Genomic DNA, 72,089 nt, shown 5'->3' on the forward strand with positions numbered 1-72,089 from the left:
AACTAATTGCACTAACTTACTACTCTTAACTACCACTATAGCCTCTCTTACCATACCTTACTCACTCACTTTCTTTGAAAATCTTTCTCTACCTAAACAAAACCACAACTTACAACAAACTTTACCATCTTCTATCATTTACTGCCATAACCACAGTAACATAACCTGTATATCAAACTATATATGTCCAAAATATCACAGAGCAACCCATGTTACTTACTTCACTACCAAAAAGAATGTTAACAATTTCTACAAGATCCTTAAATCTCTGCGATATCCACAACAACATCCCCTCCTAGATGGTGATATTCATCCAAACCCAGGCCCCAATACTAACTATACCAATAACCTTGACAATTTAACATTACCTATCATTCCTACATTAACTAAACCACCCAACTCCCTCCTGATAGCTCACCTCAACATTAGAAGTATTAATAATAACATTTCCAACCTGCATGCACTCCTTGACGTGCACTCATTTGATATTCTACGTATTACAGAGACTTGGCTAAAACCATCCACTCTAGACCAGGAAATTATTCCCCCAGGCTATAATATCCTTAGATGTGACAGTAAAACCAAAAAAGGTGGGGGTACAGCCATTCTCTATAACTCTAATCTCCAAATTTCACCCATTAATGTACTTCCATCATTAGACACCAAATCCGAAATCCTTCCTACTAAACTCCAAATCAACAACTCCAAATCTATCTATCTAGTCTGCATGTATCTCCCCCCAGGAAACAATACCAATACTCTTGAAAACTTACTTAGTCACCTCTCTACCCAACTACCCCCAGGAGACCATTATACTAGGTGACTTTAACATCGACTGGTCCACCTGCAATTCCCCTAATCCTACAAACCACATAAATCTCTTTGGATTCTCACAATTAATAACCACTCTTACTCAAATCCACAAACCTAGCAGCAAGGAAATGACTCTTGACTGGATCCTTATTAATAGCCACCCTGAAATCTATACTCCAGGAACCCTTCCCGATGACATCAGTGACCATATGCTTACCTACATTATTAGACAAAAAGTCCATATCCCAACTACTCATAATCTCAAAACCTCCCGCTCAAAAAAATTCTTTAATCCTGCCAGCTTCCTGAATGAACTACAAGCATGCGACTGGTCACCACTGATCCATCTTGATGAGGCTGTGACCTACTTTAACACTAACTTTCTTCAAATCCTAGATCACCATGCACCTTATCGCTCTATGAGAATAAGCAGCAAATCTGCCCCATGGCTCACAAAACAAACTAGGCAAAAGATGCTCCTCAGAAAGAAAATCTGGGCTAAATGGAGAGCTACCAAATGTCTGGCAGATCACCTCCACTTTAAACAGCTTAAAAATGCTACCAAGAAGGATATTCTGAGAAACAAAAAAGACTTTTACCTTCACCTCCAACAAACCAGTGAACAAACTCCACAAAAATTCTGGTCAGGGATAAATAAACTTCTTCAACCAGGTCACTCTACTACTCCTGCCCCAACAGGTTTCAACCATGATAACACCAACCAGATATCTGATGCCTTTAATAACTACTTTACAAGAAGCCATTCAAACCCTAGCCAATTCTCTACCTCCTTTCACTTCTTCCCCACTAAATACCTCCAAGACTTCATGTCCTACCTTTCATATACAACCTGTACCAACATCTCTCATCTGCAAGCTACTTCAAAAACTGAAACCTTGCACCCCTTCTGCTGATCGTCTCCCACCAGAATACCTACATATTGCCGCAAAAGCCATAGACTATCCCGTCTCTATCCTTATTAACAGAACTATCACAGAAGGCAAATTCCCTACCATATGGAAAGTATCCCACATTATTCCACTACATAAAGGTGGATCTTCTATTGAGCTTTCAAACTTTCGGCCTATTACCCTACTCTCCCCATTAGCTAAGATAATGGAAAAGTGTATTCACAAACAACTACTTAACCACCTGCTACACAATAACCTACTAGCAAACTGCCAACATGGCTTCAGACCATTCCATAGCACTACAACTTCCCTCTTATCCTTCTCCGACTCTATAAATAAAAATCGTAACAACAACTTTTTTCCCTCTACACTATTTATTGACCTATCAAAATCCTTTGATATTGTTAACCATATATTACTTTTAAACAAATTAAAGGACCATTCTCTGGACCCTCAAGCATTACAATGGTTTAGATCTTATCTGGAAAATAGACAGCAAGCAGTACTTTGGGATAACAATCTGTCTTCATTACTTCCAGTAAATATTGGAGTACCCCAAGGCTCTATCTTAGGTCCCCTTCTTTTTTTCCTTATTTATTAACAATCTACACATGAATATACCTCAAGCCACCTGCACTCAGTATGCAGATGACTCCACCTTAATCTGTACAGCTAAGAATTTAGCCTCTCTCCAGTCCCTCACCCAAACTGTTTTTCATAATGTTGAAAAAAAAACAAAGCTACTGCTTTTTACCCCAACTCATAAATAAATCACCCAATCCATTCTTCTCTATAACCTCTAACAATGGCACCAACATAACCCCAGATACTACAACCCGCCTACTAGGTGTAACAATTGATAATCGTCTCAACTTCGATGCCCATATCAACTCCACCATAAAGTCTGTTAACCAAAAACTTGGTACCCTCTATAGAATAAAAACATTCCTTACTTCTTATGCCAGGAAAACAATTGCCCAGACCCACCTCATTTCTACCCTTTTCTATGCCTCTGCTATATATACTAACCTATCCAAAAACAACCTTGCCAAACTTTCCACCTGTTATAACAGCATAGCTATATTCATTACATGCTCCCCCTTTAAAATTCACCACTGCCTCAACCTCAAACAACTTGAATGGCTAGAACTGCAGAACCATATACTCTGTCAACAGTTACTTATCACTCAAAAGATCCTTTACCACCCCAACACCCCAATCCTTACTAATCTGATTACACCATATAAAAATCTAACTTCCCTACATTCTGCTAATAAACTCTTAGTGTCCTTGATTAAATCTAACAACAAAGCTGGTGACTCACTTTTCTCAAATACAGCAGGTAAGAACTGGAATCAGCTTCCTTCTGAATTATCTATCCTTGATTCTACTCCTTTATTTAAAAAACATCTTAAAGAACATCTTAAAACTCATTGGCTCTGTCCATGCGCTAACCCAGACTAATATTTTCTTCCCCTTCTTGCTTTTTCTACTCTGTACTCCACTACCTTTTCCTCCAAATCCACTTACTACTCTTTTCTTCTTAGTAAGAGCATATAATGGTTCTTCTCCCTTATTTGGGTTCTACTCATAATTACTATTGTATTTAGCATAATCTGTTAGCTTAATTTACTTTTGTATAATTTTTTATGGTTCTTCTTTTGACCAATACAGCCTCTGTATTATGATTTTACTTGTCTTTATATATATATATTGCTAACTTTGTTGGCTGCCTTTGTATTGAGATTTTACTTCTCTTTTTTATATTGTTAACTTTCTCACTGTTCTTGTTTGGAGCTTTTCTCCCCGGGCCTCTACTGAAAATGGGCATGTATCCAGTTAGACTAGCCCGGTCAACAAATGTAAAATATAAATAAATAAATATTTGTAATGCAGAAGTTGACCTAGATGGTACAACAAAATACCATTGTGAATTCATAAGATAATATTTTCCTTTACATGGACTGCCTCTTTATCATCTAAAATCAACCAGATTGACCTGTTTCTCTACCCAGCTTTGCTCTTTATTTGTAGCCTTTTTCATAGCTGCATGTAGAGAAGATCTTTAAATCCAGAAGTGGTTATTTTTATGGGGGTGGAGAAAAACAAAAATACAAGTATATTTCATGAGTTTATATACCAGTGATGTATATGTAAGGGTAGAGTCTTCCAGTATACATCAGTATTAGAACAAAACTAATTATGTCTAAAAATAAAGTCACAAAATATTTGGATGTTTTTGCACCTTTAACAAAATATATTGGTCAATAAATCGGTCTCTATGAAAAAAAATACTGGAAATAAATTAAATACTTCCTCACTTTGGTTATAGTTACAAACTGAAAAAAACGGTAGTAAATTAATGTCTGCTGAAATTATTTTGTAGAAATATTAAATGAGTTGAAAAGAAAAAAATGATGGAGCTTTAAATTACCCATGCAAAACCTGATAGAACATTCCAAGTTCCTTTGTGAAACATAAATTATGCATATGGCTTCCTTAAAGAAGAAATAAACCAGGGAAAAAAAAGATTGTGGAAAAACAACCATGCCCAAAGCTTCATAAGGTGTTTCTGAGGTGCTTGTAACATGGATTAGCCGAAAGAAGAAGAAGAAGATTGTGTTGTTTGATTTTAATTTGCCAGAACATGACTACCATTTCAAGCTTTGTATATTTGTGACATGAACGTATATTGTAGTCATATCTTCACTAAGTTTCTGGGGTAACAATTTCTTTTAACTGCTAGCTCCATTCTATGTTCTTTTTAAATGTATTGTTGACCAGATGCAAAACCTGTTTTATTATTATTATTATTCAGTTAATGAACATTTTTGCTTATTCATTTATTTATGTTTTGCTTTTTGTGTTTTTTTATACAATACTGAATCTCAGCTGTGTTAAAAGATGAATAACAATAAAATTTAATTATGGAGATTACTGAAAGGACCCCAGCAAAGTGTTTTCTCAAAATGACGGTATCATTTTAGCCTTGGTAAAATCGGACCATACCCACTAAGTGGCATTCCTTTCATTTGTGATTGATTAAGATATTAAAACATAAATGGCATTTCTAAGCATAAAGTCATATCTAATACAAGAACAATGTTTTGTGTTTTTCTCACACACACACACACACACACACACACACACACACACACACACACACACACACACACACACACACACATACATTTTGCAGAGGATTGAGCCCCCTACCCCTTTACTTACAAGTGCACCAATTCCACAGTAGCACAATATCAGTGAAAGGAGAAATCACCTGCTAAGGTTAAAACATGGTCTTGCACAACTGCAATCTTCTTGAAGGCAGATTCCATTCTGTAAGCTGCACTTTCAGGGATTGTTTCATGCACTATTCCATTTGTTATTGTTTAAATTGTTAACATCTGAAGATATTTTCACACACACATGCACACACAAATATAAATATATATTTACAGGCATGTATGTGCATCTGCCTAGGTCTGTGTGGTTTATACATATGTTTGTACTGTTTTATTGTTTGTTCTCTTCCTTTAGATTAACTTTCATAGCTCTCTTAACATCTTCACCTACTCAGCTGTACACACATCTCCAGAGCCACAGAACCTGCCTTATGCCAGCTTCATAACCAGTATATTCTGGGAATCATAGCAATGCACGATTTCAGTGTCTTGTTTGAATTTGTAGTCCTGATGATGCGGCAGCCAGTATTATATGTATGTATTTAGGGCTAATCAGTAGAAACCCACTAACTTAATTCTTTCATATGACTGTTTGCCTCATTTCTAACAGCTGTCTTGCATAATGAAAACAAACCCAGAAATAGTAAATATGTATATAAAACTCTTGTTTTTAATTATTTTGTATCCTTATACTTTCCCTATTTTTATTTGTATTCTTTCTCTTGCATCTTTCATTTAACAGGAATACTAATCATAGTCTCCAGAAGCTGTTGAAGAGTGGGGGAGTGGAGGGTGAGATGGACATTTAGTGATCTAAAAAGGCAATTTTTTAAAAACTATTTGCTACCACAACATAGGTTCACTTGGAGGACATTTTAACTTTTGCCAATTCCCTTTTGGTGCTTGAATTAACATTTCCTGATTGGTCTTGCCTATCCCATGGCTGATAATTGTATATTAGCCCTAGTGAGAATAACTGTGGTCATACCATAGATAATTTGAGGGGACCCATGTAAGGGATGCAGCATTTAGGAACTCTGTTTATCCATTAGTGGCATGGGGGCAATCCTGGACTACATTTTCTATAACCCATCCTTAGATCCAAGTTGCATTTAAACATGGACAGGGATGAGCTTTGTTTTACTTGAATGGATACTCTGTTCTGGAACAGTGGTGGCCTCTGTTATATATATATCCATGTCGCCACAACATTCAGTTTAGATACCTGGACTGAGTATTTCTGATGCCATTTGACTTGCTGATGTTCAGTAGGTCCATCTGTATTAGGTCTTGGTATGCCTTGTATGCCAGAAATGTCACTTCTGAGCACTCTGTAGGATACTGAGTATAATGATAAATCTTTAAGGTGGTCAATGCAAGACCTGTTGTTTAGGACTTGTATCCTTTTAGTAAGGTATCTCTTTGGGTATTCCAATTGTTGCATGAGTCTGCACAGATACATGCCAAAGTGGGTATTATACAAAATGATTGACCTAATGTAGGCTTTGTAAAGGGATTCCTATCAGATAACCGAAGACGCATTTTGTCGAATGCATCTTGGTCTAACTTGAAATGTTGAAAAGACAAAATGACAAAGCGGCATATAAGCAAATTCTTTCCCTGGGAAAGAAATCACTTGGCCGCTTCATCACTTTGCCATTTTCAGCACTGTAGTGCAATTTTGGAGTTGGTATATTTAAGTACAGGGGGGTGTGGGGGCAAAGTCTCCCACTTTATATAATGTTTTAATGTCTTTTTTTGGGGGGGGAGACATCGATTTTTTTTCCCTGGGAAAAAAAATCACTGTTCTGGTTGTTCGATGTCTTGTGAATTCGAACTTTAGAGTTCGATATAACAACGTTCGATCATTTGATCATTCGTTGTTATAATATAGAGCCTTATAAAGGAGGGACAACAACATCTGTAGCTCTGGTCACAATCAATTTGTTTATAAGCTGAGCAATATAGAAATACTTTCTTTTGACTCTGAGCATATGTTGGTCAAAAGTTAGGTCACTGTATATACAAGTTCCCAAATGCCAAACAACTGGGTCGGTTCTCAGGGGGCATTGTCAATTTGGCAGTTCCCTGGAGTAGATGACTTCCCAAAGGAAACGATAATGTATTTTTTGGAGTTTAGTTTCAATTCATGATTCTGGTACCAGTTATTGTCAAACCTTCCTGCATGATGATATAATTAATCAGAACTGGTTATTATTTGATTGTGACCAACAATACAAATGTAAGCTGGGTGACAAGCCAGTTTTTATTGTATATAAAAGAGACAAGTCTATTAAGAATTTATTAGAAACAAATCCCTCAGGTGAGAGGGAAGGTTGGATGAGGAAATGTGGCCACTGTACACAATGCACCCATATTATAGAAAATGATGTTATCAATATTCTGGGCTATGGAAGGGTATTTCATAAAACAAAAATTATATTGTACTAGTAAATGTGTGGTATATGTGACTATCTGCCAGCAGTGTCAGCATTTCTACATAGGGAAAACAATTAACAGCCTTAACAAATGAATTTGCCAACTTATATACGATATCAGAAGGAAAAACAATAAGAATGCACTGTGGAAACACATGATGGAGTTCCTCGAGCACCAGTTTAAATTTAGTGCCCTAGAACAAGTTTGCAACAAGGGGAGCGGGGGAGGCCCATTGGATTTACTCCTTGAATACAGGGAGCTTATGTGGTAACTTAGGTGCAATGCCAGTTACCCTCCCCCCTTTACAGGGCTTAATGAAACGGTGTCTATTTCCAGTTATTTAAAATTAAAAGCAGATTTTCACATGTGAGGGTAACACATGACAGTATGAATACAAGTGAATATATAATGCTTGTTTGTATATTATTTACACTGCCTGATGTTTTTAAATAGCTTTAGATCATTCAGTACATCAACAAATTATTTTTTTATTATTTGGTCAGGAAATTGAATTTTGTATGTTTTTAATTAAGATCTTGAAATGTTGAAATGTTTTGGGGGGAAAAATGTATTTGCATGTGACTGCTACTTTAAAACATTGTGGGTAGCTCACTTAATGATGTCACAGGATGTGATGTAGTTTTATTTAAACTGCTTTGGATGGAATTATGTTAATTCTGAAGAAGTCTTTTGGCTTTACAGCTGATGAAAGAGCTAAAAATAAAGTTAATCTGTGGACACCTGTGTGCCGTATTGTTCTTTATGTTCCTGCATGATGGTTGTCATTTGGGGATTCAATAACTACTCCTAGCTTGCAGTCATCTCAAACTTAGTCGGCCAAAGCCCTTTGGTATTTCCCTTTACATTCATACACACACACACACACACACACACACACACACACACACACACACACACACACACACACACACGCACACACCTTAAAAACTGTACCTAATAAGGAAGCATGACTCTGGCAGCAGCAATGTGCACCAAACAATAAAGAGCAATAAGAGAATACTATTGGATATGGTAAGAAAACTGAAACTATTGGGCACAAAATGTGTGATTACCACCAATGGAACAGCTAAACTAGTTAGCTACTTCTGCAGCAGCAATGTGGACTGACACCAGAACAGGGGATTACTTGTATAACGGCTTTACACCAGCATGTGGGACAGCGACAATGGAATTACTGCTAACATACAACAACCCAAATGCCAAACGCAGACCAATTATTTTATGTATTAGTAGTACTTTGGATGACAATAATGCTTTTACAAATAGTTGTTTTCAACAGGAGATGCCCAGTTTAGGATGCTAGTAAACCTGAATATACCCACAGACAGCTCTCAGCCTCATTTTATCCACAATCATCATCATGGAAAGAACCAAAAAATGATGCTAGACAAAGGCCAAAAGCATGGGTTCATTTTAAATACTGACACTATTCACTTAAAATCGTGATAGAATAATAAGATTTAAATTACCAAACATTTCTGAATGATAGAATATGTCCAACTATAATTAATACCTGGGTGTTACTTTACGAGATTAACCCTCTGTTTTGTCACAAAAATCAGAAATGTTACATGATCATAGCACAACTGTGGCATAAAAATCAGGGATAATTAAGAGGGATGCTGCGTCCTATACAATAAATGTACTTATTTTGTATGGAAATGCCTTCTGGATAAGTAAGTACTTGTCCTGGGAGAACTACTCTGGAGAGAGAGCTGTGGTGTGGTTATAAAATGACATGAAAAAAAACCTATGTCATTACCTAACACATACAATGTCTAAATTAATTGTATATTTTTAAGAGCTTTAATATTTCTGCACACGTTTACTTCATATGCATTTTGTTTGTGCCTCACAGCAGCTTGGGTGTATGATAACAACTGTTTGTTGAAGGTACAACCAGCACACACAATATAAAGATATTAAAGTTGCTATTACTTATGTTGTGACCTAATTCATTTGGACGTACATTTTGGTATAAAATGATACAATTATACTCAGAAAAAAGCACTTTGTCTTATACGTAGGTGCCATTTTTTAACAAAAAGATGTGATTAACTGATACTCTGATAAAGTCACAGAATGTTGTGAAAAATCTTGGTATTGCTTTTCCCTTTCCAGTCATGCTGCCACAAGCACTATCATCCTCCTCACCACACACAAACACGGGTGCATATAAGCCTGAAGTTATTTTCCTTTGGGATACCTGCCCCCTTGGAATAGCCTGCCATTCCCACATTGTAATACCACCATTTCCTCTTTGGCTTCATGCTTAGAATACCTCACTGCATATGAAGTCAGGACCAGTCTCTCTCCCTATGGGTTTGTTGATGTAGCTTCCCCTTGTTGACAAATGTTTCAATACCACATTTTATTAAAAGCAGTAGTTCTCCTGTGGACCTCAATCTGATGCCTTTCTCCATTTTGGCCACCTGTCCTGCAGCTATATCTAGACTAAAAGACCAATTAAAGCCCCTAGCAGAGCATTCCCTGTGGTTCTCCTGGCAACTGTAAGAAACCCTCCTGTGGACCTCAATCTGATACCCCCCTCCATTTTGGCCACCTGTCCTGCAGACATATCTAGACTAAAAGACCAATTAAAGCCCCTAGTGGAGCGTTCTCTGTAGTTTTCCTGGCCAATGTAAGAAACCCTTCTGTGGACCTCAATCTGATGCACTCCTCCACTTTGGCTGCCTGTCCTGCAGATATATCTAGACTAAAAGACCAATTAAAGCCCCTAGCAGAAGGTTCCCTGCGGTTCTCCTGGCCATTGTAAGAAACCCTCCTGTGGACCTCAATCTGATACCCTCCTCCATTTTGGCCACCTGTCCTGCAGCTATATCTAGACAAAAAGACCAATTAAAACCCCTAGCAGAGCATTCCCTGTGGTTCTCCTGGCCACTAAAGAAACCCTCCTGTGAACCTCAATCTGATACCCTCCTCCATTTTTGGCTGCGTGTCCTGCAGATAAATCTAGACTAAAAGACCAATTAAAGCCCCTAGCAGAGCATTTCCTGCTGTTCTCCTGGCCACTGTTAGAAACCCTCCTATGGACCTCAGTCTGATACCCTCCTCCATTTTGGCCACCTGTCCTGCAGATATATCTAGACTAAAAGACCAATTAAAGCCCCTAGCGGAGCGTTCACTGCGGTTGTCCTGGCCATTGTAAGAAACCTTCCTGTGGACCTCAATCTGATACCCTCCTCCATTTTGGCCACCTGTCCTGCAGAAATATCTAGACTAAAAGACCAATTTAATATGTGTCCTAGCGAGTGACTATTACTTAACTTATTGTTATTTTGTCAAGTATTAATTCGTCATTGTACAGTGCCAGCATGTATTAAGTGCAGCATTTTGTATTACCTAATCTCAGTAGCCGATACGGAAAGAAGATGCCAGCAGCTCTAACCTTTATTTTTTCCCCATTTTCCTCAATCCTCAATCTGCATTTCAGTGTCTTTTTCCTTCCTATAGCCTACCCTTCATTGGGACTTTTTGTTTTACTAAGTTTATCTCCCTTTACCACTGTCACTGTTACTGCCCTGTTCTTCTGCTGTTTGCAATTTCCCCTGTCCATCTCTATAGCTACTCTGTTCAGTTTAACCTACTGTACTGCACGGGTAATTCATTTTAAAGTTACTTACCTGTACAGCCTAAACCTAGCATTTTCTGCTTTCAGTTGCTCCTGCCAAGCCCTATTTTTTTTCTTTTTCTACATCTACTCCTGCTTTTCTGTACCCCACCAGCTTCCTCCTTAACTAGTTCAACTTTCTCTATTATTGATTATTTTTCTGTGTGCTAGGTCTTCCCTGAGTGTTAGCCCCGCTCTGTTTGCCTTCGCTTTGCTCGGGTTCTCTCTGCTCCCCTACCCTACCCCCAGTCCCACCCACCCCATTACAATTTCCGTTATACGATCCACTCCCTCCCCTTCCTCTTCAAATGTCCACTAGCAAAACTCTTCCTCTCTATTCTGTTTACAACACTTCCATTCTCATCCTTTCCCCATTATTCAAACTCAAGTCTTATCTACATAACTTCCTCCCAAGCTACCTCCATACTGACACCTCTATTGCTTATCCTACTCACATAATGCTACATCTTATTATGACCACTACACTCCTCTACACTCTTGCTACCCTGACTTCTTACCATGTCCTCCTTCCTTATCCACTACTCCACTCTCCAAACTCCCATAGTTTTGCAACTCACTCAACACCCTCATTCTATAATATCACTTCTACTCTATTTAACCCCCCCCAACTGAAGTCCTCACAAACTAGAGTGCAAACACTCCCTCCTACCTACAAATCGAAACCCAAACTATACAAACGTCTTCTAAGTATACCTATACGCCCCCTACACACTTATGACATACTTATATCCGGAGATATCCACCCCAACCCTGGCCCCTCCTCCTCCCCCCTTATCTTCTGCCACCCCTCTATCTCCAATTACTCCTCATCCTTCCCAGCCTATCATAACTAACTCTACTAGATCCAAACATCTAACAATTTACTATATGAATATTCAAAGCCTTACCAACAAAATCACAGACTTTCATGCCTGGATTGCCCACATAAACCCACATATCCTTACCTTGTCTGAAACTTGGCTTAAGCCATATATCACCAGCAATGAAATTCTCCCACCTGGGTATAATATCTATCGCTCAGATAGATTCCCTAAGAAAGGTTGCCATGCTCCATTCCAACAACCTCATCCTCTCACCCCAACTTTCACTCTGCTGAACTCATCATCCTTAACTACCACCTCAGCCTCCACAAGAAAATAGCTCTTGCCTCCATCTATATGCCTCCCAGGAACAACTTATCCACACTTGAAAATATACCAGCCTGGTTCTCCCTTAATATACTGTATAAAACCCTCATACTAGGAGACGTCAACTTAGACTGGGCCAAACTTAAAACTAACTCTCCACAAACCAGTATCAATCTACATGGTTTCCATCAACTAATAACTTCCCCCACCCGGCTCCATAAAAATTCATCCTCTAGCTCCATAATAGACTGGATAGTGACTAACTCCCCTCACCTCTACTACAACCCCACTACTCTGCCAGACCAACTTAGTGATCACTTCCCCACCTCTGTGCTCAGATACCCCAACCAACCTCCCAAACCTCACATTTATCGAGACTGCCTTAAACTTACTAACTTTAATCTAAGTCAATTTAACTCTATACTATCTTCCACTGACTGGTCATTCCTTAAACTAATCCCACTTAATGACGCAGTAAACAGATTTAATAGCATCTTCTTAAACACTCTAAATTCCCTTGCTCCTACCAGACAAATTAGAATAAAATCCAATTTTTCTCCCTGACTTTCTAAAGAAACTAAGTCTGTTATACTCAAAAGAGATAAAGCCTGGAAAACCTGGATCAAAATCAAAGAACTACCCTTTCTCCACAGCTATAGACATCTCAGAAATCTTACTAAGAAGCAAACCAATGCAGATAAAAAGTCCTTCTACAACTTTGCCCAACTAAACAGCAAATCCAATCCTCAAAAGTTCTGGTCCACTATTAACAAAATTCTTTCTCCAGGCTTTCCCTCAAACCCTTGCCCCTACCACAACACATCCCCTCTAGAAACAGCTACTCTACTTAACAAACACTTCATAGATACCATCCAGACACTCATACCATCAAACAGTAACAATACTCCTCTATCTATTCCTCCCAACCTAACTAATATTCCTCCTTTCTCCTTACACCGTTTCTACCTCCTACATCTGATCTCTTCTTTATAAGCTCAAACCCTGCTCTCCATCCACAGATAATCTACCTCATACCTTCCTCAAACTAGCTGCAGTCACCATAGCTTATCCAGTGTCCATACTAATCAATCAATCTATACAGGAATCCACTGTCCCAACCCTTTGGAAATTCTTATTCACCATCCCACTACATAAAGGTGGCAACTCTACTGACCCATCTAACTTTTGCCCCTTAGCTATCTTATCACCCCTCTCCAAGATTCTCAAAAAATGCATCCACTCACAACTTCTAAATCACCTTCTCACACACAATTTTCTCACTCCTGCTCAGCATGGTTTTCATCCCACCCATAGCACAACAACTGTCCTCTTATCCTTCACCCATACCATTGTAGAGGCCTTACAAAATAATAAACTCATCTCCTGTCTCTTCCTTGACCTTTCCAGTGCCTTTGATACTGTCTCCCATCCCCTTCTGCTATCAAAACTTGCTAATCTCAATATATCCTCCTCCTCCCTTTCCTGGTTCTCCAGCTACTTATTCTGCAGACAGCAATCTGTTAAATGGCTCTCTTCCTCTTCTCCTTAAATACCTGTCCCAACAGGAGTACCCCAAGCCTTCATCCTGGGTCCCCCCCTGTTCACTGTCTTTACCAATGACCTCCACACATCCTGTCAACAATCCTCCCTCATCCAATATGCCGACCATTCTACTCTCATCTCCATCTCTGACAACATCTCTGAACTCCACACTCATACTCAGCAGGTCTTCCTATCTACCGAACAATGGCTAACTAGTAACCTTCTCATCCTTAACCCTAAAAAGACCAAACTCTTACTATTTCTTCCCTGCTCTCTCGCTCTCCACAAATCTACCTTACTATCAGTCACTTCCTCAGATAAAACTATTATCAAACCTGAAGCTCACAGTAAACTCTTAGGTGTAATCATCGACGATGAACTCAAATTCGATATGCATATACTTCAAAGTATAAAAAAGACACACCAGAAACTGGGTTTACTTTACATTAACAATAAATTCCTAACACCAAACACAAGACTCTCCCTTGCCCAAGCCTTTCACCTACCCTCCCTCACTTATGCAGCCCCGGTGTTTACCAACATTCAAACTGTAACCTTAAATAAATTCCAGCAAACGTACCATAAGCTAGCTAGGTTTGTCACTAACGCCCCATATAATGCACATCACTGCCTATCCTTAAATTCTCTCCATTGGCTTGAGTTCCCCCATGTACTGCTATTATCTCAACTTCATATGCTACACACCATTCTCTACAAACCTTCATATTGCCCTGCTCTCACTTCCCTCATCTCTAGCTATTCTCCTTCTCATACTCTCTGCTCCTCTAATCAACTACTACTACATACTTACCAACCCAAAAAAACAATAGGTAAGCTCCTCTATAAATATTCCATTACCCAAGCTTAAAACAATCTTTCCAGAGACATACGTTCCATCATTCATCCATCCCACTTTAAAGAAAAACTCAAAATTCACCTACTTAACACTAAAATCTGTCCCTGCCAAGCCCCAACCTAAACTTTCACCACCCCTCCTTAATCTACCCCACATACAACTTGTATGCCTCTACCACAGAGACTTTCTATTCTCTGATCCCTTTTTCCTGATGATTAAACTTTTCTTGTAAATATGTAAACACATTGTTACTTCTATAAATTATTTAACTTCACACTGTATGTTTTTTGCAACACCTTGTTATATGTTCTACTTGTATTTTTTATTAATTAGATGTAAAGATCATTTTCTGTAAACTGTGTGTTTAATGGAGCTTTTCTCCTCGGGTCTCCATTGAAAATGGACCACAAACCCAGCTGTACCAATCCAGTTAACAAATGTCAATAAATAAATAAATTTTATGCCACGTTTATTCATTTTTATCACTCTTCCAGTATTACTTTTTTTTTGTTCCTTTCTTTTATCGTGTTTAAAACTCAGTTGTTACCAAAGCACTGGGTCATAACCAGTTAGGGCATACCACCAGTTAGCAAAGAAGACTGTAAATACAACATTTGCCAAGACATTCCAAGGAGACGCTTACTATAAGTCAGTCTTTGCTTCTATTCATCCCACCTCTGAATATATTATTTATCCTTTCTCTGTCAGCTTAAATTGACTTCCATAACACTAAGAGGAAAACCTAAATATGATAAGAAAACATAATGTCCTTACTGTAGCATGACTCTGGTAGCACTCGGAAACTCTTGGGCACAAATGTGTGATTACCAACGGAACAGCTAAGCTAGTTAGTTACTTCCACATGCACTTGTGTTTAAATCCATGTTAGCATGTGCGACGCATGCATGAGAATCCGTGTTTTGGGTCCTCCTTAAAGTAAAACTCCATTTTTCTAGTATGTTGCTTCATTAGAGACGTCTTGCAGCTGTAAAAGTGTGTGTGGGGTGCTCCCTTCCCCTCGCTCTATGATTCTGGTACCCATGATACTAATCTAGGAGTATTACACATAATACCTTATCACACATCTGTATAAATATACTCTTAGTATGTTACATAAAGAATAGCTACAAATTAGTATACTGCTATGTTTTGTTCATTTTTACATATTCTTTATTGGACCTTGACTACTTTGATATATTTATATCATGTCTTGTATATTATATGCTTTATAATTTGACTTCTTATTAAGTGCATTATTTCATATGATTTTCTTAAATGTTATATTGTGTTTTGTGTTATGTACTTTGATGCATACTGTGTATATGCTTTACTGTAATTTAATTTCCTTGCATATATCATGTGTTATGTGTTATTTGCATTGTGCTTTGACTGCATATTAATTTTTTTACTGCAATATTTAGTATGTCCTTTGACTGCATATTAAATATATTATTTACTGTTTGATCTCTATGTATATGTCATATAATGTTTTATTTAATATTTACTTTGTGTTTTGATAGGGCTTTCTTCGAATGTAACTTCATATCTGAAAAGGGTCCTAAGATCAGCCCACCCACCCTGTTAACGAACATAATAAATAAAGTGAGGTTTGACAGACTGTTAATGATGGCATCTTCTGATGCAATGTCAGGCTTTGAGTGGAGTAAATAAAGCTAAAACTGCATTTTCCTCGACATACCCACTCCCTTAGCTGTCAATATGAATCTTCTGGTTTAAAAGTTCTCCTTCCTTCTCTTCTGGTCCATAGGTTCATAGGAGGTTACTAGGTTAATGGTCCTAGTTCCTTTAAAAGTCTATCTGTGTAAAAAAAAAACATGTATCTTAATTGTTATTATAAGCAGAGTGATTCTGTGATCAGTAGCGACTGCCCCTGTCCATGAGTGACAATGGCTGCCACCCCCGGAGTGAATTTATGGTCACCCATCCAATTTTCAAGGCTGTAATAGAGTCATTGAGGAACTCTGCTTCACATGAAGAGGAAGCTTATTTCAGAGGAGTGGCAATTTCTGGGAGATATCTGTCTTTCCAACATGTTTTCTTAATATCACAGGCTAGGTTGGGATCCCTGGAGTGATTGACTGTTGTCCCATTTAATTTGCGGATGTGCAACATTTCCATTAGGGCAGGGTCAGAGACCACTCTGCAGGCCAGGCACAGGTCACCTATCAAAAGCCTGTATGATACAGCGTACAGTGACAGGGCTTTAAGTACTTTCATGTATGACATGTTTTGGAGGACCTGGATTCTCTTGATTAGAAATCTCTGTGGTCTCTCTAGTTACTGCAGGTGTCACATCAGGGGCGGCTCGTGGCATCAGACTGCCGGACTGCAGCCCCCTCAGAAAATGCAAGAATAAATGAAAATAAAATAATAAAAGTACCTTTTTATTTTTTAGTTTAAAACCAACAAATTTGTAGCCAGGTCTCTCCGAGTCCGCGACTCGGAAGTATGCACATGCGCACTGTAACCGCCTCTGGTTGCAGCAGTTTTAAATAGATTTTTTTTTTGTTTGTTTTTATTGCAGCCCGGGGGGAGTAATTAAGGCATCATTGTGATGCCCAGAAGTCTATGTGGTTCCAAACCGCATAGAATTGGAAGGGGCTCGGACTGCGACGTCCGCAGGCACGTCATGATGTGCTTGCTGGGCTAAATGCTGCTGATTGGTTGTTGCTCTCTTCCCGGGCTTTATGTGCTGGGAAAAGAGCGAGAACCAATCAGTCAGTGTCAGTTGTGGATTGTTTATGTTTCGTGAGAATCGTGACTGTCAAACAAACGGGATTAGGAGTTGTTGAGGACCGATTATTTTTTACTTTGCCGCTGCAATTGCATTTTAATTTTTTTATTTGGGCACCGTGGTATTTTGTCAGCTGCTGAAGAAGGAAGAACAACAGAAGTCAAGAAGAAGAACTGAAGAAAGAAGAAGAAAGAAAATAAGTTAGAAGAAGAACAGAGTGAAGGTAAAGTAAGTATACTCTTTGGCTCCCTGATGGGTATATGGCTGAGTCTGACAAAAGATTAATAACAACCAGCAGGATTTGACTTGCTACAATATCTTGTGTATGCAGATTTGTGATAAAAATGCAGAATTGTTCTGACAGATTATCAGTGTTAGATACAGAAAAGGTAGTACATGTCAGACATTTTTGAATGTGTTTGTTTTTGTTTTGAGGATTCTTTGTGAGTGGTTTTGTGCCATAAATCTATTATCTTGGTGTACTGAAAATCCATCTGCATATGTTGTTATACCAGTATCACTGTTTTGTATGATATCATGGTAAGACTATAGGTGTGAGTCAGGTTCCCCTTTAAGTGGTTGAATTACCAGGATGTCAACTCTTGTATCAGTGAGACGAAAACACCAATGATTTACAACAGCGAACTCCCGGAACAGTGAATTTTGACCTTAGGGAAACTAACCACTTGCCCACCACTGATGAACTTTGCCCTTGCCTCCACTGTAGTGCAATCTCGGAGTTGGTATATTTAGATGGGGGTGGGGGTGCAGCTGGGGGTGGGGGTGAGGCAAAGTGGTTAGTTTCCCGGAGGTAATATTCGCCATTCCGGGAGTTTGCGGAGTTTACGTAAATCGTCACTGTTTCCTTCTCATTGTTATAGGACACAATATTCTTTTAAGTTGAACATTTAAAGTAAAACCATGAGTCAGTATATTTAATTATGGGAGTGCAGAGGTGCAAGAAGTGTTGTGATCCTGAAAAAATTACTTTTTGTGTATTTTCTTTTATAAGTCACATTTTATACAATGAAAAATATTTATGAAATGTAAGTTATGCTAAAGTCATTGTACTGCACTGAACATACGATTAATTTTAATTCACCATCCATGTACAAACAAAACTTCTTAATACTGTAGCTGGAAACAAATGTACAGCAAAGTTACATTAGTAACATGGATACAGATATTACTGTCAGTTATTTTTTATTCATTGTATATCTTATAGACTGTTCTTGCATTTGAATCTGTTTTATATACGCTTTATTTAGAGTTAGGTATTTTGTTGTTTCTGTTAGGCCCAGCTTGATTATTATGACTGAGGTGTACTCCACACAGCCTTAACTGCTTGTTTGTACATGCGTACTAGACTCTGGTAAGAACACTTAAAATGAGAATTAAATATGATGTGTCTTGTGGCTGTTTGCTATTACTGGGTTGGTAGAAAACAATAAAGTTTCATGGAGCACTGTTTAATATGTAATTATATTCCCTTCTTGTAGCAGAACAGGCCATTAGGGCATTGCTGTCTTGTAGATTTATTCATTTCAGACATAGAGCGGGTACAGACCAAATGGAAGAAAACTCATGGCTTTGCTTGTTAGTGTTAGCTCCTGGTCAGCAGTGGTTAGCTGTCCACCTTCAGAATGTGTTAGAAGGTTGTACTACTCTTCAATGTGAAGGCAGTTGCTTATGCAGAGCAAGCCTCACCATGATTGAGTTTGGATGCTAATGTAACAAGTAATTGTATGATCATTGCACAATGTTTAATGCTGTTCAGTGATGATGGCATTTGGCTGATGACAGAATGAACTGCTAAGTAAGATGTCCTACTATATAAGGGGTTGCCTTATTTCTGATGTTGTTCTAAAGAGTGCTATAAAATGTTCAATCTGGAACAGTACAATTGCTTTAGTTGCCATACAATTGAAGGACATTTGAAGAGATGTTATACTAAGGTCCTGTCTGCCTGACTTTTGTTGTGTCTTTCGGCTTTTCCTGATAAGGGGTCACCACAGCAGAACTCCGGTCTGCTAATGATTGGCAGTAGATTTTTACATGCCGAGTTGCCAGCCCTGATGCACAACCTTCAACGAAGGTACGCCCATTCACGCACGTCTCCACACAGAAGATGCTTTAGCTGAGAATCGAACAGGACAACGTCTTGCTGTGAGGCGACAACGCTACCGCAGCACCACCACCGCAGTATCTGCCTGACTTAGTTGTCACTAACAAATGTTAAAGAACACATGGTTCTAATGGAAAAAAGTAGAAGTGACTTAAAAAATAAATAACCAAAAAATATTTTCTATGCACAAATCAGATTGTCAGTATTTCCATCAGAATTGCATTTAACATGTATAAACCCAATAAAGACAATTTATAATATACTTATTTAAATACCTCTCATTGCTTTTCATAACCACATTTTCTTAAGTCTTTTTTATTACACAATTCTGTTATACAATATTTCTTAATATCATCCATTCCATACCTGCCATAAAAAGTGATATTTTGTGTAACTTAACCTTTTGTGTAACTTAACTTTTCCTCAGTGTGTATTCCCATTTGAAAAACTCTACATTTATATATCTGATAACAATCTTATGACACAGCCAGTAATTAATCAATAAAACAATGAAGTAATCAGCCAGTTTGAAATTAATTTAAATGACATAATATTCATAAATACATCCTCTTCATCATTCAGATATTCTTATAAAACATACAACAATTGTATATAAGAATTGTATGTGATAAACAATCCATATAATTGTATAAAGTAGTAAAAAAAATAAAATAATATCACCACCCCTCCTGTTCTCAAATTTAATGTCTATGACTCGAAACTTAAATTTATGCTCAATACCCTTTTCTATCATGTGTTTTGCCAGGGCATTACTAGATATTTCTCTCTTGATTTCTGATTTATGTTCAGTTATTGTGGGTACATTGGACAGTTGATTATATATAGTGTACCATGTTAACTGGTTAAAATTTAATTTGTACTGTTCATGTGAACAATGTATGGGAGCTATTGTATGTAAACCAGGCAGATTAAATGATCAGCATTGTAAAGGATAAAAGGAAGGCCACTGGGCACTGCAGAAGACAGTTACTAGTGTCATGCATGGTTGATTGCAGAGATTACTGAACAATTACCATCAACTTGCATCAAAGTTCAAACAAATTAGCCATACAGAGTGAGAACATCATGACTGTATCAAATTTGACCGAGGGAGTTCTCTAGTGCAGTGAATCACTCTTAAGTCGTTGCTGTCAAGTTTTGTACCTTGTAACTGCATTTAACAAAGGTTTCTTAAACATAACATGATATCTTAAAAATGTACAAAACATTCCATTTTAAACATGAGATCCTGCTTTTACAGGCATCACTTCAAACATTGCAGTAGTGAAGAACTTCCAGGAGCATAAACCATCCTTCAAGTAACCAGACCAAGTGTTCTATGTACCTTAAACATTATTTTTTGTGTGTGTGTGTGTGTGTGGGGGGCAAAGAAACTCGAGGTTTTACTGAAGGGATTAACAGTCATTGTCTGGTTCTAAGTGGTTTAATCGGAAACAATTACTTGGATATTTCCTGCCATTTAGACTCCATCTATAATGAATGTTTTATAGCATCCTCTTTCAGTAAAGGCATTCTGTCCACTTGCAAACTAAAATTTCTGTAAACTGTCTTAAGTATGAGTCTGTGTGACATTTATACAGAGCAACAGACATATTTTATTTTTTTTTCATAATGTGCTCTAGAAAATGGATGCGTAGACACCACCCTGTCTTACCTAAATAAAATGTCAAACAAAATATGACATTTGATGTGTCTGTAGCACTAATCCTGCCATTTAAATGATATTATAATTACAGATAATGTAGTCACTTTACTAGTGGCGAACACCATAAGCGAAAAATGGTACTGATACACTGAGTTTTATATATGAGAGAGAGCCCTTAGCATCAGACCACAGGTATGACATCCATCAGTAATGTGACAGAGGTTGGTTAGCATTAGGGGCATACATAATTGCTGTATTGCCAGAAATGTCTTTATCACCAAATGAGAGTATAGCCTGCTGTTACAATTACCACAATTTAGCTTCAACAATAAAAATCAGAGGTAGCTGAAAATAATACACAGATTTATCCTGCTGACACCATTCTGAAAGCATTCAGTTATCTGCCAAGAAGTAGTGGGGCAACATTTTTCCTTAGCTTTCTGCTTTACAAAATCATCCAACAAGGGCATTGCCCACCATTGAAAACAAAGCTTCCCATCAAACAACAAATGTACCCCAAAAGAGATAATCCTGATGAAGTGATTCCATTGGTTAGACCCCTGTTCAAAACAGCCATACGTCAAATAGCTTTTTTGCATACTTGGGCCTGGACTTTGAAATCACTTATCAGTTGAGGTAAGGAATCTAGATAATTTCCTCCTTTTTAAGAGCAAACATTGCTTTAAAGAAACTTCATTTAATATCATGTTAGTAAAAGCAGGATCTGTCACGAATGAATGAAAAATGTAATATAGATAAATACATTGGTTTGTCCATCCTGATTCTGAAAGGATATTACAGATACTGTGACTGTGAAGCTGAAAGAGAAGTTTATGTTGCATTGTGCAGTTTGTTTTGCCATTTTATGTAAGACAGAAAGGTGTCTATAGTCTGTATGCCACATACAGCTGCATGTTTGTAGCAGGAGGGTTTAGACAGTTTGTTTTTAACTAAACTGTTATTAAAGACAAATCATTTATGAAAAATAAGTGATTAAGATAATATTTTTGTACTTAGCTTCTTAATGTGAGAGCATTTGTTCATAGGTATAATCATTTTTTGGAGCATTTTTTTCTTTTTTGATTTGACATCTTCGGGATTATTAAGTGTCAGTACATTACTTGAGTCTACAAAAGGATTTGGAGAAAGCTGCCCATTTGGGGAGAAATGTGGCAACTACGGTTCACTGTGGACAAATACAAAGTGCTGCAGCTGGACCGTAGCAATAAGTTTCATCTGTGAAAGAGCTGGAAAAAGATGTGGTGGTGTTGGCTGAACCTGTTCTGAATAACCAGAAACAGAATGAGAGGGTCACCGCAGCAGCATATGTACTGTTAGGACGTGGAACACTGCTATACCTCTTTGCGATGTTATGAGAAATATAGGATAGCTATGGCACAATCCACACTGCCACGAATGATATCCATGCCATTTATGTTGTCAAACACCTATGTATGTAGTGTGCGCATCACCAGAACAGATAGCACACGTGCATTGCATCTTAAATAAGTAGCTACATGATTAATCCTGATTAATAAGTGTAACAAACAGAGATAGGGACATTTGTAATTCACGTATTTCTGCACTGTCGTGAGATGCAATGGTTTAGCCAAAAGTATTTTGTTTTGAGCTGCTGATCTTGCCTTCGCATAGTTTTATTTAGACCTTAAAATAAGATGTGATTTTACTAGCAGCTGATCTCTGGTGGTACATAATGGGTGTAATGTGGAACACTGTTTTTGTCAGGCATCTAAAACTGTGGCTGCTAAGAGGCACACTCTAGTCTAGGAAATTCCTGCTGTGTGAGTTGTAATACTGGGGTTGTCAGTTGTCCTATTCAGCTTGAAATATTCCAGCAATTGAAAATAATGAGAAAGTAGTGACAGTGTTATTGGCATTGCTTGCAAAGCAGTCTAATACATTGTATTAGAAGCTATAACATTATGAAATGTACCTAAGAAATTATACAATTATGAGCAATTTACAGTATTTACTTATGAGTTAATTGCTTTTGGCACTGTAATGAGACAAGGGTGTTTTCAAACTTATCCATTAAAAATAAATAAATGGAATGCTTTTGTAGGTAGAATATGTCAGGCTAGAATAATACAGTCATCTGACCAGGTAACCACACCTTTTATTTTTTTTTTTAATTATATAAAGATCTTCTGGAAAGTTATCTGCTCAGATTTTTTCTTTGCATAAAGCCAATGCTATTTTACAAGTTGGAAAACTAAGCAACAGTAATGAGCATTTCTGCAACATTCTGAGGTTCACTTTGAGTTTCAGATTTCATACCCTACAGAAAATTTATACTGATGCAAGACCTATAGAACTTTCTAAGTTTGTAAAAACAGCATTTAAAAATTGTCTATATTTTTTAGACCTTTGTCCTACTTTTATTTATGGCCTTATCCAGATTTCTTGCTCTGAGGTTGCGTATCTGAAATGTGTCAGGGCCATCGTCATCAGCCAGAGACGTTTCAAATTGTGGCATACTTGTTGTACCCCCACTCCCCCATGTAGTGACTTTAGATGTGTCCAGGCAAGGAGCACTTAGAGTATCCAAGGTAGACACAAGTACAGTCATGGCTTTAAATCTGTCCTTTATTTTGCAGAATGTTCTGGTTTTCTGTCATATTTTTATACTGTTGATTTATGCTTCTTATTATTCAAAAATGCATGGTGTCGCAGTGCCCTGTTGCTCTGTGTTTAAGTAGCAATGCTTTAATGACCATCAGGTAAGCTTGTTGGAGATTGAAAGATGCAAGTAAGCTTTAATAAGCATACTGTTAAATAATTACCAACATTGAAAGCCTTTTTGTTGTTGCCATGCAGAGAATATTTACATAACTAGATAAGGTATAAGCCTTAGGTATTGAAATGCATATGACAGTATTTGTAATAAAGGACAGGATTACAGTATTTTCAGAAGCTCATTACATTTGTATGACTTGTAGTCATCTTTGCAGGCTTTACCCGTAAACTAAACAAAATGCCAATCTATCATGTGTGGTCCATAACTTGTGCAGTAATCCTTTAAGCAATTTATCTTGAGCTTGTTTCTTGTTTGCTGTTCATTTTTTACTTTGATCATGTCTTTCCCATAAAACAAAAAGATAGTTGTTGTCAGGCAGCAGGTCTTTTTTGGATAAAGAAACATTTTTCCAAGTGGGGGTATCACAGAGATTGCTACTTTCAGCATGTTACTTGGTAATTTTATAAAGCTGAATATAAATTATAATTAGAACTGCAGTGCAAGGAGAAGTGGTTTGAGTTGAGTGCTGCTTGTTTTTTTTATACTTGATTTTGACTGGCATTCCAGTAATGTATTTAAAAAGTAATTTATTTTTTCATGCCTCACAACCTTTGTGTTTCCATCTAGATATTAAGTAAGTTGTCATGTAGCCAAAGCATTGAAATATTTGAAATATTTTTTCCTTCTACACTTCATTTTGTCTTGATTGGACTCTCGTAATTATGGGTGGCACCCAGGGCAGCGTATTTAATTAAAGTTCTAGTTGTTGTGGTTTTGAACATAGCTCCACCCCTTTCAAGTTGGCCACACCCCCTCCCATTGGCCCCACCCATTCAGCTGTCTCCTGCAGCCCCCCCTTTAATTTGAAGTCACCAGCCGCCACTGTGTCGCATGAGGTACATACAGAAAGGAGCATTGTAGTCAATTAGTGGTCTGATAAGAATCAAGTACAGTAGCGTTATAACCTCCTTAGTCTTTGATGCAATGCCCTTATTTATGAGATGCACAATGTAGAAGGCTTTCCATACCACTATGGACACATGCTGATTGCTGTCAACCTGTGTTCCCAAGTCTTGCACCACTGGATTTGAACTTAGAAGGGTGCTATCTGTATCATAATTGGCAGGGGCTACTTCTTTGCCAAGGGGGATAATGATGCATTTTTTGCATTTAGTTTTAGTCAGTGACTTTGGCAACAATCATTTGTCTGCATCAGTCCCTTCTGTATTTTATTAACATCTCTGGGGGACTCTGATTATGTCCAGTTTACAGTCATCTGCAAACTCAAATAAGCCACTGGTCATCTACTTATACCTGGACTTCAGAGAAATAGATTCCAAACAGTAGAGGGCCAGCACAGATCCTTTTGGTACTCCACTGATAACTGGTCTACTGGTGGAGTTGGACTCCCCAACTTTGACAGCATGCATTCTGTCAGTGAGTTAGTTGGCTACCCATCTAGAATTGTGCCAAAAGATTTGGCTAAATCAAGATAGGCTGCATGTACTGCTTTGCCCTCATCCAAGGCTTTGTTGATGTTCTCAAAGAAGTCCACCAGGTTTAATAAGCAGGATCTACCCTTGACAAAACCAAACTGGGTCTGGTCAAGACTTTGGAGGTAGCCTACATCCTTGTTGATGAGGTCTATGGTGATTCTTTCCATGGCCTTGCAGATAAGGCTGGTTAGGCTTATGGGTCAATAGTTCCCAGGGTCATTTGATAGACCACTTTGTGTAAGGGGATTACTGTTGCTGTTCTCCACTCTGCCAGAACAAAGCTAGTAGTCAGGCTATGGTTAGAGAGTGCCAAGTGGTTCTGCTAGGTCTAGTTTTAAATTGTTTAGTAAGCAGCCTGTGATGTTATCTGGTCCATTAGAGGCCATGCTTTTAGCCTTGGAGAGCTCTTGTATGACCTGTTCTTTGGAGATACTCAGTAGCATGCTTCTCAACCATACCAAATTCCTTGGTATTTACTGGCTCTGAGGGCAAAATAATGGGGTGCCATATTTTCCAGAGTGCCCCCTTCAATTCCCAATTTATTTTATTTTTATTTGAAAGCTGAAGTTGTGGCTAAAGTCAGCACTGGCATGCAAAGAATTATGGGCATATCTAGTGCACAAATACTTGAAATAAATGGCGCAGATAGACCAGTTATCCATTTCCCATTAGGTTAGCCTGCTATCATTCATGCTTTCTATTTTTTTCACAGACCAAATGAATGGATAGATGCATAAGCCACCAATACTCTTAAGCAAATACAATTCCAACCTTACATGCCACTACTACCATTTGAAATATCCTAATATTTTAGGTCAGAATTGTTAAAGTACATGGTTAATTCAAGAAGCATGTTGACTCTGGTTAACCTCGAGCATGACATCTGTCAACCTTTAGCATAAAACAATGCAGTATAACGACCTTTTGCAATAATAAGCTGGCAGATGAGTCTTTAATTAAATAACCCAAGTACAGCAAAGTGAGTTTATGTAGCACACCCTGCTGGGGTAATTTTTTCCCCTAGCACCTTGTAACTTGCAGAGCCTGGGTAATTAAACACCAACAGAATAACTACTACCTCCAGCCAGGCTGCTCGTCTTCAAAAACAAACACATTGTTTCTGTGTTAAATTTTTACCAGAATCACCCGAAGTTTTCATGGGTATGGACTTTCAGAACTAGGTTTCAAATGTAGACTCTGAAAGTTTGCTATAGTTTTTGGTATGCAAGTATTTCATGCGATATGCATGTACTTGAGCTAGAAGCTGCATACAATTCTTATAAATTAGGTTGTCTACCTGTTGGACATGTTTGCTGATAGCCGCCTTATGTGACTCAAACATAGGTAATGTGTATCAGCTCCACCCTAAAAGCAAACCAGTCCTTATACTCAGCCCTGTGGCTTTATGTTGCACGGGTTACATCTGCAACAGAAAAGTCCATTTGCCTCTCCTACTGTTTCATCTTCCAGTTGTATGCTGCACTTTTTATAGGTGATGGGGCTGTTATAAAGTGCGTTTGCCTCTCTTACTATTTCATCTTCCATTTGTACGCTGCACTGTTTATAAGTGACAGGAGCTGTCACAAGCCGATGTATGGAGCAGTATGTATTATATACTATGTTTACAATTACTGTCTTTGAAAGTGCTGACCCCTCTACACGTGAGAGGGCAGTAGGTACTTGGACAACTCCCTATGACACCATAGGTTCATAGGTTAGTACTAAGCTAACTGCCCTTGCGAGCCATTTTAAGCCTAGCCAATTATCCCTTGTGAGACTCAAACCCTGCAACTTGTGTTTGTATGGCAAACACCTTAACCATTAGGCCACCCTCCCATAAAGCAAGAACTTCTGTAGGACTGGAAGGAGCAACCCAGGCCGATATGTGAGCACAGCTTGTCACACAGTAGCTGATTAGGAAAGGTAAGCTGTTTAGGACTGGCTTATTCCACACTGTCTGTGCGATGTGCAGCTGAATTAAAAGTCTGTGTTTGGCATGAGAAGAAACGTGCCTAAATGTCTTGTTGTAAATAATAGTGCCTCACAGAACCTTACTGAGATAGATAATTAAGGGTTTACAATCAGGCAGGTGACTATTTTGATAACAGTTTACTGAGCATTCCCGTTGAGCCTGCTAAGACTACAGAAATAGATGTACAGTATATTTGCCTTGCATGTAGTTGCATACCTCTCTCAACTGTACATATTTTCACTGAATATCAAGATTTTTGCATCATATTGTTGATCCATTTTTCAAAAAATTGTCGTTTTCTGGCAAATCATTAAATACTGAAGTCAGAAAATAATGACAGACATTTGAGTTTCAGGTTTTATACTTTCAGAAATTCATGCTAACACAAAGCCTGTTATTCTATCAACTTTCTAAGTTTGTCAAAGCAATATTTAAAATGTATCTCTATTTTTGGGCCTTTGTCCCCCCATTACTTATGGCTTTGTCCAGATTTCCTATCTAAGAAGTTATGAGGTATGATCACCAAGCAAAACCTATTCTTTTAATGCAAATTGCTTTGTCTGCCAGGCACGTTTGATTAACTGTTAATTTGCTCAATAAAATGGCACTCATCCCATTGCAGCTTTTGCTTGTTAGGAAATACAGCATGTTGTGGATACAGTGCATGGTACTGCATCTCTTTTTGAAAGAAAAAATGAGTGCTGTAAATGAAGCAGCATCCCCAAACTAACCCAGCAATATGTATGTGTGCAGTTTTGTAAGCAGACTGCATATGGTATGTTCATAAACTTGCTGGACTCCTTTGAGAGAGTAAGTGAAGACACAAATGTAACAAAATATGTAGAGATGTAAAATGTTAAGCTTTATTGCTGGAAAGTATTGTAACCATAAATGAAAGAAGTAAAAGTTTAATGTATCACACTGTGGCTATTGTGAGGGAGGAGTTTGTCATGCTTTCTGCTGTATCTCACAATATCAGACACTTGGGAATAAAAAACTGGTATGTTTAAATCTGTTGCCTTCATTTCCTATACCACTTCTATACATTCATAGCACAGCAACATGCAATGTGTTTCTTTTAGATGTAATATGACTAGCTTAATTATTAGACTCTCAAGACACCAACTTGAAATCTATATAATTTATTCAGATTCTCCAAGGTGTGGTATTCAGTTATCCATTTTTGATTGTCTATTTACTTTGTACACTTCAGACATCTCAAGAATGCCTGGATGTATCCTTAATTTCTCCATACTCTACCTCTGTCATTGGTTTGGATTACATATAACATTAGCTCTGTGGATTTGGCAAAAGACACACCTATTTTCTCCAATAGCTGAATCCCAATCTAGGTTGATACATACAGTCTGACCTTAATTCAAGTCAGGCAAGAGGTAAACTGAATACCTTAGTGGTTACATTTTGTGTTTAACATTTTGTCTGTTCTTCAATTTGCATTTCAATGCTGATATCCCACAATACCACTGGAGTGGTCGGGGTTACATAATTATCTATACAAATTTTATGTTAATCATGAACAGATTTTTGGCCAGTTGTTCCTACTTCTCATGGGCCTTTGCCCAGATTTTTTATGTTTCCAGATTGAGAGGTATGCTCAATAGAGAACTGGTGTCAGGAATGCTTTGAGGTATGGCTGGTGGGTACAGGGAGGTGAAGTTATTGCAAAATCTGTCAACTAGCAGGTTGGCAGTTTCCTCAGGTTCAGTGTGAGTGGTACTGTCCACTATAAGTTTGGCACACAGTTGGGCATTCCCTTTTAGGTTTTGGATGTAGTTAACGAATGCTTTATGATTGTCTTCAGCTAGGGATGCTAATTTAGTCTTATAACTAGCCTTAGATGACTTTACAAGATATCTGATTTGCTTGTTCAAGCTGTGGGGGTATTCTTCTTCTATTGAGTAAGTTCCTTCTTGTTCTTAGAAATCAGTTTCTTTCTTTTGTTATTTAACTTACTTATACTAACGGTCCAAAAGGGTGGCTTGTTTTTTCAAGAGGACCTGGTTTTGGTCCTGTCAGGTGTAGCCGAGTCAATACATTTGTTTAAGTAGCTATATAAGGCATCTGTGTACTCATCTGCATAGGATTTATTGCTGGCTGTGTTTGCAGGGGGTTTGAAACTTTTTACACCATTGTTTAGTAGGGTATAGTGTGCTTTGGAGAAATTTTTCAGTTGTTTTGCTCCTGTGGAAGGAACAGGTCTGATCTTTACTTCAGTCAAGACAGATTTATTGCCTGACCTTATCAGGCGGGCAACACCAAGGGGTATTGCATTGACCTCCCCCATGTTGGTGAGCACTAAGTCTAGGACATTTGAACCCCATGCAGGGGAGCAGAACAACTGTTCCAGAAAGTTTGAATTAAAGTCCAGGAACCTCAGAGTGATCATGTTTGTTCTCGTGCAAGTCACCTAGTTGATGGAAGGATAGTTAAAATCTCCCATGACCATAGGATCATAGGAGGTTACTAGGCTAATAGCCTTGGGGCCCTTACCAGCCTAGCAAAGAGTTTATCCCCAAAATGAAATCTCAGTTAGCACCTGTCATTGAGGGACACAGGTCGAACCCCTGGGACAAATTTGTGGTTTCCCATCCACTCATCAAGGTTGTGCTTGAAAAGGGTCAGCGAGGTGTTCTGTTTGACATGTATGGGAAGTCTATTCCAGAGATGGGGCAGCCTCTGGGAGACAAACCTGTCTCTCCAGCAGGTTTTGTTGATGTCGCATATTAGACTCAGGGCTTTTGAGCAAATAGTGCATGAAGAGTTAGATTTATAGATATGGAGCATCTCTAGTAGGGCAGGGTCTGAGATTGCCTTGTAGATGAGACACAGATCACCTCTGAGCAAATCTGTACGATACCGAGTAGAATGATAGTGATTTGAGCCTGTCCACATAGGACAGGGGATGGAGGCCATGGATACCTTTTGTGAGGTATTTCAGTGGCCTTTCCAGTTGGTTTAGATGTTTGGAGAGGTACATCCAAAATGGGGCATTATACTGCATTATTGGTCTAATGGGGGAGGCGTATAGAGAGGTAATAACCTCCTTTTTTTTCTGGATGCAGTCCCTTCAGTTATGATATGAACCAAGTAAAAGGCTTTTCTGACCACTGCTGCTACATGATGGTCAAGTATGAGGTTGTTATCAACCTGAGTGCCCAGGTCTCTCACCACAGGTTGTGTGCTTAGGGGATTGCTGTTGATGTGGTAATCAGTAGAGGTCATGTTTTTGCTGAATGACCAAGGTGCTTGGCTGCATACTGACTGATTCCAGCAAGCCCAAGTAGGTAGTGTGCTTCTCATGGTCCATGGTGAGGGACCTGTAGCTAGCAATGAGGTGGTGGGTATTTTACCTATACTTATTTGGACTTGGAGCAGTCATACTGTTTTACCAGGCTTGAGGTGTATTTGGATTTAATGAAGATGACTACACTTCCACCTTTGGTTCTTTCATGCTTGTTTTGGGGTCTGAATGTGTGAAAAGCATTGTAGCCTTGTATGGCTGGGGTACACCCTGTAGCCTTGAACCAAATCTCAGTGACTGCACAGACATCAGCTTCTTCCAAGGTGAGGAGTGCTTCCAGTGAGTGCAGTTTACTGTTTAGGCTCCTAGCATTAAGCAGCATGACCTTAGGTTTGTGGCTAGTGGATTTCTTTACACCAGAAATTGTATTGTTTTGACATATGGGGGAGGCAAGTGTCTTTGCCAGTTTTCAAAAGCCTTGAGGAGACAGGTGAAGGCCATCTCTGGCAAAGCAGGGTGGTCTGCTGACCATGTCTTCCCAGGCTGACAGATACTGGATCCCTCTGGAGTGACACCAAAAACTAAGCCAATTATTGAAGTCAATCATTTTTGTCTACTGCTGTATTATTCTAGGTGGAGGTAGAATGCTTCTTAGGGCTAGGGACATACCTTCCTGGGACATATAATCTGAGAGTTCAGTCATATCTTTCTTCATATAGTCCAGAGAGGTACATCTCAAGTCATTCACTTCAGCATGTCCTGTGACAGAATCTTAACAGGAGTTGTTGCTGGGTGACTTGAGTGTATGCATGATTTTATGGATCCGGGCACCTGACAGGCAGCTGACCATGACCTTCTCCTTGTCCAACCTGGTGAAAGGGACATCCATGTGTTTCACTATTGAGTTGCCTATGACCAGCACACTTGGTTTTGAGGTGTTTTACCTTAAGGGATTAATTGTTGAGACACTTATATGTGTATTATGTGTAGAGGTGTATTCTGTTTGTGCACCAGTATGTGTAGGTTGTTTGCACTTGGGAGGTCTCTGGTCCTTTGGTAGGCTATTAGTGAACACCTCCACATAGGTGGGTTTGTGTGACTTGACCTTATCTTGCATGAGAGGAGAGGTGAGTGTGCTGATAACCTGTTTGATGTCTTGTTTATTGTTACATGACAGGACTGATTCTAGCTTCATTGTATAGTTAGATCTCTCACATACTGTATTTGTGTGCTTTAGGAGCAATTGGTTGTCAGTATACATGAAGCAATTGCTACATTGCCTTGTGATGCCCATGTCATTCATGTTGGCTGGAGAAATGTTTAGAAACTGACTAACCATAGCAGCAGGTAATTTCTTAAGTATTAGTTTGAGACAGGGCAAATTTGATCAGCTATTGTACTGGGATTAACTTGGGCTCTTATTTTATACAAGATCAGGGATGAAAAGTGGGGAGACACTGCTCATTTCTCAGGTGAGTTTCCTGCAGTACATAAGTGCTCAGCTGAGTTGCTTACAGCACAGCAGCGAAGCCTGGGAGGGTTTCACTTACTGGTATCTAGAAAAAAAGTGATTTTTAAGCATTTGCGTTTATACAGGGCACCACTAACCCCACTTGCGTGGTGCACAGCTATACACAAATGTGAGGCTTATATACAGGCAAAATTAAACAGTTTTAAAGTAAAGTGCCAATAGGAAAATCATACAGTGATCCTTCTTCCAGCATTCCCCAGCTCAGGCAGGGCTATATCCGCACTCCTCTGCCACAAGGGTGCAGGGGAGTCCTTCTTAATGTAAGATGACTGGATTTGAGTTCAAATGTATGAAAAACAGGCTAGATTCAGCAAGTCTGGATCTAGTCTATATTTCAGTGCAAAACAAGTGCAGATAATGAAGCAGGCACACACAGTCAAAAAGGCACAAATAAATGCAGTAAAACAGTAAAATACAGTTGAAAGAGTGCAGATCAAACTCAAAATAAATGTGATGTCTTGTTCTTAGCTTTGGATGGGTTGGATTTGAACAGAAACACTCTAGACCTCTGGCAAAGGACATTAAAAGCAGAGCAGCTCCTTCAAGGCATTCGTAAGGATACTGGCCCTATCATGCATTATTAATGTTCATTTCCATAAGGCTGGATAATTAAATGTTGATGTGCTTTGTTTCCAACCATATGTTTGCATGCTAAATATTTAATACTTGTCCAAAATGTTAAGCTACTTGTGTGTTGATGTGAAACTTCATTTCAGCAGCATATGCAGTCAAAGAAAAACAAAAGCCTAACTTGAAAATTTCAGGTTAAATTATAATCAAACCTGACATCCAGATCAAAAGTGAAAGTGTTTTCTGGCACTTTTGCTTTTGACCTGTACAAAGTGTTTGTCTGTAAAAGCAAAGTCCTATATAGTGGAACAAGTGCTGTCAAATCAATTAAGTCACAATCACCTCGGGAGAAGTCGGTTCATGCAAACAGTTAAACTTCATGAACATATGAACAGCAGATTGGTTTGTGGAACAAAGAGTAAGAAACCACAGAGAAATATTTCTGGCTTCACAGTGTATTGTTTCATACCTTGAGTGCCCTTCAAAAATGCATTCACATAGCTTTAAAACATTTTGATTTATTTTCTGTGTTCTGAGCTGTTTCTTTTCTTTCTTTCTTTTCTTGGTATCAGTGTTACCTTTAGCTTTCAGTGGACTCATCAGGTTTTTGATGGCCGTTTGATTAGAAAGTAATACAGAGTACAAGATTACAGCAAGGCTCATTTATCACCCAAGTAAATGCTAGGTTTATCTTACGAGAAATGTTTATGATTGAAGAGACTATTTTCCACTCATTTCTTCTACATTACTGATATGTTTCTGTAACTCTGACCCTGCCAGTGTTTCACACAAAACATAAACAGGTTTTATTTTTAAATTTATTGCCACTATGCTTTTTAAACATAATGGGGTTCATTGTATAAAAGGAATGTGTCTACTCGATCAGATTTCAAATACAGATCGTAGGTGCTGCTTATGTAATTATACATTTATATTTTGTAACATGGTGGTGTCATCTGGAAGCATGTTTATTTCCTCCCATGGGCTTACATGGGAATCTGAAGTTATCAGTTTCTAACATTTCCATTACGCCTTTGTGACCCAGATGTAAACCTGTATCTTTATTTGGAGAATGTGCTAATTGAAGTACTTTACTGTACTTTCCTTAAGAAAACATCTGATTAAACTTGTGAGTGTGTGTATGTGTGTGCCTTCTGTGGAAGGTTGGGCACCGGGCTGGCAACTCAACACTGTAAAACTCCACTGCCAATCATAAGCGGACAGTTGATCCGCTGTGGCGACCCCTAACCAGGAAAAGCCAAAAGAAGAAGTACTAGAGGCATACGTGTTATACAGGGTGATGAGAAGAGTAGCTCTTGAATTTCAGAATGAAGGTTTTGTTCTACTTTATCTAAAAACACACTAATTAATCATTGCAAGATTAATGTAGTTAGTATTGAAGGCATAATAACCATAATGAATTTAAGATGTTTCTCAGATGTCGTGCGTGGTAATAGATGAATTTTTCAAATATTTCTTAGAAAATGCAGTTTAAACAGTGATGTGCAGAATGCTGTTTCTGCAGATCATAACAGTCAAATTTGTTTGTTTGTTCTTAGTTGATAACTACAGGGGCAGGGAGTAAACTGAGAACCTTTTTCAGCCATGACCTGGGAACCCTTTTTAGCCATCACACCAAGGTAGAAGTTATATTCCACTGAAGAACTATTTAAACAGATGGTTTTAAAACATATTATATAGTAGAGCTTTAGTGGGCAACTGAGAAGGTTAGGGAAGAAATCATGGGAATGCAGAAGGTTGTAGAAAGTACTTTAACAAAGTATCTCCCAGGAAGTGATGATGAACAAAGTGAGAAATGAAAGCAGGAGTTTTTGTAAAGTTAAAACGCATGTAAGCAATGTCTTATTCACAAACTATATCACATTAAGAGCCAATTGTAACTGTAATCTATGCAAAGACACAATAGCCCCCATTTCATCAATGCATTTGATAATCAGCTACTTACCGTGAAATTATGGGAGCAGTCAAGTACACAGAGAGTTTTTGATACTGAATTTATTATGGACTACAGCAACCTTTATTGAAAAGTGACTACAAAAACATCATCAACAGAAGTCCTAACTTAAGAATAAACTGCTGTCTATTCTAACTCTCTATGTATTGTAGCTATATCAGTCAAACATAATTGTCTCAACCATGTATGAATGTACAGCAAATGTTAAGCTTTTTGGTCCCATGTTTATGGATCCCTGTATCCCTTCAGTCTTGTGACAAATAAATGCAAGTCCTTTATAATATCTTCAGGTATTTTCTTCCAGAATCTGAAAATGTGGGTCTGAAACAGTTAAAGATATTTATTTTAACCAACAAATGTTGGCTTTATATAGACTATAGTTTGGATCACGTATATGAAGGCCCAGAATTGCACATAATCTGATAGGGGGATTATACGTCTGACTGTAGATGATGCAGAGATGACTCTGATGTAGATGCGTTGAATTCTAGAACATGCCAGATATACCTGCAAGTAATCAGCTCAGCTGTAATTATATTTCTAGTAGAGGTCAACTCCAATTCCTCAGTCCAACAGCTATTTAGGTAAATAATACCACAAGTCACTTGTTTTGATACATGTGAAGGCCATTACTGGATTAGTATTAAATTGCTGTCAGAGAGTTAGGGTATTTAATATGTTATTGTATACATGGACCCATTAATTCTTCCCATATCCCATAGTTTCACTTAAGGTTTCTGGTTTACATAAGGGCACTAAATTACAACATTTTGCTAAAGTGCCCTTCGGTGCTACCTGAGATCCTCTGAGTCCCATTTAAAATACTTAAGCTTGTTTTTTTTTTTTTTATTAGACATACCAACCAAATTAACTAAAGATATTGCAACCAGTGAAAGTAGTCCTTTCACTCCCTAGACTTCCATTTCTCTAATGTGGTATATAGCTGCCTTCTAATTTATGAAATCACTTCAGAACAAGCAGACCGGAGTTCCGCTGTAGCGACCCCTAACCAGGAAAAGCCAAAAGAAGAAGAAGAAGAATAACAACTTCAGAACAAATTCCCACCCCAAGATGGCCAGTTTAATGTCCATTGGCTAGTGTTGTAGCCTGGGGCATTCAAAACTATGTCTCAGAATTTGACTCATCTGTTGGATTAAAACTTACAAGCAAGCTGTACATGATTTTTCCTGTCCCTTTGGTTATTGCACCTTTTACCTTTCTGGCCTATTGATAACATTAATGGTTTATATAATAACTAATATTTATAATAACCTCCAGAATGGGTAGAGTTGTAATTCTGGTGGAATGATGTGAATTATGTGCGCTGTTTTTATATACTGTATTAGATTTGGTATACCTAAGTGTTTAAACATAATTGGGGCATATATTTCCAAAATAATCAAGGATTTTTTTTTAAATTCAGTATATGTATTTTCTAATCAATATTTGCAGTACTGAAGTAAGTTTATTTCTGCCTACTTGTAGGAAGTTGAAAAGCTAGAAAACAAATTCTGGTAGGAAAAAAAAACTTTTACTACTTAATTTACTTCCATGTCTTTAAATGTTAATAAACTGGGCTATTACTTGTTCAGTATTGTCTTCTACCACTGAATTGAATGATATAATCATGGAATGCATAAGACAATACTGGAATGCATATGACAGTAGCAAGCATTTCTCTTGTTAACTCTATTCTTCCCAATAATAGTCCATCCTAGTGTTCACCTGTGCCTGACTGCACCTACTTGTGAGTGGCAGCAGTTTGTGGCACTCTCGGTATTGAACTGGTACTGTGTTTAGTACTGATAATTTTCACTCCCTGCAGCATATTTGTCAATTTCCTGTCTTGCTATATTGCACCCTTGCTGTTATAGTATGACATATCTTGTTGCATTAGACTTCAATGTTTTTGCACTGAATTTATTACTGCAGCATCTATGCCTGCTGTTGACACATCAGGTACTGCATTGTGGCACCCTGTTGTAACTAATGCTTCTTCTAACATTTGGCTTATTGTATTATCCACCTTGTAGAATCTTTTAACATTTTTGATTATTGTATTAACCATGATGTGAAGTCTTGCAGGCATTTGTATCTATACCTATAAGATTATTGTTCTGTAGTCTAGCCTACTATTGTGTGTGTTAAAAACCAGAAATCGTGATATTAAAGGATATATTTATAACTATGATCAGACATATTATAGAAAATAATTTGTTGCTTTGTAGTCTATTATTGGCATAGGAAATTTAGAAAGAGTTCAAACAATGTTTACAAAAAGGATAAACAAAATAAATCAGTGGACTTATTTTCAGTGGCTGAAGTATTTGCATCTTTTCACCATTTCATACAGAGTAATTAGGAGGAGTTTTTGTTTAGCCTATTTTGCATGGAAAAGTTCTGGTTTTAGGCAAGTGGCCCTTTTAATAAAAACAGTAGAATCGGACTGCAGTCCTAAATACATAAACAGAAACTGAACAAAGATAAGAGATTGATTTATAACTCAAATGATTCCTAAGTACTGAAATGGTATACCTGTTTATGTCAAAAATTCTTGTTCGATATCAATCTTCAAAAAAAATAAAAAACATTTTTATTTTATTTATTTGACATTTGTATACACAGAAATCCAAGTGGAATAATATCCCATTTTTGGCAGAGGACCTTGGGAGAAAAGCTCCACATTGACATAATCCCCCAGATTCACGAACCCTCCGTGTAAGACTAAATAAGTCTTACTCGGAGGCTGCAGTTGAACGGTATGATGTCAGCATGCCATGAATATTCATGAGGGCATGCTGACTCAACTGCAAGTCTAACACAGACCGTGCAGGAAAGCAGGGGGCGTGTCCGACTGACGAGCAGTCTAAATGTCCACGCCCCTGCAAGTGTCCGAAATGCAAAATGTAAACACACAAGAGCGAGTCCGCTCAAATGTCCATGTACCCAACACCACACTCCCTGACATTGTAAACCTCCAGCACAGTTATAAAAAGTAAAACATTAATTTTATTTTTTTTTTAATTCCCGAAATAGCTGCCCGAATTTGCATGTGTGAGCGCGGGTGTGCCCATTGCTTAGCTGCAGTTAGCAATCCCGACATGGAAGAGCATAAGAAGGAATGTTTATGCAAATTATGCCAAATAGCAATAGTGTAATTGTAGAGCGTTCACACAAAGAGGAGCCATTCATGGTTTGAGTCCCACCACTCCCCTTCCTATTTATGTTTTAAATTAGTATATGAAATAATACCTGACATATATGATTAAAATTTTACTAAAAAGCAGTGAAATGGCCTATGTATCAGTGAACAAAATATATATTTATAAAGGATCCTGATATATAATTGCCCACAGTTAAGCAGCGCTTTACCCAGCGCAATATAGGTGCCTGTAGTTCAGCAGCACTTTACCCAGCGCAATGTAGTTGCCCATAGCTAAATAGCACTTTACCCAGCACAATGTAGTTGCCCATAGCTAAATAGCACTTTACCCAGCGCAATTGGTTTGCGCGGAGGTGCAACGTGGAGCAACGTAGAGCAAAGTTGCCTAAACACAGCCACACCCCCTAGCCTTTCTGGACAGTAGTAAAATAAAATGCAATAACAAGGTTCGAACTCAGGACTCTGTGCACCATAATCAAAGTACTGAACCACTAAGCCATGACAGCTTAAGCTAAACAGCCACTGTTAACATACATATACTTATAAATGGCAGATTAACCATTACTAAGCAGGTCTGCAGTCAGCCAAGAATTTTCAAAAATGGCCAATCACAAAAAAGTGTGGGAAATGCAGTATATTTAAGCCCCAGAGGCGGGAATACTCGCCATAACTGATTGTAGCTCCCATCTGCAGTTAGAATGGCTGGTGCTGGAGAGGGTACATGCTTCCAACTGCAACATTGGGGCATCGAGGAGTTGAAATACATGGTTTGGCTCCTTGTCCACTGTCATGAGTCAAGACTCCTGCAGGGCCAGTTCCAAGGGATGGAGTACAAGGCAGAGGCTTGGAACTGGTTAGCTCATGACCTCACCAGTGTCACAGGCGTTCCTCGGACTGGTGAGCAGGTCCGTCACCACCATGCAGACCCGAAGAGATGGAAGCAGGACCTACTGAACCAATGGATACAGGAGGCCCGTGGGATGCAAGATGCCCCACTACTGAGTAGGTAGCCATGGAATGAAGTATGTAAGAAATGCTATTGTAGTCTATATAATGGATAGGTATGTCTCAATATCCCTTCATTTACTTCACAGCTGCAGGTGTCCATGCTGCAAATCAGCAAGCCCATGCAGATAGGCTGCTAAGGCTGTGCCAACAGGCAGGTTAGTGATTATTCTGCATGTATTGTTATATAAAATAGGTGAGAGAGCCTGAAAGAAAGTGTTGTAGCCCAATAATACAGCCATAAAATGCCCTGAATAAGTCATCTGCATGTACTGTTATATAAAATAAGTCAGAGAGCCAGAAAAAGAGTGTAGTAACCCATTAAGAAAGGTAAAATATATCTGGAATAATATCTCTGCAGGTACTGTCATATAAAATAAGTGAGCGAGCCTGAAAAAGTGTTCTAACCTATTAATAAAGGTATAATATGTCTTGAATATGTCTTCCATATGCACCGTAATATCAAATAAAGGAGAGAGCCTGTGGAAAAGTGTGTAATGTAATTAATAAAGGTATAAAACCTGGACTGTGTCTGTGTCACTTACTTTGAAATGTTGTTGTACCCTTGCATTATACAAATAGTACTGTTTTAGTAAGTGCTGGCAACCCACAGTTGGGCAGTCCCATCTAAAGTGGTTGATGGAAGTGCTAGTAGCTGTGAAGCATATATACAGTCCTCAAAAGTCAGTTACTGGCTGGCATACATAAGTAAATCTGTCACATGCGTAGCCTGCTAATTATATCCCTAGAAATGTGAGTGTGGTATACAACATGTAGGGTTCTGTACAAATCTAACTGAAAATGTCATGTGAACACATCCAGATATGTCGATAAAGAAATATAAATACAACAATAAATATGTAGCAGTAATATCTGCATCCTGGACAGTTAGTATGTCAGATATAGGTCAGGTATATAATGAACTAGCCAAACCCATTACACAACCTAATGCATGTTGCCAAGTGTAATAATACATGTAGGGGATATACACCTACAGTCAATAGGAATGTAGTGTAGACTCAAAGTACTTATAAGATGTTAATTGAGGTTTCTTTCTATATCCTACTGTATGTGCATAAACAATGGAATTCCACAACTCAGTGGGTATGTGTAATCTCAAAAATGTTTTGGGACATATGTCCTATTGTTCTATAAATACCTGCATTCAATTTGATGCATGTGCCCTGTTCAAACACCACAATCATGGTGGCCTGTTGCCACCAATCATCCCTGCATGCTGTTGGAATGGCCACTGTCATTCAGTTTATGCATGTGTTATGCTTGCTGTTCAACTGTTGGAACCTTGGTGGGTTGCGTTAATGGGAATATTACTGCATGCTGTTACAACTAATTTGGAATGCTGTTGTTTATGTTGTAATTAAACACACCTAATCACAGAACATATGGGAAGGCCGGTCCCAGCGGACCCACCTGTCCCACCTCAGCTGGTGAGTGCACCTGGCACCAGCAGGTCCGGTGCCCAGCCCGGGCTCCCCTCATCTGTTGGTCCTGTGACACCTTCAGGTGGAAGCACTGCAGGGGATGGGGCTCATCCCCCCGTGCAAGCGTGGGCGGAGAAGGGCCACCTGTCACCCTTCGAGGGTCCGGGTTATGGTGCATAGGGAGATCCAGCGTTCAGTCACTGATCCCCTATGCCAGCTTGAGGCGAGAGTGGTGCATCTCACGGGTGAGCCTGCCCATCCTACGCAGCCCCCAGCACAGCCACCCTCGGGCTGTGAAGGTGCAGTGGTGACTGTCCATGGGTGGGGATCTCAGTTCCACTGTTACTATCTGTGGGCTCATGGGCTTGCGATTTCCAAACATTCGTCCCCGTCACTTGTGTTCACCCACCCCATGTGTCATACACTGCCCCTGTATGCGTCTTGTCTGTCTTGTCTGTTTACCTCCCCAACCTACCTCCCCAAATATACCTACTTCCTCAACTTCACTTTCCACTCTCACCTGAAAAAAAAAGGGAAATCTGTTCCCACAAAAGAATTACGCCCTATACATAGCTGCCCATTTTGCACACATGTCTGCTGGACATGTAAACTGATAATTATAATTGGCAGTACAACGTACTTTGTTGTCCTCACCCCTCTCCCAGGGGTGGAAGTTTTCAAATTTCACTCCAAATTTATTGCATATGCACAGCTGTTGCTGGTAAAGAAATGGGCAGCTATGGACCTTCCCTACACCCGTCCTGCACATCCCGAGCTTGTTCCCTCCTGTCTTTCCCTCTCTGTGCCCCCTTTTTCACCACTTTCCTATCTCCCCATTTTCTTTTCTTTCAAAGAAATTAGCGCAGGGGTTAGCGGAAGTAAGCACTTCTAAGCTGTAGGTAGTGGGTTTGAGCGAGTGTGTGCATGTGTGCGCTTAGCTAAGCATCACTAAGCGTCACGCAAACCCGCTTACAACTGCTTAAAAGTGCCTTAGTCACTCAATGTCAGGGCCCTTGTTCTGCTCAGCAGCAAAATAAAATACCTCTGCCAGTCTCTAACCCCAGACCATTGACACAATAGACTGCATGAATTACCACTAAGCCACAACAGACATACAATAACCTGATGCTCAAATAAATATATCATGCATTTCAATGAGTGAATGTAAAGGAAAAATAGAAGGCCATAACACAAAGCTTGTTTTGTGGATCTTTACCAGCAATTGTTGTGAAATGCATTACATGAGTGTGATATGAGAAGCAGCCATTCTAGCAGCAAATAAAGTTACAGAGGCACTTTACAACCCCCACACAGTATCATAGCAGGACAAACAGTGGCAAATCTGATTAGGGCAGAGGCCATACTTCCCAAATGTGACTACTTAACAGGGTTGTCCCTGATTGTGAAACATATTTAAGCTGTGCCCCTCTGAATCCCTCTGAAAAGTACTGACGTCAGTCAGAAAGGTGGGGTATTACACAATGAATACTGAGAATAATAACAGTAGACACTGCTTGTACTTCATAAAAGGAGTACGTATCCATATGCACTGCTTCACACAAGTCTAGACTTTTACTGTCTCTATTATGTATAAGGTGTACTTCACATTTAACTATCTATCCCTGACTCCATGCAGAGATGTATCTGAGTATTTCATAGGCTGGCAGAGGCACAAACACACAGGCATAGCAGCTATCCTGCTGTTACACACACTGCAAATAGCTGTGGTAGGACTTCCACAAGCATACCCTTATGTAGGAGTACAACACAGAAATACCAAAGGATGTAGCCATGTACTGGTAGCAACTGACTGTAGCAATGCCATTGTACTAGTGATGAAAACACCTGTGGGTTGCACAGACAAAGAATAACAGTGTAACATTTGACTACCATCTGGATAGGTTCACAGTTGGGAACTATGCAGACAGACCACCTGCCTTGATAAATCAACAGGTACACACCAATCCTTTAAGTCCAGTAAGATAACATTCACACAGTAATACATAATGCTCTCTGTATGTCAGCAACCCCCCACACTTTAAATACACTTGTGTGTTTAGGGTCTACCAATGATGTAGGTAGGCATACACAGTACTGGAATTGGCCAGTTGTCCTCTGAACACTGTGCTAATGTCAACAATAAAACCACAAACCCTGCAGAAGTGGCTACATTAATATTCACAGTATAACAGTTCACAAACAGTTCATGTGCCAAAAGAATACTTTTCAGTAACTACGTTTGTATGGCAGGTAATTATATGAGTGGAAAAGAAACTACATAGTCACATAAATGTTATGTAAGCATTTGTAGGGGTGAGTTAAACTCTACACTGATAGCTCTGCACTGCAAGTGGCAACAGTCAAGCCTGAGTACAACATGTACATCACTGTCTACACCTCTAGCTTCAGATATCAGAAGTATACCAACCTTCTGACTTACACAACAGTGTCCACAGCAAACAAGCATGGACCCCACTCTGGATATCTGAAAGGGCTATGCCTACATACCTTAGCAATTTATAACATTGGGTTGCTATGACAGTGAGTACTGCAATTACCACACAGCAGGCTGTATGCATTTACCAAATGCTGGGCACCAATTGGTGCAGAGGGCATCACATGCACATGCCCAGATACCTATAAAAGCAGATTGTACTTGCTATCCCCACATGCAATCATTACATTGCACATGTCAGCAATTACTGACAAACTTTATTACTTAATAAAGAAACCTTACTTAAGTAAATATTATATTTACTTCTTTAAAACCTAAATATATTAATTAAGAAAAAAAACTTAATTAATAACCAATAATAACAAATAAGCAAAAAACTTTACTTAATAAAAAAAAAACCTTGAAAAGCATACACAGATGGACCTGACAGTGAGTAACAGGTATGTAACAGATTTGTAGTTACCATCAAGTAGTAGATGTTTATGAATAGTACTGTACATACTCAGAAACATGCATAAGTGGCAGCAGTAGGTATGCATGCAGTGATGCCATACATAACTACTGCCATGGACAAATTAGTGTGTAGCTGTGTGCAGTGGGACATAACTGTGACATATGTATCTCAGCATTATATGTCGAACATCTGATCATGTTATCTATGGCCTGTACAGTACTGTGTATAATGGCAGTTTGGGGGAGTAGTGCAAACACCTATATAAACTTGGATGTGACAGAGTAAGACATGCATGATAGTCACATAATGTGTAGCTTAGCATTGTCAACTGCTGTACCAGGCTAGTATAGTAATGTAGCATTTGCAGCTATATATACTCCCTGTACTATTACTGTATGCACACATGTGACAGCTGTCCATGTTGTAGCAAGGCCCAACAGGTCATCTGTGAAGTGTATGGACTTACAACAGTGTGGATCCTGTGTGTGTATGGCACACACATATGGAGAGATATGTATGTGTCTGATAAATTAGCATCTGAACATGTGCATAGAGCAAGGGACATACTGCAACTGTTTGTGAAGGGTGGACAATTATATGTTGTTGCAGGTTTGCATGTGCATTTTTATATGTAGGTAGTAGTGTGTGGCAAACAAGACAGCATACAGTGCTGGCGTATGACATGTGGCGTTTAAACACCATGGGTATGATTCCTCAGGTTTTAGTCTTCCAGATAGGGGGTCCTGCTAAAGGTACATGGGCAGAGACTACCTTCCATGCATTCTGCACAAGACTGTGCAATATCATTACATAACTGCATCCCTCTCAACCTTTGCATAATTGGTATTTCCACCATGAAAGGTGGACTGTATATGTGCCTATATGTATATCTATATGTACACCAATGGATGTTCATATGTACGCCCAAGCTCAATGTTGTAAACGTATTGCCATCTCTCTTGTTAAAAACCCTGTACTCATGAACTACCACATAGGTTGTAGTCTACTCAACACCGAAAGTGTGATGAGAGACTACGGGACAAAGGTAGACAGTAGTGTCCCTACTGATAATCACAGTGCTACACTAGTCATGTAAACTGAGTAAGGTCCACATGTCAACAGAAAAGGTGTGTCATCCATGGAATAAGAGGTCAGTGTTCCAATGTACTCATCAGTCATAACACCCATCATAGAGTACATTGGCCCTGTTGGTATGTACCTCAGAAGACATCCACAGCAACAGTAGATGCCAGACATATACCTCACAAAGAGTATTACAAGACTTAAACGGATGCCCTATGCAGACTGTCTTACAAAACCACAGCTACACTGTGTCACATACCACCTACCCAGAGGCAACCTCTGCCTAACATACAAAGCTATGCCAAACCCACAGGTGTTGGACATGCTCCATATATACAGATTAAACTCCATACAAGCTACACACTGTACTGATCTAAACCCTGTAATGTGAAGAAGCAGAACATGCTGGAGTGGTACATTATCATCTCAGACACATACCATACTCTGGAACTAACCACCTATCAATAGTAAATGAAGGTTCTCATTAGCAGTTGTCATGAATAATCATGATGAGTGGGTGTGAGATAGGAAACACAACCCGGGAGTCACCACTGTGGCTCTGCATGACAGGGGCACATGAACCTACATTACATGGGTGTTGAAGGGCAGGGTACCATATGGCTAGGCATCCATAGGCCCTATGGATAATAGCCTGTTAGCTACCTAGGACCTGATACACACATGCATGTACTTATTGCATTACTTGCTATGTGAGGTTGACTGGGTGTGATGGTGAATGTGTAGGCGAATGTGTCAAAGTTGTGTATATGTGTGATAGCCTAGTGGGAAACTGTGTATATCATGGTATGTAGTGTTGTAGCTCAAATCCCAGCAAAGGATACGTGTGTTATTGCTAGGCAGGAAAAGCAGTAAGGCATACGGTGTGACGTAGTCCCATGGTGTTGACTGGAGTGTGCCATTGTAGGCTTAAGCAGTACATGTATGCTTATTGATTGTTAACACTAGTGAATACAAATCCTGTATGAACAGTAGTACTACCTGAAGCTGTAGGCCTAAACAGCACAGTATGGTTTATATCCACATTGCTTGGACACACTGTTTTGTTTGTTACCTGTAGTTCTAACACATTACAAACCTCAGGCATGAGGTTTTGTAGGTGCTGACATACAGTATTGTATGTTACACAGGTAAAACTGATCTGGGTTGCCATATCTTTGTGTCCTATAGGTATGTCTGATGTGTGCGTGGGTATGCCTGTAACATGGCCTTGGTAGTATGTGTGTCAGAGGATATATGTGCATATCTAGCAACATGTGTAGTGTATTACAGCAGTATGCCACCTATAGTGATGAATGTGCACATTTGTTACTGAGGGGTTTGCTATCAACAAGTAGCGTGGTGTACTGATAGTACTTAAACAGTACTTAACATTCATTTCAATGGATGACAAATGTCTGCATGCATTAGCTTTATACATACCCCCTGTGGCTAGGTGGTGCATTGTGTCACATAGAGTGTGCCATGTACTGTTGTATAGTCTTACATACTGGTTCCACTTTGTTGCTGTGCAGAACATGCTTTGGAATATAGTATGTGCCAGGCACTGTCAGGCAGTTGTGGGCTGAGCAGTCCTATGTGGTATTAAAGGTGTGTATCCACTGACAGCCAATAGGTTGCTATATATGGTATTTCATTGATGTCTGTACTTTAGCATGTTAAGTGTGCCACATGACTTGCTAACAATTACTGTTTTATTGTCTTACAGGAATATGTCTCACAACAGGAAGCCTGCCTATTCCCCTGATGAGGAGAAGGTAATCTTTGATGCCCTGGTACAGCATTACAACCTGCTGTTCACCAGATCTAGCCAGGACCATCATGGACGTACTGCACTGTAGCAGGATGTTGTCCGTCGGGTGAATGATGTAGGCATGCATAACCAGACATATGAGCAGGTACGCCATCACTGCAATGATTTAATCAGACATGTCCGGCAGCATGCCTCCGATGTCCACAGACAACAGCTTGCCACAGGTGGTGGTGCATCAACACATCCCCCCTCACCAGAGTGGAAGAGCTGTTCCTCAGCGTAGTGGCTCCTGGCCAACCAGTACAACAGACATACGTCATCATGGAGGCTGGAGTCACCCAGCACGTAGATACAGAGCATGCAGGAAACATGGCATATCTGTAGACTACTGTTAGATCAATTGTTAGAACATGCATTTACCAGATGTGTACTATGTATTCAGAAGATGTGGAGCCTGGTGTCATGCAATACTGATAATTTGGAACATAATTTGTATGCCTGTGACTATCACCTCTTGTACTACTGTGGAATTGCAAACACACAGCAGCAATGCCATAGTTGTTGACACTGACAAACTGTCTCATATCCGTGTAGGTCCCTCTGGTGTTATAGCAAAACAGCACACCCATTCTGGTGAGTGTTCTACATTTAATATAGCATATGACATGTGCATGGCATAGGAGACTTGTAGGCCATATACACATGTACAACACCTACACATAATGCATCTGCATGTTCTCTGTGGGACTAAGCACATCCCAGTAACATGAGTATCCATCTCAAACACATGCAATACACAGAGAATCCCAACCAATTGTGGTACACTGTAGTGGACATTGTATAGGCAGAGTCAATACACATGCACACAACATACACCACTTTGTCATATGCAGTTAGTGTTAATGTGATACACATGGCATATGTAGACACCTGCTGTAAGGTCATACTCCAGTATCCCAAATGTCATAAACACAGCACACATACTATACCTGGGGGTAGAGGACTATCATGGGGCAGTGTGACACGCTTCAACATACAACACATTCATGTGAGGCAATGCTCCCTATTGAACACCTTACATACCCATGTAACAACTGGCTGTGAAATGGTTAATGTTGCCAAAGTGGTGCAGGTCAGGTACAGCAAAATAGTTGCCAGTGTGACATACATTAGTGGCCTTGAGTGACCACATGATGCTGCCTGATGATGGCTCATAGTACTACACTATATTCAGTTACAGCAACTACAGTACTACACATAGCATTCATTGCTATACACCTGAAAGTTGTGTGCATCCGGCCATGGTATGTATACCTATGAGTGATGGTGCACAGGACATTGGAAAGTGTGTCAGACTTGCACAGCAATGTTGTGTCCATGTACACGTTGTGTTCCAAGGTGATGCCAATCATTGAACAACACACATGCATCAAAGACATGTATACGGTTATCAACAAGGACTCTCGACACTCGCACTGCATTCCGTTGAGCAACACACATCCTGCATGCTGACACGTGTGATAGGACTCTTTGGGTTGTGATACTGTACAGCACCATCAACCACTAATGGATATGTTCCGTATTGCTGTTGGTGTGTGTGTGTGTGTATGTGTGTGTCAACTTGACTGAGTAGTGTATGTGTGTATGTGTTCATGTGTGCATGTGTGCATGGGTGCATGTGTTCATGTGTGCATGTGTGCATGTGTGCATGTGTTCATGTGTTCATGTGTTCATGTGTGCATGTGTTCATGTGTGCATGTGCACTAACATCCTGTACAGATTATGAAGTGTGTTTCCTGTCTTCCTCTCACAGGTGCTGAGGTATTGGATGAGTGCAGCAGGGGAACCTGAGGGCACTGCCACAAATAGTGGGCATGATGACACATGTGTAGTGGCACAGTCAGGTTTGTCAGGGTCTGTCGTTGGTCCACCACTCGACAGTACACAGCTGTCCACCCCATCTATGCGCACATTCATACTGCCGATAAATCCCTCAACACCAATGGCCTTAGCGGAGGAGCAGCATACAGTAGGCATCAACCAGGATAGTGTGGTATCTATGGCACATGCAGCCCCACACAGCAGCCATACCCAGACACCTGGAACAGTACCACATAGGCATATGTCCAGGGGTGCTCGTGGGAGCACTGCTGGTCATAATGCCCCTGGCAGAAGTGCCCCCACAGGTGTCACAACCTCAGCTATGTTCCAGTCTGTAATGCAGGCACAGGCATGTATGGAACGGTACACCAGGCAGAGACTAAGGGCACAGAGGGCTCACAACACCGCTATCAATGACAGTATCCGTGACTTTGCCGGTGCCATCTGTAATTACACCAAGGTCATTGATAGATGTTGAGGGAAGACACTAGATGTCCTCCGCAATGTAATGTCCATGTGCCAGGACAGTGCAGGATGGCTGAGACATCGACGTGGATGTATGCCAGCAACATCATCAGCTGGCACTCATTGTGGATGACACACATTCCCAGCTGCTCCCATAGTGGCAGTACCAACCCCAGCAATGTTGGGGCTGGGCTGTCAATAGACCGTCCTAGATGACCACGTGCACATAGCTCTGGCCATTCCCAGCAGGGACATGGGTCCAGTTGACATCCCTCTGCCTCTGATGATAGTACCCTGTCTGGCTTGGTACCCAATACTGTCCATGGCACCCCTGGCAGGCACAGGTACTGTGTCCATGGCCAGAGACAGTGATCTGTACAGCCTGGCAGGTACAGTCCGTGGCTGTCCCACAATCACTCATGTGGCAGCCACAAGGTGGAACTGTGTGCATGCAGACACACACACACATAAACCAAACACCTAGGGCTAACACATACACACACACATTACACCAACATTGACCCATACTGTACTGTTGTCCCTCACACACACACATACATGTCGATTGGATGGGTCATTGTCGGGCTCTGGCAAACCAATAATGCACCCTGTGCAAACAGGCTTACATGGTGCTGATGCACAGGGTGACCTAATAGCAGTGTAGCAATGTTAGCAGGTTGTCAACAGCAAGGTGTACTGATATCCTTGTAGGTATATCTGAGCAGGAATGATGCATTAAAGCTATGATTATCAATGTAGTATTGTTTACACCAGTGCTAATTCCAATACTGTATTGTCCACCCATGTGCCACTTGGCTGATGTGTGCAGTACTGGCAGCATGTGTTGGTGAGTGGATGGTACGTGTGTGATGTGTGCAGTACAGATTTGCAGGTGTACATTTGTGAACATGTTGGAGGTGCACCATCTGCATGTATGTGCATAGTGGACACATGGGAAGGGTGACATGCCCTGTATTACACAGTGTTAACACTTCATATTTCCTATTGGTGGCCAGTATGCATTTTACTACACATATGTTACGACTTGGGTACACATGTGTGTATGACATGGTTTGACACTATGCTGTGGGTGATACTGTTTATATCGGTCATTGTTTTGCATACTGGTAGTATACATAACCTCAACAGCCTGACTTTACCCAATCGTTAGCTGATGTCTTGACAACTGACACACAGATGTAGGATACACAGTAGCATTTGAGTCCTTCTGGTACTATACTATACCAGTAACCAGTGGTATTGGCTGCCACCCATTCCTGGGACCACTCTTGTTTGGCATGTAGCCATCCCAGGTACACGCAAACACACAATGGATATCTCTGTCCAGCTCTGGTAATGCATACAGTGGCCTACAATGCATTCTCCCGATGAGACACTTATCCTCCACAAGGGTATCATACAGATACCTGTTGACCAACATATGCTGTAAAGCTATAAGCCAACTATAGCATAGTCATCCACATTTACAATACATAGTATCCTGACAGTACCACATTGTTAGTAGCCCACAACATGTAGCAGGGGTACCGATGTGTACATACAGCCACATGTTATGTCATCTGTCCTTTGGTATTCACATTTCCAAAAGTATGTTGATGTCCCTCAGTGCATCACATAAGCATGAAGTGGTCTGTATGCATATCCACAGAGGTGTTGTACACCTGTAATGAACGGCCATTATTGACAGACTGTGTTGTGTTTGAACATGTCTGACATATACCCCAGGCATGAACCCTCACTCATACTATTCTATAGAAACTGTCATGGGTGTGTGTGACACAGATGACCTAGGCCACAGATCACTACAGTGGCTGGCCTTGACGCATACATACATATGTGACCTAAGGTCTGAGAAGCAGCAGCACAGACTGTCAATGGTAACAGATGTATTAATGTAGAAAGCAGGCTTCACACCTTTGAACTCATTGAGGTCACATGTACATATATGTATTTGCCACACAGATAACAATTGAGGTCATGTGTACATATATGTATGTGCCACACAGATACCGGAAGTGTGAAATGCACATACTGTTGTTTTACTGATATGTCATACAGTTGTAAAAGCAAAACCCACAACACATTAACCAACAGTGTCTCACACACACACAGCAATTGCCGGATTCAAACCTCTACTTAATTATGTTAGGATACTACAGAGATACGCATTAACACGACATGCTATACACTTTACTGGATGTTTTCATTTCTCCTGCTATATTTCTAGGATGCTGACATCATCAGACTTGCCAAAGAAGAATCTACTTCTTTTCATGTGTTTTCCTAGTCTCCAAAAAGGGCATTCCTCTCACAAGAAATCACACACACAGAGCAATTGCAGGATTCAAGCCCCTACCTAACTATGTTATGATATTACAGAAACACACATTAATGTGACACGCTATATGCTTTATTGGGTGTTTTTATTTCTCCTGCTATATTTGTAGGATGCTGACATCATCAAACTTGCCAAAGAAGAATCTACCTTTTTTCATGTGTGTACCTAGTCTCCAAAAAGAGCACTCCTTTCACAGGAAATCACACACACAGAGCAATTGCAAGATTCAAACCCCTCCCTAATTATGTTTTGATACTACAGAGATACACTTTAACACGATGCACTATATGTTTTACTAGGTGCTTTATCTTCTCCTGCTATATTTGTAGGATGCTGACATCATCAGACTGGACATGGTAATGTGTGTGCACTTTGTTTTATGCAATCCCAGGAATGAACCATGTGCGTCAGCAAGTGTTAACAGCTTGAACAGGACTCCACAATTCTTAGCTTGTGTGATCTCTCTGTGGACAAATTTCCATTCCTTCATATGATAATACATATTTATGTACAGGTTGCTGAATTTGTGGATACTACATGTGTCTGTGATGTTGATAAAGGGCTATTCGGAGTCTATGTGGGATGTGTGTAGCTCCCTTCAGTGATGTGTGTCCTGGGTGGCCGCCTTGCAAACAGTCTAGCAGGTTTGGGAACCATGATCTGCCCATGATCATACCACAGTTGGTAGGGCGGTGTGTTTGTTGGCTTTGAATAGCTCTGTTTATGACTTCAATCATGATGGACTCAATGGCCTTGCAGGTCAGACGTCATAGGCTTATAGGACTATAGTTCTCATGGTCTGTTGTGCACCAACACTTGTGGGGTGTGCCATATGTTGCTGTAACACATTCAACAGTTTCACATCCTGTAGAGAGGGTGTGGCTCAAAAGACTCTTCAGGTGCAGGGTCTGTTTGTTCTGTAGTTCACTTATGACACATATCGGGAAACAATGTCATCCAATTGATGCCATGTTTTTGGCTTTGGAAGGAGCTGTTTACCCATTTTACATGTGACATCTCCTGGTATGATGATAGGGACATTTGTCAGTGGGGAGGTGGTTATGTATGTAGGGGCCTGTCTGACAGGATGTCAGCATTGTCAGTCAGGTACAGTTGGCCTTGACTCAGGACATATATGTGTGTACAGTGCTGTGTATGACATAGCTGAAGGAAGTGTCATGGTTCTGTCTGGACTCCTTCACAGATAATCTTTCAAAAACAGCAACATGCCTGAGCACTAAACCCCTGTTATACTCTTTTACACACTTAACACCCTACTGATTCCTTTTGATCAGTCAACAGAGAGTATGTCATCATAATATCCTGGCATGTCCAATGATTAGTTTCGCGTGTACTCTCCAGTCCAGCTGGTGAATATGGGACTTTTGAGGCAATGTTACAACTGCCTTATGTACAGAGAAAACCCTCACCTCCTCCCAACAAACTCAGATATATGTGGGAGATGCAACTATATAGACAAACGAGAGGCTGAGCTCTCTCGACCCATGACCGGCACAGTCAATCAGGTGGTGAAGGTAACCACACACACCACAACTCCGTCACACATAGACCTATAGCGACAGCAAACAAACTACATTACCACACAAATACATACTCGGAGGCTCTACATAATATCTGGCTAAGCAGCAGAGACCTCCTAAGCAGACACCCAGACAACTGCTACCCCACGACATTACCCACATATCACATGGTTCACAAAGTCAGTGTGCCACACAGTCACTGCCCTTAGGGCTAAAAGCACACCTAATACACTTGTAATAGATAACTCTATTGTCAGACACACTGACGTCACACTCACCAGGCTGAACAAGGAGAAGGACACTTTGAGCTGTCTGTCTGGTGGCAGGTTCTGCCACATTAAACATGCACTCATGTCACTCCAAAGCAAGTACAAATATGGCTCTATCATTGTCCATGCTGGTGTGAATTACCTCAGACGTTCCTCCATGGACTACATGACAAGGGACATAGAGGAGCTCTGTGATCATGTAACCCAGGCCAGTATGACCCTGACCTTGTCTAGCATCTTACCCTCACCAAGAATGATGGCACAGTATACAGACAAGCTGATCAATTGTAACAGTTGGCTAACATATTTGTGTCATTCAAAGGGGATCCAGTGTCTGTCAGCCTGGGATTACATGCTTGACATGCCACGTAGCTTCGCTATGGACAGCTTGCACCTGTCACCCCTGGACTTTCAAATACTGGCTAAGGCTGTTGCCACCCCCACAGTGCCTTTTTTGGGCAAGGCTCAAATGACAAACCCACCTCCATGGACAATACAAGGTAAAAGAAAGTACGGGTAATGCTGCTCAACACCAGATGTCTAGACCCCAGAATGCACTCACTCAAGACTCTCCTCAGTATGGTGAATGTCAATCTCTGTGCAGTAACAGACACCTGGTTCAGGCTCCCAAATGCACACCAGTACTACCAGGTTATACTTCATACCATGCTTTTCGGCCACAAGACTCGGACCGACCAACAAATTTAGGGGGAGTATCCGTATACATCACAGATACACACACCTCCAGTTTAGTAGCACTGCAGGAAGCATCAGAGACCATACATGTGCAACTAACAGTGGGCAAAACTGCCTTTTAGTTTGTAGCCTGCTACAGACCACCCTCCTGAACTCAGGAACCCCACTCAGCTTTCCTGAGAACACTGGAGGATATGACGGTCTCTACAAACACCATTATATGGGGTGACTTCAACTACAGAAACATTGACTGGGAATAATACTCAAGCCACAACACCCTTGCCCAATGGTTGCTAGAATTTCTAAACACAAATGCTATGTCACAATTGGTCACCACACCCACATGAGGGGAAAACATATTGGACCTGATCATCACTAACATGGGGACTCCATGTTTCACACCAGAGGTATGCCCCTCATTGGTAAGGTCAGACCATACATTTATCTCACTGGACATCCATATCCCATCCCCATCCCCATCCTAGGTTCTCTCAGTGAAGTACTTACCAACAGCAAATGTCACACTTCTCTAAACCAAGGTGGTATCCTTCAAAGACCCTGGGACAGAGGTACGTACATCTCAGACCGCTGAATCCTTTACAAACACATTCTATTGACACCTACTGGAATGCATGGATCATGCTATCCCAAATAAGAGCAAGACTCACTCCTCCAAAGGCAGGGGACCTGTCTGGTGGACCACGGCCATAAATAAGCTATACACAACAAAAGGAGGGGGCTACTACATGATAGAGCACAATCCCAATAAGGGAAGGCATCTCTGATCAGTACTAGCAAGAAGCTATGTTCACACATGAATTCATCTAAGACCCACTTCGAAAGGTAAATTGCACCACACACTGAGAACAATCACAATGTCTTCTTTAGTTATGTCATGAACCTGAGTGCCAACTCCCAGATATGCTGTGTGTTACTGCAAAATAACAATACATACACTGAACCCACAGACATTGTCATCATCCTGGCAAACAGGTTCAGTGCAAATGTCACCCCCCATCCCCCTTAATGAGCAAATGTCCATCCCAACAGAGTGTAGCCTCCCTGACATCACAGATGATCAGGTGAGTGCTGCCCTCTCCAAAGCAGACATCACAGCATCAATGGGACCGGACGGTGTCCCGGCCTGCATCTTACAAAAGCTTCATGACGAAAGTAACCCTCACATGAAGTCACTGTTCAATATCAGACTTACTATAGGATATGTACCCAAGGAATGGCGTACAGCAACAGTGGTCCCGCTCCACAAAGGTGGTGCCACAACAGACCCTGGACACTATCGCCCTATAAGCCTATCTAGCCTGATTGGCAAAGCTATGGAGTGTATCATCAGGGTACTCATACACACAGACATCGGGAACCTACAGGCACTGGATCCTGCACAATTCAGCTTTGTTGTGGGCAGATCTTGCCTCTTGAACATGGTTGACTTCTTTAAACAGTTACCAGGTCCATAGACATAGGGAAGGTAGTCCACACAGCCTACCTGGACCTCGCAAAAACCTTCACAACAATACCCCACTCGGGCATCATATATAAGCTCACCAGCTTAGATATCGACACATATGTCACAAGATGGATTGCTAAGTGGATCAGGGATAGCACCCACATGGTATGTATTGCAGGTGCCATGTCTGACTCTACACCAGTTACACGTAGCATCCCACAAGGCTCAGTCTTGGGACCTGTCTTGTTCAGTACATATTCCTCTGACGTACAGGCTAACACAGGAGGAATATGGCTGACCATGTTCGCAGATGACTGCAAACTGGGTGCCATATTTGACTCTCCAGCTGGCACAAGCATCCCCCAAAAGTGTCTCACAGAGATGGATAACTGGTGCCAGAGCCATGACCTACAGCTGAATGCCATTAAATGCATAGTCATCCTCTTTGGGAATCACATAGTGCCCACACATTACCACATAGGTGTTAATACATTTAGTATGGTAAAAGTTGTTAGGGATATGAGGACATCAGTAGTTTGTAATCTTGCCTTTGACAATCGCATTGCCATAGTGGTTAGACAGACATTCTATATAGCCCTCCCTATCCCAACAGGTTTCACATCTAGATCAAGTAAAGTCATTGTGCCCCTATACTCATGAGACCCATGATTGGATACAATGCCTCATTTGGGATGTACCTTACCCGACACCTGCAGCAACTGTATTGGCCACAAAAGTACCTCACCAAGTGGATCTAGGGACTCACACAGATGCCCTGTGCAGTTCAGCTAAAGTAATACCAGCTCTACTCAGTCACTTGCCACCTACTCGTATGCGATCTGTTCCTGTTGTTTACAGCCATGTCCAACACAGAATTAATGGACATGCTCCACCTCAGGATATCCGGATCCCTTAGAGCTACACGCTCCAGGGACTTACACCTCAGCACAGATATTTATAGGACATGCTGGAGGGACACATTTCTATCCCAGACACTCCCCTCACTCTGGATTGGGATCCCAGTCCCGCATAGGCTGAGCCCCCCACTGACCCCCTACAGGAGACATATTGATGAGTGGATGGGTGATCGTATGTTTACCCCTGGAATCTCTTCTGGGTCCCTGCTGGACAGAGGCACAATAAAGCAAACGTAAAAGGCCTATCTTGTGTGACCTACTATTCACAGACACAGTCTACTAATCTAACAGGGCTGCAAAAGCCAAACACACTCTGGCTAGGGTTATACATGCACTAGGGCAGATAGGCTAGTATCAACCTATGCACCTATGATAATGTTCGGGATGCACATTGTTTATTGATGATACTGATTGCAGGTTTTTTCTCTTCTTTGCTTTCACACTTTCTACGAACAACCTAAGTATCTGCAGAACATATTTATTATGACAGGGTTTCAATATATTATATATGTGTCTGTTGTCATATAACTGTGTGCATATGGCAGATTGGTGAATACTGAGAGGTTCCTGTGTTAACACATGCAACTGCTGGATATGTGTGGCCCACTCCTATACTCAGACATGGCCTAAGTGTGTGAGCATGCCCAGTCTGTCCTTTCAGTGTTTTGTTGCCTGACATTTGTCTCATTTATTCAAGTGTGTGAGCATGCTCAGTGTGACCTTTCAGTATGCTGCTGTCTGAAGTCCACTACATTTGTTGATATGTGTGAACATGACCAATTATACTATATGTGTGTTGAAAATCATGTTCTATTCTTACTGCAGGGCTCACCTTTGTGTCATAACTTGACAGGGATTATGCTGTGCCTGCAGGGTTTTCATGAGATACGTTGCATAGACTTATCAACATTTCTTCATACAGTCTGACCAGTGCAATGCTGTCATGGTTTAGTGGTTCAGTACTATGACTGTAGTGCACAGTATCCTGGGTACGAGGCCTGTCACTCCTTTATATTTTCATACTGAGCAGACCAGACTGCTTAAGGAACAGTAGAGCAAATATGAGCATGCTGGCTTTTGTTCAGCTATGCCCAACATAGACCAGGCTTGTCCAACATTGCTCAACATTAACCAACATTGCAGAATGTTTCCCAATATTGCTCAACATTGACCACAGTTGTGCTAGTGTTAGTGTGTGCAATTGCTTTACATATATTAAATGTTGGTGAAAGCTGTTTAGCACTGCTTTATATTTCTTAACACATGGCAATCATGCCTCAGGTGGTGTTGCAGGGCTGCCTATGTCAGATGCACATACTGCACTCCCTATACATGTTTGGAAACAGGTAGTGTCAAGTTAGGCATCCCTTTTACTATATGTGCGAATCAGGGAGAGGTATCATTTCCAGGGTTCCTAGTGAGCCAGTGTATGTGCTATGCGTTGCCTCTTTGCCAAGGTCAAAGCATACTGGGCACGCCCCCTTCTGCCTACTGGGGCAGGCTCAGGTTCTTCCTCCTCCGAGTCACGCTCTGCCTGTGATGGCCTTGGCAATGGTGAGGAGCTGTTTGGCCCAGGCCTATGCTGCTCCTGCTGCAGCTGTTTTTGCAGGCTCATATTATGTAGCATGGCACATACCATGACAATTTGGGTACATGTAGTTGGTGAGTACTGCAAGGCTCCACTAGATGTGTCCAGGCACCAGAACCGTGACGTGAGCAGGCCAAACACACACTCGATTACATTTTGTGTTTGTGCGTGTGCCTCATTATGGCATTCCTGTTCAGATGTGTGTGCGTTTCTGATGGGTGTCATCAGCCACGGTTCCAGTGCATAGCCAGCATCCCCCACTAGGTGACCATGTCTGGTACAGCTGTGTCAGATGCCAGATATGGGAATCCTGGTAGCTTCCAGGGCAGCCAGCACACATTCAGTATTATGCCTTGGGCATCACACATGACCTGGCAGTTGATGGAGGGAAAGTCCTTGTGGTTGAAGTAGACCCTACCCCACTCACCGGCTGGTGCTTTGATGCATATGTGCGTGCAGTCTATTGCACCCACTACCTCAGGGTATTCTGCTTTTTGCTGGAAGAGATGCATATTGCTGGCCAATACCTCACGGGAACTGGGGAAATATACATGATCACCGACATGTGCTGACATGGCATCCAAGAACTGGTGCAGTACCCTGGATGCTGATGCCTGTGATATCCCCATCATATCACCAGTTAGTCTCTGGAAGGTACCTGTTGCTAATATTCTTAGGCCAACACATACCTTCGTTTCCACTGGGATTTGTTCCCCTCTGTTAGTTCTGTGTGTGAAGCGTGGCCTGCACAGCTCAACAATTTGCTGCAAGAGGTCTCTGTCCACGCTATAGCGCTCCACTATCTCCAGCTCATGTAGCCCCTAGTAGGTTACCCTGGGCCTGTACACTCTTCTCTGTCTCCTCACTGTGGGTAGTTCAGCAGCATTTGCATTGTGACCACCCTCAGCATGTTGCATATGTCGCCTTATAACAGCAATGGCAGCCCCTAACATTTCTTTGTCTCAGTAAAGCTTTTTCAGTTTTCACTTCTATTAGCTTACTGCAGTGTTGCAGTGTCTCTTGAGAGAAACATAGTGGAATGTTGTTTGCAGAGTTTTAAGTGCTGGGCTGGGCTAGTGCTCTGCTTGTGTAATTGCCTGATTCTGATTGTTTTCACCTGCTAGCTCTGCTAGTTCTCCCTGGTTAACTTCCTACTATTTGTTGTGCTTCCTTTTCCCTTTCTGTTTCCTCAGGGGGGCAGCGCCATGCACACTGACTAAAACCTGCTTATTCTTGGTAAAATGCACGCACACTGGCTCAAACGCACTTACACAGCTTTAAACAGCCTTATACATGCTTACTCTGACTTAAACGCGCACACAAATGCTTACATGTGCGCACACAGTCTTACTCTGGTTTACAGGTGTGCATCCACGTGCATACATGCTCAGCAAGAAACTTTAGTGTTATCCACGGCATACACCTTCAATTTCTTGCCTTTACCTAGCCTACTTGTTGAGACACCTCTTCCAATGATGTGTAAATGACAGCCGACACATGCCACTCTGCTCCAATGAGCTTCACTTCTTTCATACATACCCCCCTCGTGATATCACCTATCTTGTACTCTGTTACTCCCCTTATCCTACTCCTACACTCCACTGACTGTGCTCATTTGCTATGTAAACTTGCGATTCACTATCCTAACCCTCATTTGCATAGGATTGCCTACTAATGCTTGGTTACATCTCTTAGACTGAGCTTTCCCCCTTAGCAACCTCTACTAGTCATGTTGTCTTCAACCTGCCATTCCTTTGCATTGTAAATTCAGAATTCAGAATAGCAATAAAATCCATATTTGTGGATCTTAATTATTGATTTTCTGGTTTTTAGAGCACAGTGCGTTTGCGTGGCTCTGCGTTAAGCTTAAACCCCAGAGATCGGGATGAAAAAAATGTATTTTATTTTTATTTTGCATCAGTGAACATTGCCAATGGCCGTATTTTTGACCATTGGCATGCTTCCTCAACTGGATGCATCCTTTTTTTGGAGCTGTCACGGCTCCGTTTTGCTATCTGCAGAACCGTACTCAGTTGTCAATTGAGTACATTTCCACAAATAACACTACTTTTACTCGGACAGGTTCGGGTTTCCTAGATTGCAAATTTACCTCATTTGCATAGCTTTCGCCTGCAATTGAGGTAATTTGCATATCCAAGCCCTGTCTATGTAGGACTCATTTTGAGATCTCTGTTGCATGCCCCTACCGGCTGTTACTGGATCGCTCGGCGGACATGTTAGCTGCATGGAGTCTTACTCTTAGACTCTGTGCAAGCCTTCATGAATCCGGCCCATTATGTATATAGTTAAATAAAGTTATTACAAAGCCTAATACAGAATAACATATTAACTAAGTAAAAATTCAGCTTTAGTTCATACATTGTGAACTTATATATATATATATATATATATATATATATATATATATATATATATATACAAAATGCAAATATCTGGACAGCTATAACAAGATAAAAAAGAACAGTGTCAATAGATAAAGAATTTTATAGGTTGCCATTCACAGAGATGACATTAAACACTCTGAGTACACTCTTGGGAACATATGTGACTAGATAATATCACCTAGGCAAAAACAGGTTTGTTCTTTGTCTAAGAAATAGATTTTACTAATGCCTTCTGTCTGAACAAAGTCAAAGTATGCTGGTGGAAGAAGGAGGGTTGGACTAGTTCACCCTGGGGTAGTGGATGATTATTTGGGGGCTAATAAATATAAATATGGATTTACAGATTCCACTGTGATTAAGGTCAATGAAAACCATTTGCAGTTGAATTAAAGTATGAAAACTGTGTTGTAATATATTGTGCAGTATTATGCTATACTGGTTAGAGCTGCATTGTGTGGTATCATATTGTACTATATTATGCTATATTGGTTAGAACTGAGTTGTATGTCATCATGTTGTTCTGTATTATGCTAAATTGGGTAGTACTGAGTCGTATGGCATCATATTGTACTGTATTATGCTAAATGGGGTAGTACTGAGTTGTATGACATCATATTGCACTGTATTATGCAAAATGGGGTAGTACTAAGTTGTATGGTATCATATTGCACTGTATTATGCTAAATGGGGTAGTACTGAGTTTTATGGTAGTACTGAGTTTTATGGTATCATATTGTGCTGTATTATGCTATACTGGCTACTACTATATTGCATGGTATCATACTAGGCTGTACTGCACTATAGTGTAGAGAGTTACAGTATTTGGTAATGTTTTCTAAATATTTTCCCTGATCTCTTGATGCATCATACAGTTATTGTATCATGCAATATTATACTCAGTGCATTGTTTTTGCACTATTTGCAATCCTTGTCTGTCCTTTTCTGAATGATGCAATTCTCCATGTCTTGTAAATAGACTGGGCTTTTACACTCCATAACAAAATATAATTTATGCCACCTATTGCATGTAGATTAACCTTGAGTCTTCAAAAGTATCTCTGGCCCAGTTTGCCATTTCTTGCCATTCTTCTAGCACAAATCAACCTAAGGCAAAATATAAATTGTGACATTCTTACTGACAACCATTTGCTTTTTCCACAAAATCAGTCCACATGTGAGAGGTGGAAATATATAGTATTATACCATGACCCCCCCAAAACGTGCACGCTGATTGGCCAGCGTGCCTGTTGTAAATCGAGTTATACTAATGGAAAAAGGTCCGGTTGCCCGGACTTTTTTCCATTAGTATAACTCGGTTTTTTAAAACGCTGTCTCGCTATGTTAAATGGGTTTAACATAGCGAGACAGCTTTAAAATAAGCAACGGAGATCTCCGTTGCTTATTTTAAAGCTGTCTCGCTATGTTAAACCCATTTAACATAGCAGACAGTGTTTAAAAGCAATGGAGAAAGCAAGATCTCCGTTGCTTTTTTTAGTAGCTATGTTAAATGAGTTTAACATAGCGAGACAGTTTTAAAATAAGCAACGGACATCTCCATTGCTTATTTTAAAACTGTCTCGCTATGTTAAACTCATTTAACATAGTGAAAAAAAGCAACGGAGATCTTGCTTTCTCCGTTGCTTTTGCTCCAAGCTCTGATGTACTGCGCAGGCGCAGTACATCAGAACTGCCGGATGCCAGACATCTGCGGAAGGGCAGGAAACAGGCATTATACTATGCCATTATTTAAGAAAAGTAATAGTTTCTTTTCTTAAATAATGTCATATAATAGCAATAACCACTTCTGGGTGTGGTAATGCTATTACCACGGTTGGCTTTGTTTGGTCCGGGCTTCCCCGGGACCAAACCACGCCAACCGTTGGTAAATTTAGCATTACCCACACCCAGGCGTGGGTTATTGCTATATAAGTAGAGTCTAATGTCTCACACAGACTGGTTATCAGTAGTCAGCAACATGTCTACATACTGCAAGACAAAATAAAACCTTCCTCTTCTGAGGTACTTGAGAAATCACTTCTAAAGCCACAAGGACCTCCTACACAAAACCACTGTAGCTGTGTGCACCACAGCCAAACCTCAGCAGTTGGTAAGCACCCATTTCACAGCACATGTCCTCTTTCACAATTGCAAGCTTTTCAGGCTACAAGAATACTCCACATATCACATATCACTTGTTATGGTTGACTCCATACTGTATCAGACTGATGCACCACTCACAGGGCTGAGCAAGAACAAGGTAACATTCAACTGCCTCTCGGGTCCTAGAATCCATCATCTCATCAGGTCTCCCGTGTCCTTTCTCCCCAAATATGAATATGACATGGTCATCATTAACTTGGATGTGACTGATTTGTGATACATCCCATTCGATTTTAGGAAGAAGGACAAGATGGAGCCGAATATGTCTCTAAAGCTGGAAATTAATTAGTCTGAGGAAGTACCCTACCATCACTGAGAATGATTCCAAAATTCAATCAAAAGATAATTGATGTCAACAACTAGCATTGCTGCTGTTGTCAGTTTGAGGGGGTCCAAAGTATTTCAGCCTAGAGGCAGACATAGGGCAGTCCTGACTGTTTCACCAAAGATGGTCTGCACTGTACCTGCCTCATCATGTTTCACATAGTAGATAAGACATTTTCTATCTCCTGTAGTAAACTTTTTAGGCAGTGTCAGTCTACTCAGGCTACTAACCTAGTAAAGAGAAAATAGAAATTCAGGGCTTGTTAATATCAGACTAACACCAGCACTACTCAAAAATAGAAGCCTAAATACAACTGAAAACAATTAACATGCAATGTTATCTGCTACGTTAAAATGACACAACCATCCAAGTATTATTCTGCAAAAAGAAAAAAACATGATAAAATACTCATAATGCCAACTAAAAAAATATAATATAGTTCAGTATAGCTAGGTTAAATGTACGTAATCATGCTGTGCTTGGTAACAGATTAACTTATCCCATTCAAAGTTGTCCATTTGTTGCTACTATCACAGTCCTGAACAGCTTCAGTCTGTTGTTAATTTTCTCTAGACTTTGCATCTTTCATTGACTGGTCCAGTGTGCTGAAATTCAAATCCTCTTCCTTGACTGCCTCCAGCTGTGCCAGTGATTGGTTACAGATAGCTGTGGGATTTTAGAAGTTAGCCTGCACTTCACTGCGCCTTCTGAACCCAATATGTTCATTATTCTCACTGTTACCATAGCCAATATGTCTAATCCTGACAAGAATACAACAAATGGTAAGCCTCCAGAAACTTTCATCACCTGCCACATTGCCACTTTGGCTGCTTATAGGCTGAGCCCTTTTGGAACAGAGCTATATAAACAGGCAAGAGTAACAAAATCTTCAGTGCTTTCTTGCAGCTGCATGCAGATGCATTTCTGTAGCTCTTGTTGACCAGCAGCCTGTGTAAAGCCTTCAGTCAGACATATAATACTCCTTTGGGGAACCCTTCAACACAATTTTTTATGATTAAAAGGGTATTATATTTTTTTATTTATTTTCTGTGAGAATTATGCTGTATTACTTTAAAATACTGGCATTTCAGGAACATCTGTAGACATTTCTTGAATACCGCTATTTCAGTTTAGGAATTGCTTTCTAGGCATCTAGTTTATGTTTTAAGCAAAGGGGCTTATTATGGAATGATCTCTCTTCTATTTTAAAACATTTACAGTCTTTTTGGTGTGACCAGGGAAAAAGACCTCTTCCTTGCAATGATATGCTTTTCCTTTATCAGTCTTTGTCCATAGTTGTCCCTAGAAAAAAAGAAACAAAATTAATCGTTGTGATAACAAAGACATGGTATCTGTGGTTAAACCCTATATTAACTTAACTATGAGTTCACTGGAGTCTTTAATCCTGGATGTCAAGTGCCTCATGTTGTTTCTTATTTCTCTAATCCAAAGGATGAGTATGTTTGTTCAGAGGGGTCTGATTTAAACAGAGAAAAGGTAATGTCACCTAAGAAGTCCATAACCCAAGACTCTGATTCTTTAGACAGCCAGTCTGAAATTGGAGACTTTCTCCTTTTCTGATACTGTCTTCAAACTGAAAGATGTATTTGATTGGGAACAGAATATTCTCCCTGAATTGGACAGATGGTATGATTTATTAGAACAAAAAGCCCTTCATACCTCATCCATTCCTCATGTCCTTTATACCGAATCCATTACATCCATTCCTGCTGTCCTTCATGCCACATCCATTCCTCCTGTCCTTTATACCAAATCCATTGCATCCATTCCTGCTGTCCTTCATACAACATCCATTCCGGCTGTCCTTTATACTGCATCCATTCCTGCTGTCCTCTATACCGCATCCATTCCTGCTGTCCTTTATACCAGATCCATTCTGGCTGTCCTTTATACTGCATCCATTCCTGTTGTCCTTCATACCACATCCATTCCAGCTGTCCTTTATACCGCATCCATTCCTGCTGTCCTCTATACCACATCCATTCCTGCTGCCCTTTATACCGTATCCATTCCTGCTGTCCATCATACCACATCCATTCCTGCTGTCCTTTATACCACATCCATTCCTGCTGTCCTTCATACCACATCCATTCCTGCTGCCCTTTATACCACATCCATTCCTGCTGTCCTTTATACCACATCCATTCCTGCTGTCCTTTATACCACATCCATTCCTGCTGTCCTTCATACCATATCCATTCCTTCTGTCCTTTATACCACATACATTCCTGCTGTCCTTTATACCACATCCATTCTGGCTGTCCTTTATACCACATCCATTCCTGCTGTCCTTCATACCACATCCATTCCTGCTGTCCTTTATACCACATCCATTCCTGCTGTCTGTCATACCACATCCATTCCTGCTGTCCTTCATACCACATCCTTTCCTGCTGTCCTTTATACCACATCCATTCCGGCTGTCCTTTATACCACATCCATTCCTGCTGTCCTCTATACCACATCCATTCCGGCTGTTCTTTATACCGCATCCATTCCTGCTGTCCTCTATACCACATCCATTCCTGCTGTCCTTTATACCGCATCCATTCCTCCTGTCCTTTATACCACATCCATTCCGGCTGTCCTTTATACCACATCCATTCCTGCTGTCCTTCATACCACATCCATTCCTGCTGTCCTTTATACCGCATCCATTCCTGCTGTCTGTCATACCACATCCATTCCTGCTGTCCTTCATACCACATCCTTTCCTGCTGTCCTTTATACCACATCCATTCCGGCTGTCCTTTATACCACATCCATTCCTGCTGTCCTCTATACCACATCCATTCCGGCTGTTCTTTATACCGCATCCATTCCTGCTGTCCTCTATACCACATCCATTCCTGCTGTCCTTTATACCACATCCATTCCTGCTGTCCTCTATACCACATCCATTCCTGCTGTCTTTATACTGCATACATTCCTGCTGTCCGTCATACCACATCCATTCCTGCTGTTCTTTATACCACATCCATTCCGGCTGTCCTTTATACCACATCCATTCCTGCTGTCCTTCATACCACATCCATTCCTGCTGTCCTTTATACCACATCCATTCCAGCTGTCCTTTATACCACATCCATTCCTCCTGTCCTTCATACCGCATCCATTCCTGCTGTCCGTCATACCACATCCATTCCTGCTATCCTTCCAGCCTTGGATTATGCTTTTAATGCTGCTTGAATTGCTCCTTACTCTCCATTGTCTGTACCTAGCATGGCAGATAAATTGTAGAAAGTCTAAAGCCAACAATTCTTTTCTCATCGTAGAGCAAACCCAGATACTCTCTCTACCACTGTTCCTAATGTAAACAGGTGCCTTACAAGCCCCCAGACCAGTTCCTGAAGATAGAAAGGCTAAACTTCTAGACAAACTGGGTATGGGAGTGTTTCTTCCTCTACTTTTGCCTTTAGAATTCTTTATTACCAGATCTGCATGTGAAGCAGCTCTCCTGAGAGGAGATGTTACTTGAATCATATTGTGGCTAACTTGTCTCAGGTTTCTAAATATGCCTTAAAAAGTGTCTGTGATTGTGCTGACACTGTATCTCAGGCTTCTGCATTTCAGATGACTTAAAGTCAGAAATCCTTCCCGTTTAGATAGGGAGGCTTTATTTGGACATTTTACTATGCAGGTACTCTAATGGGATGAGAGAGCTAAATTAATGCAACAGGTTTCTTGAATTTTTTCAGGTCTCATAATTTCTTTCCCTGTAAATCCTCAACTGCTTTTAAGAAATATAATAATAATAAACAAGCAGGACATTCTTTCAACACACTGATTGTTAAGAATAAATGGCAAGAAGGTTTTAATGAAAATCCCAAAAAAGAAAGGACCTTTCCAAAGATGCATTATGTGCCTTCCTTGGAATGACTATCCCAAGAGTCAGGTCACCACCCCCCTTACCATCCTGCCCCACCTTCTATTCCAGTTTCAACAAAACTAAACTTAAATTCTCCCTTTTGACATCATATTGTTTCAAACAAAACTTTATTAAAGATTATTCAGGAGGGTTACATGTGGCAATAGCTGGGGGGATTACTCAAAATCCCCACAGACCCAGTCAAACAGAATTGTTTTAAACATATATTAGATGCAGATATTATAGAGCTTATTCTTGCAGATCAAATAGGAAAGGGCTTTTATTCCACAATGTTTCTTGTTTCAAAGAAGGAGCACACTTGGACCGTAGTATTAGATCTGTCATATCTCAATCATTTTGTAAAAATATCGTATTTCAAGATGCTGACCCTTCAGTGAGAACTCTTATCCCAGATCAGAGACTTATGGTGACAGAGACCTAAAAGATGCTTGCTGTCATATTCCATTAGCAAGCAACTTCAAGAGACTGTGTCTCTGGGTCCCATAATCAATTCTCTGTATTGCCCTTTGTGCTTTCCACTGCACCAGGAGTGTATACAGATTGTCCATGCCCAGTAGTGGCTCACTGCAAACTGCAGAGTATTCACATTTTCCCTATTTAGATAACTTGCTTATTTGTGCAGACTCTTTTTCCCAGTGGTCAGGAGTCCTTAAAAAAAGGTATCTCCCCTCCTAGAACATCTAAGATTTCAATCTGTCCAATCTTTGTTGCACAGAATTGTATTTCACAGGATTGTATTTCTAGGTTGCCTAATTGACACTGTCTCTCAAAAAGCTTTCCTTCATTCAGAGAAGTCTTCTTGAACTTTTCTTGACAGTTGCTAGTTACAGCCAGGAAAATTTATCAGGATTCCAGACCTTTCTATGATTCTGATAATTCCCTTTGCCAGGTTACATATGAAAAAAATACAGTGGTGTGTAAAACAGGTGTGGATGCAATGTGCTTATGCACTGAATTTTGAAATTCCAGTCTTGGGCTTTATCAAGTCAGAACTGCATCGGTGGGGGGATCAGATGACTTACAATCTAGGTCTCCCTTTTTCTCCACCCAGTCCAACACAATCTCTGCTGACAGATTCCTCAGATTTTGCTTGGTGAACAGTTTTAATGTTAAAAAAAAAGTCGGCTGCTATTCATGCCATTACCTGTAGAACATAGTTCCTTTACAGATCATGACAGAGAACACCATGGTAATGTTGTGCATAAATATAAACAAACAGTGGGGTCCCAGGTTGTAGCCCCACCCCCATTGCTGCCTGACACTGATAACTTGGGAGCTTTAACTGTTCTAGCTTCTTAAATATCATCAAAGCAAAACATGGTGGCAGACAAGCTAAGCAGATCCTGGGCAGACCCCAAAACCCATTACAGAGGTCTTCCACGAGTTTATCTAGATGTGGGGATTACCTTAAGTAGATCTGTTTTCCTCCTTTCAAAACAGACAACTAAGCAGATTTTGTTCTAGAACTCTATGCAAGCAGGCCTGGAGGACAGATGCACTGTCTATCTCCTAGTCGGTGATTTTCCTGTATGCCATTCAACTCTTACCAATGAATTCCAGGGTAATTCTGAAGATTTAGAAAGACTCTCCAAAATCTTTGTAGTGATCCCTTCTAATGGAATTATTTAGGGTCAATTACTACAAGCTTCTTCACACACTGTATCTACTCACACAGGATAAGGGGAGTTTGATATACCCCAACATCAAACAACTTCAACTGACTGCCTGGATAATTCAGTTTTGATACCTTTTAGGCATCTTTTAATGAGGATGTGCAGCAGGTACCAAAGGAGGCAACAAAACCTGTTACCAGTAAATCATATACTGGCACGTGGAAGAGATTAGCCAATGAGGGTGGCACAGTAGTGTAGCAGTTAGCATTGTTGCCTCACAACAAGAGGTTCTCTGGTTTGATTCTTGGTTGAGGTGCCTTCTGTATGGAGTCTGCATGTCATCTCTGCATTCCTGTGGTTTCCGCTGGGTGCTCAGGTTTCCTATCACATTCCAAAGACATGCGGTAAGTGGATTGGAAACTCAAAATTTGCCTTAGGTGTGAATGTGTATGGTGCACCCTCTGAGGAGTGTTGGGCCTGTGGCTAGCAACCTGAGCCTGTAAAACCCGTAACTGCTACAAAAACAATGAGTGCTGAAAGGTGCTTGTTGCCTGATGTACCACATGGTGCATAAATGGGAAAGAGAAAGACAGCCTATCCAATGACCAGGGATACATTCCAACTTTGATTCACTGGTGCTTAAGTATTTGTGTGAGTTACTTCAAAAAATCTTAAGTTATCAGAAGAGACCGGCAGCGTTTCTCTGTACTCAGTCTCTTACAGACTTCTCCATGGAGATCTATGCCTAACCTTTTGTGCCATGAATGATTCAACCCTATTTGATCTTTGATTCATTCACAGAAGTATTGGTACATCAAATACTCAGTTAAAGGAATTAAAACTTCATCAGCAGATAAATAAGAAATGGCATGATAGGTTCATATACCAACATATCTCTCACTTTTGGAACAAACTTCCACTACATGTCAAGCAGATTGGCACCTTTGTCACCTTCAAGGTTTACCTAGATAATTGTATGGGCATTCTCAAATTCTGTCAGATAAACATTTTTAAAGGTTTTACACCTGAGATGTCATGTAGACAGGTTCCTCCTCCTCCTTGTTATCTCAGTATTGTACTAGAATAACTAACCATATCACCATTTGAATTTGTTGGTCAGGCTCATCTAAGGTTCATCACTTTCAAACTGCTCTTCATATACCTCTGACTTTTACAAGAGGAGTATCTGAATTGCAAGCAGTCATGGTGGGAGAACCTTATCTTATAGGGTCTATATTAGATCAGCGAACACTTAAAAAAGCAAACTCAGATTGATCGACCTTATGTAAGCAAAAGCTTACAATCTCGAACTGTCAGATCAGCGATTTTTTTCCTAGGGGAAAAAAATCGCTGATCCAAAACACATACAACACAAGCACACCAAACAAACAGAAATCCACACACATACACCTAAAATCTGACACCTAACCCTACACTAAACTATGCACACACCACTAACTATCCACTTACCTTAACCCTAACCCTAAGGTCTGTCAATATCGCACACTCACCTCACCTGCTCCCTAACCCTAACTCACCTAAACCCGCCCTAACCCTCATGTCCACACAATCGCACACATACCTAACCCGAGCCCTAACCCTAACTCATCTAACCCACCCTAACACTCACATCCACACAATTGCACACTTACCTGAATCCGACCCGTAACTTTCGACCACAGCACTGAAAATACCGAAGCAACAGAAATGGACAACCAAATTCTTTCCCTAGGAAAAAATTCAAGTTTCTGTTGCTTCGATATTTTTTACATTCACTAAAATAAGGTCAATCAATCATTGTTCGCTTGTTTAAGTGTTCTCTGATCTAATATAGACCCATCTTATATGCCAAAAATAATTTCAAAGTTTATGTTGAATCAAGCCACCAAGCTCCCTGTTTTCTATCCAGATCCAAAAAATGAAGGGCAAAAGATTCTACTCACTGTAGATGTACATAGACAACTCATGTTCTGTCTTGACACAACCAAGTCCTTCAGAAAAGCTAACCAGCTATTTATTTCCAATCTGAGGACTAAAAATGTCAATCCGTGTCTAAAAAGACCATTTCCAGGTGGTAGAACTTTGCTATTGTTTTTATGCTCTCACCATGGCAAATCCATTCCAGGCAGTGTTAAAGTGCACACTACTAGAACCTTAGCTTCCACGATAGCATAGTGGCAAGGGGTGGACTCTACAAGTATTCTAATGGTAGTAGCTTGGTCCTCCATTCACACCTTTACAAAGCACTGCAAACTGGACTCCTTTTCCATGTCCAGAGCAGGCTATGATAGGACCATTTTCCAGAGGCTCTTGGACCTTTACCCTTCTACCTCCCAGAATGGATAAAGTTATTGTAATTACCCATAGGCTGTGGCAGCATTGAAAGTGATTAACATAAGTACAGTTATGTAAGTTACACTTATCTACAACAGTGAATGCTTGAATTTTTTCACTGCTGCAGTAGCCACACCCACAAATCCAGCCAGCTTTGTCTAAATAGTTTAGTGGTATATAAAGTTATTTTGTTGTTCTTTATATTTTGGTTAGTTCATAATGAGTTCCCCATGTTTTGATGAAGGGCAAGAAAGTCCTGAAGATTTTTAGTCACTCTGGCTCTTTATATAGTTCTCTCCAAAAATGTCTCAGCCTATAAGCAGCCAGAGTGACAGTGAAGGATGGGAGGAAAGCTTTTGGAAGCTGCCCAGTTGCTCTATCCTTGACGAGATATAAGCCAGACACTACTGCAGCAGGGAAAATTTAAACTTGTTCTATTATTTTTCTATTTTCTATTATATTACTTTTCACCAGCACGAGAGACGGGTATGGTCTCCACACAATCAAATGTGGAAAAGAAAAAACACCGAGGAGACATACGAGCAGCAGAAGAAGGCTTTGAGATCTGTTCAAAGAACTTAGTTTACAATATTTCAGCGTATGAACTAACTGAATCTGAACTTAGTGTTCTTAACAAGGGACTTAATTTTATACCATCAAGCTTTTCAAATGTTACTGACATTATTTTAGATATTAAATTTTTCACTAGAAATATTGCCCTTAGATTGTTATTTGGTGATACCAGAGATGCGCCTAATAGTGATTTGTTTAAGAAACCTTCTACTTTTTTGCCACCGTCCAACCCCACTCTAGAGACATTTGAGCGGGCTTGTGAACATGATTTGTTAGAGCTATATGCTAGACATGACTTAAAACCTGATTACTATAATATGAAGAATGATGAAAGGCATGCACTTGTGAATTTACAAAAGAATGCAAATATAACAATTAGACAAGCTGATAAGGGTGGTGCCATCATCGTGATGGACACAGAGGTTTATATAAATAAAATGAAGCTATTATTAGCTGATAAAATAACTTATAACTTACTTACTGCTAACCATTTGGATAAGTTAATTAAAAATGTGCACAGCAATTTATACGATTTTATGCTAACAAACGTTACTGATGTAGATTTATATAGATACTTTTTAGTTGAGAAACCACTAATACCCACTTTTAGGGGTCTTCCAAAGATCCACAAGGATATGTTAAATCCTCCTTTACGTCCCATAGTATCCAGTAAAGGATGGCTGACAGAGCCAATGTCTATTTTCCTAGACAAGCAATTTAAACCTATATTAAATAAATCCAAACAAATACTAAGGGACACTCAACAATTTCTTGAAAATCTGTCAGAATATAATTCATTGGAACCGATTACAGAGTCTGCATTTTTTGTAACCCTTGATGTGAGATCACTTTTCACATCAATTCCTAATTCAATAGGAATAGAATATGTCAGGCTACTATTACTCAAGCAAGGTATAGTGAATAATCAGGTCATCAAACTGATGCTGATTTTGGAAACAGTTCTAGACAATAACATACTATGTTATGAAGATAAATATTATCTACAAAGTAAAGGTGTAGCAATGGGCACACCTTGTGCCAATTCCTATGCCAATTTGGTTATGGCATATTGGGAGGAAACCTATTTATTAAATAACATGACATTTAAAGATCACATCAAATATTATGGCCGTTTTGTAGATGATGTGTTTTTTGTATGGGATGGCACTGAGGAAGATTTGAAAGACCTTATAATCTATATAAATGGAACGACTGATTTTCTATTTTTTGAATATACTTTCTCACGAGAAAATATGCAATTTCTAGATGTTACTATTACGAAGGATACAGATGGTATCCAGACAGCTATGTATAGGAAAGACTGCTGGAAAAATAACCTGTTACACCGTGACAGCATGCATCCTAGACATATCTATCCCAATATCATAAAGAGCCAAGCATTTAGGGCTTCTAGATTAACGACAAATGAACAAGATTATCAACTACAGCAAGATATGTTGAAAGAAAATTTTCTTGAAAGAGGTTATAAAATAAAGAAATATGTGAGTCTCTGACTTCCTCTACCTTTGATAGGCCTGATAAAGGAACCCCATTCTTTAAAA

The sequence above is a fragment of the Protopterus annectens genome, chromosome 2.part0 (assembly GCF_019279795.1).
Source record: "Protopterus annectens isolate FY-2018-M chromosome 2.part0, PAN1.0, whole genome shotgun sequence".
Lineage (NCBI taxonomy): Eukaryota > Metazoa > Chordata > Ceratodontiformes > Protopteridae > Protopterus > Protopterus annectens.